Source organism: Chenopodium quinoa, unplaced genomic scaffold (genome assembly GCF_001683475.1).
Source record: "Chenopodium quinoa cultivar QQ74 unplaced genomic scaffold, ASM168347v1, whole genome shotgun sequence".
NCBI lineage: Eukaryota > Viridiplantae > Streptophyta > Magnoliopsida > Caryophyllales > Amaranthaceae > Chenopodium > Chenopodium quinoa.
Window position 1 is genome coordinate 1,176,053 of NW_018743893.1, and position 55,918 is coordinate 1,231,970.

Genomic DNA, 55,918 nt, shown 5'->3' on the forward strand with positions numbered 1-55,918 from the left:
GTTTATATTTTGTTTACAATTATTTGTTTGTTTTTTTTGTACATTTTTATTTTTATTCTCTATTTTGATTTGTTTTTAATTTTTTTTTGTGACTTTGATATTGTTTTTGGTTAGTTAATTTATTTAAAATTTTATTATTGATATTGTTTTTGGTTAGTTAATTTATTTTAATTGGGAATGAATTATTTATGTTTATATATATTCTTCTGTGTTGGTTTTATTTCCTTTCTAAGTGTATTTTTTATTCTATTATTTTTATTTAAGTGTTTTGTTAATTTCTTTATTATGTTAATTTGTTAGTATGTTTTTAGTTTATTTGATTTGGGTAGTGGTAGCTATTTTTCGTATAAATTTTTGTATGTTTATATATTTTAAAATTTTGTGTAGAATTCACTGGGTCGTCATGGTGCGGGGAAGAATGTAGAGCTTCTTAGTAGAAGCTATTCAGTGGAGAGGTCGGGGCATAGACATGTCAGATCCCGTGGTATTTCGGCCTCAGCTCGTAGAGAACGGATCCACCGTCGGGATGAGGATGACGATGACGATGACGATGATGATGCTGAGGAGGGTGACCAGGAGGAGGAGCAGGAGGAGGGCGCAGATGAGGATGAGGATGTGGACGATGGCAGTGGACCGTATGATGATTACGGTCCATTCAGTCAGAGGGTTGATGACATGTACGAGACACATATGGTGGAGGTGCGTAAGGGTAGGGGTGGTAGGTTTGTTAGTAGATCTGGCACATCATCTGCGTCCACTGTATCTGGGGCAAGCAGGAAACGGTCGAGGGCCGGTAATGATTCTTGGGTTGTTAGGAGTGAGGTGCCCGGTGGGCCTGTTGACGGGAGTGTGATTCCTAGCTTTCTAGGACACATAGCTGCCCGTATTTGGGAGGACCAGGAGAGGCCTTCAGTTACGGGGTTGTTGAAATTTCATACCCGGGAAAAGACTTGTAGCTTTTTGCGTACATGGGCTGAGGCTTGGCCGGCGGAGAGCGAGATGTTCGAGCGACTGGAGGGCACTGGGGTGAATCACGTTCCTGCCACCATGCACGATAAGATTGACAGTACGCTGATCACGGCTTTCATTGAGCGATGGCAGCCGGATACAAACTCTTTCCACCTTCCGTTCGGTGAGATGACGATCATGTTACATGACGTCGAGGCCATTCTGGGGATTCGTGTTGAGGGTAAACGACTTTGTGCTGTGGCTGATGCGGATCAGGCAGATTTGCTGGCGGAGTTGTTGGCGGTGGACAGGGCTGCACTGTACACCGAGGCGCTAGGTGTTTGGGAACACGGAGGTGTGAAGATCGCATCCGTGTTGCAGCGGTGTTTGTACCCCAGTGCACGTAGGACGCACGACGCACAGCTGAGTGCTTATGTTTTTCTACTCCTCGGATGTACCTTGTTTCCGGATAAGAGCGGCGGAAACAAGCTCAGGCCACGCGACATAGTAGAGGCGTGTGACCCCGACAGTGTAGGCCAGTTTTCCTGGGGATCGGCTACGTTGGCGTATTTGTATCGCCAACTAGGATTTGCGAGTCGGGCTGACGCGGCAGGTATCACTGGGTGTCTGACTCTATTGCAGACCTGGATATACGAGTACTTTCCTGCATTGCGACCACATCGTGACCCGGTTCCTATTGATGAGGGGATGCCGCGTGCTTGTGCGTGGAGTCCGCGCTCGGAGAAGAAGTTCGTTGACCGCCTCCGATCGATACGGTTATTGCTGGACAGGCTGTCCCCCTTAGAGGTAACGTTTATAAATTGTTTCTACATTTTATTATTTGCACATATTATATTCATGTTATTAAATTTTAAAACTACGTGCAGGTGAACTGGATGCCTTTCGGCCCGAACCCTAGTGTTAGGGTACCTAGGACCCTGTACACGGGACTCATTCAGTATCGTGAGATCGTCGAGGCGTACATGCCCCAGCGTTGTCTTCGCCAGCTTGGATTTGTCCAAGTTGTCCCTCCTCCCCCGGCATGCCCGATGAAGGCGGTCCGACCTGCATCGTCGAGGGACTACGTCGTGCAATGGCCGGATATCATGACCGGGACGTGGGACCAGTTTCCGATGGTGGCCCGCTTATGGACTGCGGAGTTGCAGCGGCCGCCCTCTGGGGTTCCTCCCATGTGTGACCATTACTACATGGAATGGTTCAACCGGTATTCGCACCCGAGGTTGATCGCAGATCTCGACCACAGCGATGATGATTATGTGCCACCGCCTACTGCCATGGAAGCGGTATGTCTCATATTATATTTATTGTTGTCTTTTAATTAAGTTTTATATGTTGTTATTGTATTTCATCTTTTGTTTTTTGTTGTATGCAGTGGATGTGAAAGATAATGCAGGACGTACAGAAACTCTCTCTTGAGAAGGACAACATGAGTGCAACAGGGAGAGCTGTTGTTGATAGTCTGGAACAGACCCTTGCGCAGTGGGAGTCGTCGTCGAGGAGGGATTATTGATATATAATTATAGACAGTTAAGAAGGCAGGAGTAACACTTTAAAACTATGTGCAATGTAAACAACCAAAACGTACCAGTTCTCAGGGGCATATTCACAGACGATGAAGATTGACTACGACTAGATGACGATGTTCGACCACGAGCACGACCACGACTAAGAACACGGATATACTGAAACGCACTCCTGTTCCGCCGTTGTCGACCTCGAGGACGGTCAACTCCTTCGGGTTCCTCATAATCTAAGGTAGACGTGTGGAACATGTTATGAAGTACATGAGTAGCGTCACGAATAATAGAAGGATGGCTGGAGGACACTCGGTCGTACATCGAACGAAACTGCTCCAACTCCTCCTGTTCACGGTCGGCCGTTTGAGTGTCTGCATGCTCACCAATAACAAGCGTCCTCCAGAATGAACGGACCTGATCAACATGTAACGACGCCCTTTCTTCTGTAATAACGCGGTGAATGGTGCATGCGCAAGGTAATCCATGAGTTACTGAAATAGCACACCCACACCGAGCATACACTTCGTCAGCCAAGTCCCTCATCCTGTTCAGCTCAGTGAGAATCAACCCCAAGCAGTAGTGCGACACACGACCATGGAGAATCTTAAATATAAAATGGCTATACATCGTACCATGTCGTCGTCTGGAGTCCTCTAGAGAGTTCCTGATGCCGTTCTTCTGAGTTTCAATTGACTTGTTAAGTCTATCGAACAATGTATCCAAAGCAGCGGTCGATGAATCAATCCAGTCCTTGGTAGCTCTATGAGCGCTCTCAACTCTACATGTTGTAGTGTTCCCGAAATGAAGTACCTGGTTTGTCCAATATTTGACAAACTTTTCCCTGTGAGGGACCCATTGCTGCATCACATAGTCCACCAGTGCCGGACACCACTGGTACGAATCCCTGAAGTTAGCCAATGCTCGCTCATACGCTTCCTCTGTGGTAGCCTGTAGGATCTTCCGCCACTTACCATTCACCAATCTCTCTGCCATTTCCAAATTCTTGTTGAAAAGGTTGTAGGCTTTCACTTTCACGCAGTTGTTGATGTTCCATGTGCACAATAAGTGGTTCGATTCTGGAAACAGCTCTGCTATGGGGGCAAAGAGACCTCCCTCACAGTCGCTGACGATGGCTGCTGGATGAACATTAGGCCCGATGTAGTTTTTTCAGCTTCTCCAACACCCAATAATAACTTGGAGCCGTCTCATCCTTGATGATTGCATGACCAATCAGAAAGTTCTGGTTCATTGGAGTCATCCCCATGATCTCAACCAGTGGGAACTTGTACTTGTTTGTCTTGTACGTTGAGTCGATCAAAATCACAAATGGCCAAGACTTGATCATATCAGCACAATCAGGATGCACAAGGAAAAGATGAGTCACCTCCGCTGTATCTTCATCAGAATCAAACCAGAACAGGTAACCACGTGATTGTGCCTGGTGTAGCAGCTGATGTATAGGGTTCCTTCCCTCTGACCGTTCAAACCTGAGTTGCTGTCTGACGTTGTAGATATGTCTTCGGTTTGGATGGTCTTCTGGAAATTTCTCTAACACAGATGCTAATATTTTAGCAGGCTTGACTTGAGCATCACTCATTTCTTTCACAACTACTTTCGCAGCAGGACTTAAGTCGCTCAGCTGCCGATGACCCTCTTCATATACTATCATCTCATGGTTTTGATACCCCCATTTAGAGTAACCAATCACTTCCCAACCGTCACGACTCCGTAGTTGTCGAACCTTTACTCTGAACTCACACCCACAACCTTTCCGCTTTGTATCAAACCGAGTGGCTGTACGAAAATCTCTGTCTTCTCTTTTGCGATAACGGTCACATCTCAAAATGCGATCCATTCTACCATCCCGTTGAGATTTATGAGTTACTACTACCAAGCAAAATCCAGCTGCAATTGCAACCTGTTTTGCCCAATCAATCGCCTGTTGAGCTTCTTCGAATGGACCATCATGTCCAAATATCCCACTGTAATCATTTCCGTCTCCACCATAATCCTGCATCAATTATATATTACAATAAATACATTTAACGGATAATACATTTAATTTCTATATTTACACAGAATTAACACAAAAAAAAGCATAATTATGTATAATCAAACTTAATTTTTATAAAAACCCAATTCGAATTTTCAAACTAAATTTAAAAATATACCATTTCGAATTTTCAAACTTAATTTTAAAAAAACCTATTTCGAATTTTCAAAATTAATTTAAAAAAAACCCATTTCGAATTTTTTTAAAAAATCATTTTCGATTCTTTTTTTTTAAAAAAAAATAAATAAAAAACAACAACAAAATCAAAAAAGAAAAAAAAAAATTAATTTATAAGGGTGGCGTCTGCCAGGGCTGCCACAACCACTGGACTGGCGCCTGGCAGGGCCGCCTCAGCCAGTAGAGTGGCGCCTGGCCAGGACGCCAGTCTGGTGGTCTGGGCGTTTGGGCTGGACGCCACTCTGGTGGTCTGGGCGTCTGGGCTGGACGCCACTCTGGTGGTTCTGGCGTCTGGCTTGGACGTCCAGGCTACGGTTTGGGCGTCCATCCTAGGCGCCAGAGCCACTCCGACGGTAAACCGTGAATTTTAACGGTGACTTACCTCGTTTTCCGTCGACGACGACGTACCTCCGGCGTCCCCCGCATCTCCGGCCTGCCCTCCGGTCTCCCCCGGCGAGCCAGTACGGCTCCACATTTTTTAAACCGAGATTATTTCAATTTTAGAAAATGGGCATAATGGTCACACCAAGTCATATTTGTGGGCTTTATATGGTAATTTGCGGGCGATGTTTAGCGATTCACTTATTGTTGAGAAAATCTGTGGCCGTGTTCGCAAGGATTGGTGGATAAATTTATTAGATGGAAATAAATGGGTGCAGTCTATGAAAGGGGAATATTGGATTCGGTGCATAATTAAGTTCATTACAAGAAATAATATGACTAAATTTTTGTATGAACTGAGATGATGTATACAACAACTGTTTCAAACGATACTGTAAATATTATAGCTTTCAACATTACAAATGATAAGAAAGTTACCGAGCAGTCTCTTATTTGGAAGAAAGCTTTTAGTCGGGTGAGTGGCTATGTGATCTTTTTCTGGATAGTATGCTCTTTTCTCGGGATTTTCCCGGAAACATTCCTATAGAATTTACAGGTTTACCCATTGCAACAAAAAACAATAACTTGTATCTCATTCTGTTTGTAATTTTGTTCTGACTCTTTATATGAACAGAATCATTGCCTTATTTTTTAGCTGGTATTTCTTTGTTTATGCACTTTAGATTTAATAGTATTTTAATCGTTTGTAATAAATGTCGACTCACCAAAAAGAATAAAAAAAAATTCACCAGTTCACCTTATTCCTCGTAAAAGAGGCTGCCATTTCCAAACTAAACTCACATTCTTCCTATTCTTTTATTTTTCCAAAATTAAATCTTTAACTTTTGCCTTTAAATTTCTAAAACAAATTAAACTCGCTAGCAGGTTTGGCTTCAAGAAAGCAAGTGATTTTCGAATCCGATAATCTCTCCATTATCTCAAAGCTCTTGAAAGCCTCTATTTACTTGACTGAGCTTGATTCTATTCTGGAAGATATCTTATCCTTTACCTCTTCTTTTGATCTTGTTCTTTGGACTCACGTAAAAAGGGATGGCATCTACGTTGTGCATCACCTAGCTAAGTTAGTTCCGTTCGGTGTGGAACAATTATGGGTTGAGCATTGTGGTTAATTCTTATGTTTTGTCGTATCTCTTGATTATTTAATTAATATATTGCTCTATTTGTTTTTTTTTTTTAAAAAATAATATATCACTCCCAAAGATAATAATTATTTTTTTTTACCAATTCATCAAAGATAAATATAAAAAGTTAAGTGTTACCAAAAGAATTTCGTTGAACAATTCTCTTACTAACTAATCCAATTACGAAGCATTTCGTACTAATTAAGTAATTTGTAGTCGGTGATTATTGTGCAATTGAGTTATAATTGGTTTCCTGCATCTCATCTCTTACAATCATGTTAATCCATCAAAGTAGAAATGATTAGCGAAAACGCGGAGATAACCTAATTCAGATCTAAAATCTCTTTCTCTCTCCACCTTTCTATCACCTCTGATCACTCTTTCTCTCTCCTCCATTGCTTTGCTTTCCAGCAATCTACCGATCAACTTCTACTAATTCCGATCAATTTCTTACTGCAAATCTTCACGAAATTCGCAGTTTACGTACTTCGATTTTTACTGCAAAAGGTTAGATTTGATCTTTGTCTTTTCATTTGACTTAATTTTTTAGCTTATCTTTATCCTTCAATTCCATAATTTATAGTGTTCTTTAGCTTATAATGTTTGTTTGGTGTTAGCTACTATATGTAAATGTAAACTATCCGATCAATTAGTTAGTAGGCTAGAATGTAATTGCATTTGATTTGATTTATTTGTGTTGGATCTTTTGGATATTGAAATTAAGTTTGATGTGGATTGAAGCTACTTGCTGAATTTTTAATCGGGTTTTGTATCCCGACAGCCTGTTTGGTAGGCGGTAATAAATGAAAGTAATAGTACTTCGTATTAAATATGTGTAATTTTGTTAGGAAGCACTTGTATGTCTGAATTCATGATTAGGGTAGGCATACTTGCAAATATGTGTTTTAGATTATCGTTCATTATCATTTTTGATGTGATATTGAGAGAATTATTTGAAGATGGAAACTGCATTGCCCTATCTTGATGGACTTATTTGCAGATGGAATAATGCAGAAAGTTTTCTTGGCAAAATTACTCGCAAAATTAGGTCTCATCACGGTCTTAACTAGCGACTTATATGTGTTGAAGGATAGTAGACCAAATCTTGATGGAAATTGGGGTTTTACTCTTAAGAAATGAATTTTGATTTTTAACCAAGTAGTTTACGCTATATGAAGGGAAGAACTATTGTTGTATGTTGTTGTAACGAATACGTGCACCTCATAGGACTTGTAGCACTTAATTATGGAAAAGGGTGTTTTGGATGGGTTATTGGTTTCAGGAAAAAAGAGAAAAGAAAAGGAGAGTTTATGTAAGGTTGGTTTGGAACCATCCTGTCTGTATGTAACTAGATGGACAAGAGTACCATCGTCATACAGCTGAAATTATGATAATGGCTGCAATTCGATTTATGGGGCTTAGAAGGGAGAGGAAAGAGAGGAAGATATTGTGGTGAATGTTATAATATCTATCATGTGGACTGATTGGTTAGAAGGGGATGCACAAAATTTTAATGGAGGTGCTGCTTCCTGTGTTAGATTATGGAATGTAGTTTCTTTGTTAGCATCTTTGTGGACAAATGGAGGTGGGGCTTTCACAACTATTCCATTGTGGAGATACAAAGGAACTGGGCTAATGTATAATTAAATTTTGTGAAATTTTACAAGGACACCTTGTCCTCTAGCTGTTTTCCTTTATCATATAAAAAAAGTACTGAGTTATAAATTAATTCAAACAATATCAGTATGTAAATATCACATTTACTCACATAACATATTAACATCTTGTTTAACTTACTAACTTTCAAGTAAAGAATGCCAGGAAGATATAGTATTTTGGCCAGTTGGCCTTGGGAAATGGCTTATCAATAAACAGTCTGTGATTTAGTCATTTAGGCTCCTAAGATAGGTGAACATAATTTCTATAACGTTTCCTTTTCACTTCTCATATGTCCTCATCATCTTTAATTTATCTGCCTGGTGAAATATTGATGTTGGTGTGATCTAATTGATTGATATATATATATATATATATATATATATATATATATATATATATATATATATATATATATATATATATATATATATATATATATATATATATATATATATATATACTTTCTTCTCTGTTGAATCGGCAGCAGGAACTTCATTGCTTGTGATGTATTTGTATGTAGCTGTAAATTTTCCTAAGATGAAGAAGTTTACAGCATTATTGGATGGTTAATCCTCACAATTTAACTTTTGTGTATGCCTGCAGTGTGCTTTATCACTTGTATTGAGCATCAACCATGTGGAAGTTTAAGCCCTTTGCACAGAAAGAACCAACAGGACTTGAGGGCCGCTTTTTTGATGTCGGTGACATTAAAGTTCATATCAAGAATGTCATTGCTGAGGGAGGATTCTCTTGTGTTTACTTGGCTAAGGATGCATCGAATGCATCAAAGCAGTATGCTCTAAAGCATATCATATGCAATGACCAGGAATCAATGGACCTAGTAATGAAGGAGATTAAAGTGATGAAATCTCTCAAAGGACATCCTAATGTAGTTACTCTTTATTCTCATACTATATTGGACATGGGTAGGACGAAAGAAGCACTTCTTGTGATGGAATGTTGTGAGAAATCTCTGGTAAATGTCTTGGAGAGTAGGGGAACTGGTTACTTTGAAGAGAAACAAATCATGGCAATTTTCAGGGATGTTTGCAATGCAGTATTTGCAATGCACTGCCATTCTCCACCAATTGCCCACCGGTAATAAGCAGTGTATATGATTGGTTATGTACTTATGCCAGGTTATTGTTTGATTCATTATTAAAGTCATTCCTTATTCTAGCAACAAACTCTGCTGTTCATGGTAGCTAGCCTGGCTCATAAACTCTTGCGTGGCACCTAAGACTCAAATCTGAAACCCTTCCGCATCGCATGGCTATTTGTGGCTCTCAAAAATGAATATTGTGATATGCTTACATGTTTTCTCATAAAACTTATCAATTTAAATTTCTTTGTGAATATAAATAATTTATTGTCTTTAAGTCCTCTTCACTTCTTTTCACACCCAGGTTTGGTAATGCGGTAATAGTTTCTTTTGTAGTGTCTGAAAAGTAGAATGGCAGTTGGCTAGATTTTATTTTTGTCACTTTTTTCATTTTAGTGTCCAACTGCCCACTGCTAACTGTTTCTTCTTCCTTCATTATGTAATTCAGTGACTTAAAGGCAGAGAATCTTTTGCTGGGCTCAGATGGACTATGGAAATTGTGTGACTTTGGAAGCACCTCTACCAATCACAAGCGCTTTGAAAAACCTGAAGAAATGGGAATTGAAGAAGACAACATAAGGAAGCACACAACCCCTGCTTATAGAGCGCCTGAGGTTGAAAGTACTTTCATGCATTCGTACTTTGCATTATAAATCAAAATCTAAACTTGACATTTTCATGTTTTCTTGTCTGGAAGATGTGGGATCTGTACAGAAGAGATCTCATTAGCGAGAAAGTGGACATTTGGGTAAGTTGATTTTCCACTTGTTTGTCTATAAGCATGAAACTGTATTGTTACAATCTTGTAAATTTTATGAGTTAGCATCTAATTTATATTTCCTTGCTTTTGCTAGGCTCTTGGTTGTTTGCTTTACCGTATTTGCTATTTCAAATCAGCATTTGATGGCGAGTCAAAGCTTCAGGTTCTGAATGGAAATTACTGTATCCCTGATTTACCAAAATACTGTGCGCCTATCACTGATTTAATCCGAGACATGCTCAACTCTTCCCCAGAGTCCAGACCAGATATCACACAGGCAAGCACTTAGCTTGATTGGCATCTCCATGAACTTAGGTTAGTTTAGATCATCAGTATCGATGATATAGGTACTGTTTTCTTAATAGTTAGCACTATTGTCAGTGGTGTTAAGGGGCTTTTCTGATTGTGGTGTTCATGATTATAGGTCTGGTTTCGTGTCAATGAGCAATTGCCTGTCGGATCACAGAAGTCATTACCTGATCGGCCGCCTCATATGCGTGAAACAGCTTCTGACATAACTGAAGGTATTCAGCTGTCACTCATGTAGATGTGTTTAAAGATTGGTGTTAACCAGATATTATTCATTCTAATATGTTAAAGTTTGTCCTTTGAGATTATAGGGTTTTACATCAGCTAATATTATAAAATTCGAACATAACTCATTGAAGTTTTAAATTTGTGACAACCCTTTCTGCTGCACTAGGTATCTCCAAGATTATGTCTAGGACTCCAAATCCAGTGCCTCGGAGAAGCCCGCCACCTGTACCATCATCAAGTGAAGCAACTAATTTGTCGACTTCAAACACTACTAGGGGTGGGCTTGTAGGCGGTGCTTTTTGGTCAACAGAGCATGCTAAGGATACTCTTGTCCCAGAGGAAAGAAGTGTATCAAAATTTGATGATGAACAGCCTACCCGGAAAGAAAATAGGAGCCGATCAGAGAAATATAATTTGCCTGGTAAAGCCAGCCCTTCTGGAAGGGAAAATAGTCAGGCTAATCCAATGAAGTCTTGTAGTGCCTCAACTTTTGAGAATGAGGCTTTCAACAGCTTTGTTGCTGATTTTGACACATCTAAACTCAGTCCTACTGGCAATGACCTGAAATCAAAGAAGGATAACTCCTTGGAAGCTGAGATAGATAGACTACAGGAGAAATTGAAGCAAGCTAATGCAGAGAAGGCAGAGATTACGTCAAAGTATGAGAAGCTTACTGCAATCTGTCGATCACAGAGACAAGAACTACAGGAGCTGAAGCAGGCGTTGGCTGCCAGAACTCCTTCACCTAAAATGGAGTCTATCAGGAATCAACCATCCTCCAGTAGTAAAGCCGCTACTTCTCAGGTAGCAATCCCTACCCCACCCTTCTTACACACACAAAAAGGCCTCCTTGACAGCGAGGAGAGCTTTATTGGTAATAAGCCTTATAGTATCAATTTGTCTTCCAGAAAACCTTAACTTTCGAAATACTATGAGTCACTTAAAAAGCTACTCATCTTGGTATGAAACATCTTTGGACGTTCACACATCTTTCCTTCATGGAGATCTATAGTATAACTAGTTGTAGTACAGTAACGGTTCGATTTTTTTTGGTTTTAACTTATTTTACTTTGATCATGTTAGAGAGCAAAAAACGAAGGCACAGTGTTGGAGCTCCAACAAGGTTTGTTTGACAAAAATTCCACAAGCCCAGAATTGAAATCATGGCAAGCATTTGCCCCTTCACCGACATCTCAAGCTGATTCATCTAAATCTGTTAGGACTAGGAATGGTCACTCTAGCAAGCAAGGTGCTTCAGCTGGATCAACCCAAGATGGATGGGGATTTGAAAATGAAAGCTTCACTGCAATTCCTGCTGCTACCTCTTGGATCTCTAGATCTGGCGAAGGTAGTACTTCCCTACGTTTTGGGGATTCAAATAAGTTAGCAAGCAAGAATACAGCTTCTCAACCAGCTGGCTGGGCTGGGTTCTAAGTCTTCTAACTCACAAAGAAGAATACGTATTTGCTGTAAGCCTGTGATACTTTTGTTCATATAATTTTGCACGAGGAAACATCGTTTCTCTTATTCTATGTAGCAACTGTCTGAAAGCCAATTGATGATTTTGTGTTGGCTATTGACTCGCATTTATAATATACTTATAATCAATGTTGCCTTCATGTGTTACGTCTGTTTTATAATTAAAAGAGATGATCTCGCCGAAATTATATTGAATTACGTATTTATCCCAAGTAGGTATACCATTATAGAAGAATTCCTCTGTTGCAATGTACTCTGTATGTCAGATATTGTATTTATCGGTATAGCTATTATATGATGCACAAGTTGTATGTGAACTCTTTTCAAATTAGATAAGAGTTCCTTTAGCCCGACTACCAGATTATATAGAGCACAACTACCAGATTCAAGAACAGAACTAACATATACCGGATTCATTGGTTTATAATAATAGACTTTCAAAGTTTTATCTTCATTTATATGTAAGACAATATAAACAATATATGAAGTATGAAGTATAAAATAAACGGATCAGACATGGCCTATTCAGGAATGGAGGGAGACTATATAATTATTTTGAAATTTATAACACAAATTGTGTACTACATACAATTCCTAGTTTTCACGACTTCTCTCACAAGTTCAATAAAGCTGATAAACAAACAGTTCATAAACAGCCTAACAATCACACTGATGCTACAAAATTCACTCGAGAAGAGAAGAATTCAAAGGCAAGAAACACAACACTAGTATAAATTGTTTATGCTTGAAATTTGTATAAAACACGCGTGGGAAAATTCTCTCAGTACTATGCTCATTACTCAGCAAGCTGCATTTCTCTCTGGAATTACAGAAGTAGCATCTTCTGAAGCAAAGATTACATTATAAAGATAAGCATAAAAGGCTTTTTCAGGCCGAGGCTACTGTGTTCTCAGTCACCCCTTCAGCTACTCCGTTTGCAACACCATTTGTAACTTCACTTGTAACCCCATTAGAAACTCCATTTGTAATCCCATCAGAAATTCCATTAGCATGATGTTGAGTTGCCAATTGACTGAAGTTACCCTTTTGTTTGAACAGCTGGGAGTGATGGTGTCTACAGTAGAGACGATGCTCATGGGCTACATAATTTGAAGGGCTGATAACACAGCCTCCATGACAGCATCTAAAGCATCCCTTGTGATAAGAATTGCCATCAACTGCCACCTGAAAGCCGAAACAAATTTACCATTCAATGCTCAGAAAGCTTTAGCTATGTAATGAAATGAAATTGCTCAAAAAAGAAAAATGTAATGAAATGAAATGTAGAAGTTACAGTGATCAAATTCAAGTCTCACCTTTTCGATTGGATACACTGTTTTCTTGCATGAGACACACTTCTCTTGAGTACCACCAAACATGCTAGAGACTTTGCTACTGGTTTGACCCTGGTCAGATCATCAATTTAGAATAGACTGTATAATTGTTGTATAAAGACAATAAACTTACTTCTGCTACAATTTTTTTCCTCCAATTAAACCTTTTCTAAGATTCGAGGCAGAAGGCCTTCTCATAGAGTCCGGCTAATTGCATAGCAGTTTGTTGACTAAAAGGTTTACAGATGTTGATAGTAGCCTAACTTGTATAGCTACAGTTTGCTTACTAAAGGTTTTCAGGACGGATATTTCTAGTTAGTTCCCTAACTAATTAGAAAAATAGACTTCTTTCGAAAAAAATAAAAAGAGGAAAGGAAACATCAAGAAATAAGCCACTTTAAGTTTAACCATATTACCTGTTCAGAAGATCTCTCCCTAACAGCTCTTGGAGCAGCTGCAAAGAGTAAAAGCAACAAAAGCGTTACTAAATTGTTGTTACTGCGATGCATATGAGAAACCATAGAGAGGAAAGCAGTTCACCTTCAAAACTTTTGTCCAAACTACCAGTCATCTTAAAAAGCTGATCAAAGTGAGGCTTGCAATATAACACCCCTTCAAAGGAGCTATAATTGTGCAGCTGCAAAAGGAAAACAATAGCAAATTAAATGCAGCTTTTATCAGGCAAAAATATAATCCAGACTAATGAAAATAAGTTTGTATGAAACAATTTGAAACAGATAAGCTCAATCATTGTCAATCTTAACCTTAAAGTTTTTTGAAAAATGCTACTATCTCAGACTAATTAGAGTAAAGCCAATCAAGTTTATCTGGCCTGATCATACCAGGCTTGGGTGTAGTCAATTGGAAATTAAATGGAGAGGGATCTTCATTGAAAAAAATTGATCTTTATAGTACCACTTCCAATACTTTATTGAGCATCCAGTATAATCTAGCTGTAACAACCTTAAATTACATTAAAAACAGTAAAGTAACTGTCATTATTACAGTGGATTTCAAAAACTCAACACTCCACCAATCTAGAAACCTATTATTGATCCACAACCCTCTTTGGAACCTAATCAAATTCAATCTAGTTAATATAAATAAAGTTTCTTTGAATTCAAAAAGATCATTTTTTTTTAGTAAAACCCAAACAATATAAATTCAGGGAAAAAAATGGTTTAATCATCTTACCTACCCCAAAACTCTCAAAAAAAGAAAATTAATCAAAAATAAATAAATCTTGACCGATTTTTTTTTTACATGGTTAAACAATAATATCAGAGAATACATGATCAACATCTTCAAGAGATAAAACTTTGGGTATACAATACCTTTTTTAATCTATTTAGCAAAACTAATAATCGAATTCGAAAGGGTGATTCAAGTTGTTCATCTAGAAAAGAATTGAAATGAAATAACCATTCAATAAACATTAACAATCAAATTCGAAAGGATGATTCAGGTTGTCCACCTACATAAATAACATAGAAATGAATGCAAATTAAAGTTTCCATTAATATAAAGATATAAACCTTGAGGGTGTTCTTGCAGTGATGACATCTGAAACAAGCTTTGTGATAAACTTTACTGTCAGCTGTAAGTTGATCAACTAAATATACAGTCTTTTCACAGGCCTTGCACTTCTGAGTTGTTCCTCCAAAACTTGCCATGTTTTTTATTTCCTGACACTTTGATTCTGTGATTAATTTCACAAAAAACCCACAAAATTTGAAGTACAAAACTTGTAAACTTTTCTTTTCTTTGATGCTTTTCTTTTGTTCTACCTCTTTCTCTCTCTAAAATTTCTTTATTTGGAGGACTTTTTGTTGCTCTGCTTTTATTGTGTAAAATATGACTTTGGGTGCTTATGAGATTATGACAAAGTTTGCTTATGTTGGAGTTACAGCTCAGACTAAACTTATTTTCAAAAACTGCAAAATTTAATGCCTCTCATGTCCACTGCTGACCTGGGGTTATTTTTGTCATTTTAGATAATAGTCATAGGCATAGTGTACGTGTACTTTCTAGCAAATTGGTGGCAGGTTGATCGGGTTGGGTTCAGGTTGTTCAATCAAAATTTATTGGTATTGTAATTTGTTTATCTATAGTAATATACAGTATGATGGGTCCGCGCTTTTGAAATCAACACTTAAATTTTTTTGGTTTTTATTTGGCTCAAATCATGTTGAATCAATTTTTAATTGAACTATGTACACGTTTAGGTCATTTTAAGAGTATAGCCATCCGTTGCCCTTTTATAATGGGCATGAAGAGAGAGAAGATGAAATAATATAATAAAATACAAAAAATAGTATTTTTGGAGAGAGAAATGCCATGACCTCTAGCAAAAGGTGGGAAAAAGACGAGGATGCGCCACTTGTCTTGTAATAATTGGCCTATAGTGTTATTTTTAATATTTTTAAGTGTTTTATGTGCATAAGATATTTATGACCAAGGCAACCAATGAAAGTATATGGACATAACTGAGTATAAGAATTGGGCATGAATGAAGTGGAAGAGAGAGATATATGTATTATATATTTATATATTTGATGACCACCATTGGCTTGGGCAACCAATGATTTTGCTCTCATAGGGTGGGTCAGGATTTGGTAAACTAGTCTCAATTTTCGAGTTTTAAGTGCATGTTATGAATAACTTATGCATAATGAGCCAAAGATTTGTGCTCGGTTTACTTTTTAACTCCTAACATGTGTTTTTATAGCATCAACATGAATTGATTTCTAATATCATAAAGTAAAATAAAATCAAATAAATTTTCATGAAATGGTGTGCCGGTGAAAATCTATCAATAATACAAAAGATATATCTTTATATGAGTTTATTGTGCTACGAGTACTAATCCAAAATTTTCATACTTTATAAGGAGTAGTATAAAAGCTCATAGTCTAACCTTAATACTAATCTAAAATGAAATATAAAATGTACTATGCATTTTTTTTTTCTTTTTAAAATATGAGTATTGTTTTTCGGTAAATTTTGAATTTACATTATAATTAGTTATAAAATTTTATAAAAATCGTGCAGAACACGGGACTTAATCTAGTAAACAAATAATAATAAGCAACGATTTATTAAGGCAAGTTGAATTTAACTTGATCAATCTCTTTTATAGAGTATTTTTTATTTTTTGAAGGATCTCATTAACACGAGGGTTTTATAACTTTTATTAGGTCAAATGACGCAAGTAAAATAAAACCAATGACATGGGTTTGCCGGTTTGGGTGGTTTTTGTTGACAATTTTATTAGGTCAAATGACGCAAGTAAAATAAAACCGATAATAGGATTTTCTTAATTTCAACATTACTCCAGCCATACATCTAAACCCTACACCCCTGAAATCCTCACTTCTTCTCACCGGCAATTCGACACTGCTTAGCAACAGTCTTCCGGTAAGCCAATATCGATCACAATTTCACTTTTTTTTTTATTTTTTTTTTTATAATTTTCTTTTTATAGCTTACTAGTGCCTGTTAATCAGTCTAGATTTCGAAATTTATATTGATTTTTTTTTTTTAATTTCTCATGTACGAATTGCCATAATTTATTTGATTTCAGATTGATCAGAAGGATAATTTTGATGTGATTTTTTTTATTTTTTTTTTATTTTTTTTTATTTTTTTTTGTAGCTTAAATCTTAGTGATTGATAATATGATACTTTTTCAAATTTTTGTCGATATTGATTAATTATTTAATCCTAAATACTGTAGCTATTATGATTTTGTAGTTGCTAGTATGTGTGATCAACTATTAAAGGATAGTTTAATCACTATTCTTCAGGTTAGTGATGAACGGATGATGATGTGATGTACAAGAATGCTTTAAAGTTGAAAATTTGTAGAATATAATTTAATACTTGAAAGTATTGAATGTTTTAATCATTTTTTATTTGGTCTTATGTTGGAACTAGTCCGATTATAGGTCAAAGATTTGGTTCTATGATTGAGACATTCCAAATGGATAAAAAAAAATAAAAATGGAGGGAGTATAAAAGTGAGTTAGGGTTTGTTCAGTTCACCTTATTTTTACTTATTAAGTTAAGTTAAGTTCAGATAAATTCAATTCAGAAAAAAATAAGTTCTAATAAGAGTTATCCAAGTATAAATTACAACTAAATTTTTTTGGTAAGTTCAGATAAGATCAAATAAGTTCTGAAAAAGTGAAAATCAGGTAAATATAACACACCCTTACTGATGTATGCATTTTAAATAAGGCCTTAAACCTTCTGCTTATAATGTACTCCCTTCGTTTTTTTTATAAGCTAGAGATGGGATTGCGCGGACTTTTAGGAGATTTAATAAAATAAGATGATAATGTGGTAAATAAGGTTATTATTTTATTGAAAGTAAAGTGGTGTGAGAGAAAGTGAGGATTATAGGAAAAGTGGGAAATGATAAAGTAAGAAAGAGTGAGGACATTAGTGTATGAAGATATATTATTAAATTATAGGAGATTTCCAAAAATGGAACTCTACCTTATAAAAAAAACGGATGAAAATAGTAACTCTAGCTTATAAAAAAAACGGAGGGAGTATAAACAATGTATCTATACTGAGTGTTCCAGCTTGATGAAAGTTGTAATTTTGTAATTAAGAATTTGTTTGGCATTGTTTTTTTGTTTTTAGTTTTTAGTTTTCAGTTTATTTTATTTTATTTTATTTTATTTTATTTTATTATTATTATTTTTTAAATAAACAACCAAAAACGTAATAGAATTTGTTTGGCATCGTTTTTTTCGTTTTTAGTTTTTTTTTTTTGTAAAACAAAAAACCAAAAACAGAAAACAAGAAAAAGATGTTTTCTCTATTCTGTTGTCAGTTTTAAAAATATCATGATATTAATAAGTTTGACTAATTATTGATTCATTATACTGTATGTAATATAGCATATGATTTTAAAAACAAAAAACCAAAAAATTAAAAAGCACAGTAATACTAAACGAACTCTAATATGTTTGTTCTCTGGTGAGTGGCGGAACTTGGGAAGTTAGAATGCTTGTTGAAGATTATGCATTGTGTTGTTTCTCTAATTTCATGTTTTAGAATCACAAAAAGTGGAATGAAAGTATAATGTACAATAAAGTTAAACTTTGTTCAAACTTTTGGGTATAGAAAAGTTTTAATCTTTGATTAAGTCAGTTACAGGTGTTTGAAAGTGTTGTAACTCCGATTAATTTTAGCTTGGGAACCCGATTCATACCCATGTTTAACCAATATGCAGTGGCTGGCTGTGTTTGTACTAGATTTTCATTTGGAGGTGAAGAAAAACTTGTGTATGGTTTTATCTCTTATGTCTGTTAATTTTGAATTTAGTCAGATGAAATGGAAACAAGGTATTTCCAAATTCTAAGGCTACTAGGAGTTGGTTACAAAGCCAGAGCTGAAGCAGATGGTCGCCTGTTGTGCCTAAAACTGGGTTACAGCCATGAAGTTGAGTTGCCAGTTCCGCCTGCTGTTCGTGTCTTCTGCTTTAAACCCGACATCATTTGCTGTGCTGGAATTGATAAGGCAAGAACGCATCAGTTTGCTGCTGCTGTTCGGAGCGTTAAACCCCATGATTCTTACAATGAAAAAGGTATGCGTTACAAGGATGAAGTCATAAAGTTGAAGCTTTGGAAGAAGGACTACAAATTGAAGAAGTAAAGAGGTTTGATTATTATACTTGCAGAACATATATCTCCTTGTTCCTGTCTAAGTTAAGCTTGTAGTTCGAATCCTGTTTTCCGTTAAAGTACAGAAGTGTGTATGATTTACAAGCATTTATCAGGACAGCAAATTGTTTATGTTGAAATGTTGAATCTCCTTGTGAAGTTGAGATCAACTCGAATAATGTCTTATCTTTGGATTTCATGTAGCAGAACTAAAATGTTGCTAGGGGCCTGCTCTCGGGTTGTGCTCTGTATTGCCAAGACAAAACTGTTAATTTAATTGGACATTACGACGTTCTTCCATACTGTATCAATTTCTGAAAGAAATCCGCTTGATTTCCAATCACAAGTCTATAAAACAGGTTGTTTGTTGTTCATTTTGCATTTGAATCGATATCATCTTCAAGTTTTCGGTTGAAACCAAGTTTTACACCAGCAGTCTAAAAGAGAAACTTGCTACTTCTGGACCTCGTGTCTAAGATTTGCGACCAAAACGACAAGGCGACATTGGTTTTAGCAACTACGTAGTATCAATTCTATCAATCTATGTATGATTATGGTTATAGAATGGCCGAAAATTTAATTTGCCAAAAATTTATACTTGTATGAGGAATTATACATCCATGTATACAATTGATAATTAGTTTGGTAAACAATGAGGTCAAATTTGAGTAATGACAAAGATATGTTGTCACCAGCAGTATTATTTCAAACATCCAACATTAGGCATTTGTCATGTTCCACATTTTAAAATTTAGTGGCGCAATGCGCAAAGTTATGGGCTCCCACCAAAGTAGCACTTTTAGGGCTAAATATGGTTTCATCATTTGAAATTTTTGGAACAAAAGTGCCTTGCTTAAGGAGAAAACATAATGTCTAAAGAATGAATATAATATTAGCTCTTATTATATGAAATTAGAATAAGATAAACGGATAAGCGATGATTTTATTTAAGATTAATTTATTTCGTATTTATCACTTGGAGTAATTATTTTCGGTCCAATTTGTCGCACCATTTTCAATTTGGGATGTCCCAATTTATTTGCACCCGCGGTATTTTTTTAAAGAACTCTTCTCTCTCTAGATTTACTCTCGAGTTAGGTCTCATACTCACTCACCTATTTTTTCTCTTTACTCTTCCACACATAAAATCTTGTACGAATGGTCATAGGACAAGTAATTTGGGACGAAGGGAGTAGCTATAAATAGAAGTTCTACTCCCTTTCCTTAATGATTAATCTAGTTGTGGTATCCAAAAGTTGAGATCAAGTTCCATCCACAACATTTTACCCCTTTTTGACTCTTTTTGTGCCCCAAAAAAAAAGTCTAATTAATCCTACAAAGTGGGAATTCACTGAGCACAATATCTTTTTAGCTGAAATAATTTCCTAAACTCTCGATTATTTAATTAGAATACTCTTAGTAGCCAGATTGGACTAATGCCATTTTTAATCAAGAAGTGTCACTAAAAGTTCTAAACTGTCTACCACGCCCCCCTTTACAAAGCCGAAAGTAGGCGTATAATGTATATCATTCTTATACGTCCTACCAATATATTTTTGTCATAAATTGCATACAAATAGTAAGCAAACTAATTCACATAGTTCTTAATATTTTCAAAGCATACTCCACCGATTTTTAATGGGTGACAAAAAAAATTGAAAATTGATCATGTATGAAAAACTTGTTTGGTTGTTGATTAACTCACCTAACTAGTTTAACCAGTTGGATTTAAATTAGATGTTTTTATTGGATGTTTATAAAAAATGTTGGATAAAATGATATTCTAACAATTTATGTGTTCCAACACAACTACTCGTAAAAGGTAGTATTAAGGCTCCGTTTGTTTTAACGGAAAATAGTTTTTTAGGAAAATGATTTTCGTGAAAATAATAGTCAAGGGAAAACACAATTGTAAAATTTTCTTTGTTTGTTTCCTATAAGAAAAAAAGGAAGGGAAAATAGGAGTGGAAGGGAGAAGATGGATAAGAGGAGAGGAATATAAGGAGTGAGGAGGAAAATGTGGCATACCTCTATTTATAAAGAAAAATATTCCACTTTAGAGAGAACTATTTTCCACCTTTGGGATAATTGTTTTCCATCATTTACTAACCAAACAATGGAAAATGAAAAAATCATTTTCTTGGAAAATGTTTTTCATTAAAACAAATGGAGCCTAAATCGCTTTCAATATATGGATGAAAAATCATATACACCTTTTTTGGTTGTTTCACCTCATGAAAAAACCCAACAAATCAAACCAAGGTCTGTTAATAGACCCTGCAAGACACTCGCGAGTGCATAACGGTATAATTAAGGCCAAAAAAAAAGTATCTAATGTACTAATGTAACATTTTGCAATTGAATCAGATCTGCACAGAAAGAAAGATATGCAACTCAACAGAAATGTACTCCACTATTATTAAAAAGAAAAAAAGGTTTAGTTTCTGAGTAATTCTCTATAAATACTCATAGTAGTAACTTGAAAATTTATGGTTAGTCTTGATTATAGCAAAACAGTTGAGACGGAAAATATAACATTCAACATTAACCATGAGTTCGAAACTGTATAAGCTGAATAATAGAGACCAGAAACACGTTCATTCTGTAAATTATTTCTTTGGCAAACAAGCACTAATCAGTTCATCCAATACTTCAAACTGAAGAACTATTTATGATTGATGTTGGAAAAAGCTGTAAATTTCAGAATACAGAAAGGAGCCAAAGTGCCAAAGAATTATGTATGCTACTAGCAGTTGAAGGTGACTTAGTTGGGCCTACTTATTCAGGTACAAAGTAGCAACCAGATAGAACCAGACATAATCACAGGAATGTAACAAAAAAACTCATGCTTCATTGTGTACTTCAGCTTTACTGCTTCCTGGAGCTCTCTCGGGTAGTAAGCCTAACATAGATCTCGTACATACAGCCTACAACCAAGACAACAAAAGGTACTATTAGGTTAGAGTGCATGATGAAGCCAGACCAACGAACTCCAATGACAGCATCACAGCAACTTGTAAGAAGACCAGGAAAATGACTTTTCGACAGATATTTGAAAGTTCCTTTTAGTTGGTAAGAATGATCCCTGAATAACATCTTACTACTCGGGATTGTACAAAAAGCCTAGGGAATGGAAGCCTAATAGAATCAAGCGTCTAAACAAGCAAGAAACAGAACATAAAAGTGAGTGTTCAGATGCCAGTATCCAGAGTGGCGATTTAATCATTCCAAAAGTTTACGTTACCACCAACTCGATTTACAAGAGCAAGGGTACCACCGTACCATAATTAATCAATATCTAGTCTAACCTCAACCAAATCCTTTTTCCTAAGCTAATAGTTTCATAGTAACATTAATTTACAAATAATAATGATTAAAGAGACAACACAAATTAAAAGGTCATAGTGGACTATATTGCTTCAACTTTCAAGTGTCTACAAGCTCTGAAGCTTATTAATCTCATAATCAAAAAAGTCTTCGCATTCTGAATTTACCAGTTTTAAATTAAGAACATTTGCTATAAAACAGATCATAACAAGCAGGGTGCAAGTGAAACAATAGCAATCTTAACAAGACAGAAACAGCCAAATAGCTTTGCAGCATAAAAATTAACTCTACAGTCAGCCAATTAACACACTCATTTAGATAGTAAGTAGTGCACAAGTCATTGTTGCTTATCAAACATTATCTGTCAGTCTGCCACAGGCTCACAGCAGCTTACCACTCTCCCCCCCTTCGCCCAAAAAAATTAAGGATAGCAATAAAATACTATAAAGACCCAAAATATAGGAAGAAAGAAAAAAAAATCCCAAATAAAATTACAGCATGTCACAAAATACTAGTAGAAAGCAGAAGAATACCAGCCACAACAATGATTGTGAGAACATCCCCCACTTTTTTAATTCGCTTTACAGTCTGTGTACTTGACTTGAACCGGCTCAATGCTGGGTCCTTTTCCAACAGCTGTGAGGAGATTAGATAACTAAATCAGTATGCAACAGAAACTAAATGCTCTTAAGATCTTCAGCAAATTATAACGGATATTCAATCCTTCTAGCCATAAAACTTCTACAAAAATGAATAAATGTTGTAGGTTAATGCCTTCTAGCAAATCAAGTTGATGTATTACGAAAAAGAATAGTTGTAAACAGGCATTTTTTTCCCATCAAAATGAAAAAATACTAACAAACTATGGCACAGTCTTAGGTCACTAATCAGCAACTGACAAGCACAAATGCACGATGACACTTAAGAAAATAAATTACGCACAAGAAGCAGAATTTGAGAGCCAATGCTCTGAAAAATAAATTAAATAAATAAACAAACTAGCAGAATTTTAGAGCCAATGCTCTGAAAAATAAATTAAATAAATAAACAAACTATTGAGCGTCAAACAATCTATAAAATTTGTCCCTGATTTCTTTTCCCATTAAGCTAGATTAGTTGTTTTAGTAAGCTTTGAGATACTCGTAACAGTTTCCTAAAGTGTCATTGTCTATATAGATAAGCAAACATAGGATTGACATGAAAATAACTGCATAAACAAGACTAACTGTGAGACTTGATTAAAGATAATTTACATCTGCACCAGTAAACCTGCTGCACTTGTTAACGACAAGGTCACAAACCAATAAGAAGTCAAACACCATGATAGGGTATAAGCTAAAGCAAATTTTTCCTCTAAAGCAAATTATAAATCATATATAAGTCATTCTATAATATTAATGCACTAGTAAGTGTAAATTATGATATCAATTTAATACGAAGTATTACACTTCCCTACTTTCTTTTAGTTATTCCACTTTAATTGTGCACGTTTTCCAATGCACAATTTTGCCCCTTAATATCGAAGTTAACGTTAACTCCCAATTAGTACATATTTAAAAAGTTGGTTTTTTTAAAAATATACATTGAGACCTGTCTAACAAGATCCAACATTACTTTGTTTTTCTATGAACTTCGTATATAATTAGTTAATGATGATTAAAGTGAAGTATGTGTATTGTGTCAAAAGTCAATAGGGAACAAACTAAGAAAATAGAGGAAGTAAGTCACTTAGTATTATCAATGGAATAGCCATTTCAAAATCAGAGACAAATATAAATCCTAGTCCACGGTTCCAATGTAGTTTCAGCTACATACTCATGAGTCCAGGACATGTACTTCATATAAGAATTGGGAAAAATTCATATGATTAATCTGAACTATTGATGGTCTTCCCATATTAATCCCAACTACAAGTTATTTTAGAATAATCCCAACTATGAGGGGTGTTTTCCGAAATTAATACGGATGACTTGAAACCGGTTAAGAAGGTAAAAAATTATTTTCCAAAAAATTAACTCTCTCCTGCTCTTTCCCCGCTCTTCAACCACTTGAAAAAAAAAAAAGCTCTACAACCACCAGTTCGGCAGTCCACCCCACCCCTTTCACCAACTAGTCACCTCTCTTTCCCTTACTAACTTTCTCCACCTTAGTGCCAACATCAACCGCCATTCATCCTCGACACCCTCCTTTCTTTTGTTCAAACAAATAGCCACCATTGACCGCTTTCTTTATTGGCCTCCAAACTCCACACCCCACTCAACTACCCCTCACAAATGACTGACGTGTTGCTCCCTTCACCTACTAGCATCAGCCAAGCGTTCTCCCTCATAACTCCATTGCACTCTCTCTCTCTCTCTCTCTCTCTCTCCCTCTCTTGCCTTTTACTCCCCAGATTCTTTCTCTCCTATTCATTCAAAAGCAATGTATAAACATCAATCAACAACAATCATCAACCACCAAACCCAAGGCACCCCTATGAGCAGCCACCGTGGCACCATGGGTCTCAACTTTAATTTGCAGTCCATCAACAAAAACTGGCCCTTGTTATCCCCATGTTAACAGAAGGCTGTTTTTTTTTTTTTTTTTTTTTCATAAGATAATAAAATGATCTCATTATAAGCAAATCATAATATGCCACCTAGACAAGTAATCTGCTCAAACGGTTAACACTGGTCACCAGATTACTTTTGGAAGAGACCCCTCATAGATGAGATTATTCTAAGATAACACATAGTAGGGATTAATATTGGAAGACCGCCAATAGTTGGGATTAATCATGTAAATTTTTCCTAAGAATTGTTAATTGAATTAAATTTGGATGGGGGGGAGTTATATATTATTCCAAGAGCAAGATTACTGACTTAATTTTTAAAAAGAAAGCCTCAAAAGACAAGACACCTTTCATGGAGTCACTAAACTCTAGAGTCTAGCCCATATTAAGTGAGGGCATCAAGAAAGATCACGTTCACCAAATCCAACCCTTCTGTTATTCTCCGTTTCTTTATCAATATTAAAAATAGATGGCTAATTGAGGGAAAGAAACTACAATTCAGCAACATAATAGCAATTAAGTGTTTCATATTAGACAAAATGTTGTCAAACAATCTAAAATTATACTATTGAAACATTTATGCCTAGAGTCAATGATCCATGCACCTATGCCTCACACCTTGCGCCTTAGAATTGACATGAGGACACTTTGAACTCTAGTGCACCAGTACATATTGTGCCTTTTAAATCAAAATAATCATTGCTAATGATGCTAGAATTGGCTGAAGCTTGGTAATGATCATTATGTTTAATGATCTTAGTGTTTGAGTTTCTCAAGCCCCATTGACTGTAGCTAAGCAAATGATGTAGAAGCTTGGGTTAGCCTTACATAGAGGGTAAAATCCAACAAATCCGCTATCTAGGTTGTTGCATGAAAGGGCCTGTTCAGAATCTTCAGATTTTTCTGGATACCGGAGGGTTGGAGTGTTGGACATATGGGGGAACAAACAAGCAAGCAAGGCCGTCTCTTTGGGTTCAAAACACCAATTATGCAAGTACATTCCGAAATATTGGTACTGTCAACAAACACATATACAACTTTACAAGTATCAAGTTACTGGTATCACTACTTTCCAAAACCTAATTTGCCTGTATCCTCAATGGCTCAATATAATCATCAAACCCTCCAATAAACATCTATGATGTAACCAATTTAACATCTTTGCTATACTATTAAATAAAATCAATAATATCAACTAATACCCAATTCAATTTAATCTTGAGATTTTACAATCAATAACTCCAATTAATACCCAATTCAATCCATTCCACACAGCAGCAAGAAGCTTATTAGACATAATCAATAAAAAAATTCATTCCATAAACGATCGACAAATCTGAAGAAATAACAAAATTGATTCAAAATCAAGGAGAGAGAGAGAGAAAGACATACAGCTTTCTCACGCTCGCCGAGGTCGATGTGGAACTTCCGGCTTGGCTGCGCAAACAAACTCTCTTTCCCCTAATTTCCAGAAAAGTTATTTGCAATGAAAACTATAAATTGCTCAACCCATGAATCGCATTTGATCATCAGATAATTAAAAATCAAAAGCTAGAAAATAAAGAGAAGAATTGAATTGTGGATTACCTGAGGATGAGATCGGAGATGAGAGAGAACTGAAGATTTGATAAAGGACGCCATTGATGGAGTTCAGTTTAAAGCTTCTGGAATTTTATTTTTATTTTTATTTTTAGGAAAAAATAGCTTCTGAAATGGTAGAGATGAGGGAGGAGGAGGAGTTGGTAAAAGTTTTCAATTTGTTGTTCTTCTTTTGGTTCGGCTCATGATTTGTTAAACATCGCCCACAAATTACTACATAAAGCCCACAAAATTCACTTGTTTTGCTAAAATTGCCCTTGACCTTAAAATAAACAACACTCACACTCTCATTGCTCATCTTCTTTCAACCTCTCTAAAAAAAAAAATTCAAATAACGGCAATGTCGAGGCGGCAAGGCAAAGAATTGGCGGCGGCGGCGGAGGGAAGGATGTCCCAAGGAGGAAAGGTACATTTAAAAAAAAAAAAAAGGGGAAAAACCGCCGTGACGGCGGTGGGGCGCCCTGGCTGGACGCCCAGCCAGCGGTGGTGGCGCCAGCTGCAGACGCCGCCACCAGTTGGCTGGCGCCTGGGCTGGACGCCATAGCCACGGTTGTGGCGTTTATTCAAGGCGTCGCAGCCGTGGCTGTGGCGTCCAGCCCAGGCGCCAGCCAACTGGTGGCGGCGTCTGCAGCTGGCGCCACCACCGCTGGCTGGGCGTCCAGCCAGGGCGCCCCCCCCCCCCATTTTTTTTTTTTTTTAAAAAAATTGTTTTTAATTTAATTTTTTTTTTTTTTGTGTAATATAATTTTGAATTGTTTTTATATTTTGTTGTTTATTTTTATAAATTTTTTCAATTTCGTTGTATTTTTTCTACGTTTATATTTTGTTTACAATTATTTGTATGTTTTTAGTTTATTTGATTTGCGATGATGATTATTTATCGTATAAATTTTTGTATGTTTATATATTTTAAAATTTTGTGTAGAATTCACTGGGTCGTCATGGTGCGGGGAAGAATATAGAGCTTCTTAGTAGAAGTTATTCAGTGGAGAGGTCGGGGCATAGACATGTCAGATCCCGTGGTATTTCGGCCTCAGTTCGTAGAGAACGGATCCACCGTCGGGATGAGGATGACGATGACGATGATGATGCTGAGGAGGGTGACCAGGAGGAGGAGCAGGAGGAGGGCGCAGATGAGGATGAGGATGTGGACGATGGCAGTGGACCGTATGATGATTACGGTCCATTCAGTCAGAGGGTTGATGACATGTACGAGACGCATATGGTGGAGGTGCGTAAGGGTAGGGGTGGTAGGTTTGTTAGTAGATCTGGCACATCATCTGCGTCCACTGTATCTGGGGCAAGCAGGAAACGGTCGAGGGCCGGTAATGATTCTTGGGTTGTTAGGAGTGAGGTGCCCGGTGGGCCTGTTGACGGGAGTGTGATTCCTAGCTTTCTAGGACACATAGCTTCCCGTATTTGGGAGGACCAGGAGAGGCCTTCAGTTACGGGGTTGTTGAAATGTCATACCCGGGAAAAGACTTGTAGCTTTTTGCGTACATGGGCTGAGGCCTGGCCGGCGGAGAGCGAGATGTTCGAGCGACTGGAGGGCACTGGGGTGAATCACGTTCCTGCCACCATGCACGATAAGATTGACAGTACGCTGATCACGGCTTTCATTGAGCGATGGCAGCCGGATACAAACTCTTTCCACCTTCCGTTCGGTGAGATGACGATAATGTTACATGACGTCGAGGCCATTCTGGGGATTCGTGTTGAGGGTAAACGACTTTGTGCTGTGGCTGATGCGGATCAGGCAGATTCGCTGGCGGAGTTGTTGGCGGTGGACAGGGCTGCACTGTACACCGAGGCGCTAGGTGTTTGGGAACACGGAGGTGTGAAGATCGCATCCGTGTTGCAGCGGTGTTTGTACCCCAGTGCACGTAGGACGCCCGACGCACAGCTGAGTGCTTATGTTTTTCTACTCCTCGGATGTACCTTGTTTCCGGATAAGAGCGGCGGAAAAAAGCTCAGGCCACGCGACATAGTAGAGGCGTGTGACCCCGACAGTGTAGGCCAGTTTTCCTGGGGATCGGCTACGTTGGCGTATTTGTATCGCCAACTAGGATTTGCGAGTCGGGCTGACGCGGCAGGTATCACTGGGTGTCTGACTCTATTGCAGACCTGGATATATGAGTACTTTCCTGCATTGCGACCACATCGTGACCCAGTTCCTATTGATGAGGGGATGCCGCGTGCTTGTGCGTGGAGTCCGCGCTCGGAGAAGAAGTCCGTTGACCGCCTCCGATCGATACGGTTATTGCTGGACAGGCTGTCCCCCTTAGAGGTAACGTTTATTTATAGAGTCTACATTTTATTATTTGCACATATTATATTCATGTTATTAAATTTTATATGTTGTTATTGTACAGGTGAACTGGATGCCTTTCGGCCCGAACCCTAGTGTTAGGGTACCCAGGACCCTGTACACGGGACTCATTCAATATCGTGACATCGTCGAGGCGTACATGCCCCAGCGTTGTCTTCGCCAGCTTGGATTTGTCCAAGTTGTCCCTCCTCCCCCGGCGTGCCCGATGAAGGCGGTCCGACCTGCATCGTCGAGGGACTACGTCGTGGAATGGCCGGATATCATGACCGGGACGTGGGACCAGTTTCCGATGGTGGCCCGCTTATGGACTGCGGAGTTGCAGCGGCCGCCCTCTGGGGTTACTCCCATGTGTGACCATTACTACATGGAATGGTTCAACCGGTATTCGCACCCGAGGTTGATCGCTGATCTCGACCACAGCGATGATGATTATGTGCCACCGCCTACTGCCACGGAAGCGGTATGTCTTTTATTATATTTATCGTTGTCTTTTAATTAAGTTTTATATGTTGTTATTGTATTTCATCTTCTGTTTTTTGTTGTATGCAGTGGATGGGAAAGATAATGCAGGACGTACAGAAACTCTCTCTTGAGAAGGACGACATGAGTGCAACAGGGAGAGTTGTTGTTGATAGTCTGGAACAGACCCTTGCGCAGTGGGAGTCGTCGTCGAGGAGGGATTACTGATGGTTATTGTATTTTATTTATAGAGCATTATGTTGGACATTATGTTGTAAAATTGTAACATTTTAGATTGTTCTTTTAGCTTCCAACTTAAACATATTATCAGTGCTGTTTTTAAATTTTGATATAACTGTTCGTGGATCCGCGCAACTTACCCATGCAACATATAGAATGCAATAAGCAATACAATATAAAATATTAATGTTCTCATTAAAAGAGCAACGTACAAATAAGATTACAAATAAAGAATGTGAACATGAAAAACTAAAATGCAGCTAGGGTGTTCCATTCGTGGATCCGGTCAAGATATAGCGCATCCCAACCCTCTACGCTCGCTGTGCGAATGTTGTACCACCGAGGTATAATCGGTGGCACTGGAAAATCGGTTGACATGTCTAGTCGGATGAAATGTCTGTATGACGACCCAAGAAACGCAATAGCTAGCTCTCTGACCGGTGTGGTGACAGTCTCACGCGACCGCCAACGGAGATTCGTGGTACAAGGATAATAAGCTTGACTATGCACTCCCAGGCCGAAATGCATGACTGCGCATTTGTAAATGTTTGCAACGGCAAACAGATCTAGGGGCGCGTCAAAATAATGATTTTCGCCGCAAGGTCCACCTCCCCACCGGATACGCCGCAGAGCGCCATCCAAGTCATCCTGGTACACATGACGATAAACATTTCGGTTAGAGGCAATTTCGTTGTACATCAACTCACGCACCAAACCGTAGTTGTCTTCGCCCATTTGAAAAACATCAGCCACGACCCGGAATCCGCAGTTACCATCTCCGATTACATCATTCCACCCTTCCAAGTACGACATGATGATCGCAGGTATCCTTTCCTTGTACGGAAACTGATCAACATCGTTTCTTCCTATTCACCATATAATTATAGACAGTTAAGAAGGCAGGAGTAACACTTTAAAACTATGTGCAATAAAAACAACCAAAACGTACCAGTTCTCAGGGGCATATTCACAGACGATGAAGATTGACTACGACTAGATGACGATGTCCGACCACGAGAACGACCACGACCAAGACCACGGATATACTCAAACGCACTCCTGTTCCGCCGTTGTCGACCTCGAGGACGGTCAACTCCTTCGGGTTCCTCATAATCTAAGCTAGACGGGTGGAACATGTCATGAAGTACATGAGTAGCGTCACGAATAATAGAAGGATGGCTGGAGGACACTCGGTCGTACATCGAACGGAACTGCTCCAACTCCTCCTGTTCACGGTCGGCCGTTTGATTGTCTGCATGCTCACCAATAACAAGCGTCCTCCAGAATGAATGGACCTGATCAACATGTAACGACGCCCTTTCTTCTGTAATAACGCGGTGAATGGTGCATGCGCAAGGTAATCCATGAGTTACTGAAATAGTACACCCACACCTAGCATACACTTCGTCAGCCAAGTCCCTCACCCTGTTCAGCTCAGTGAGAATCAACCCCAAGCAGTAGTGCGACACACGACCATGGAGAATCTTAAATATAAAATGGCTATACATCGTACCATGTCGTCGTCTGGAGTCCTCTAGAGAGTTCCTGATGTCGTTCTTCTGAGTTTCAATTGACTTGTTCAGTCTAGCGAACAGTGTATCCAAAGCAGCGGTCGATGAATCAATCCAGTCCTTGGTAGCTCTATGAGCGCTCTCAACTCTACATGTTGTAGTGTTCCCAAAATGAAGTACCTGGTTTGTCCAATATTTGACAAACTTTTCCCTGTGAGGGACCCATTGATGCATCACATAGTCCACCAGTGCCGGACACCACTGGTACGAATCCCTGAAGTTAGCCAATGCTCGCTCATACGCTTCCTCTGTGGTAGCCTGTAGGATCTTCCGCCACTTACCATTCACCAATCTCTCTGCCATTTCCAAATTCTTCTTGAAAAGGTTGTAGGCTTTCACTTTCACGCAGTTGTTGATGTGCCATGTGCACAATAAGTGGTTCGATTCGGGAAACAGCTCTGCTATGGGGGCAAAGAGACCTCCCTCACAGTCGCTGACGATGGCTGCTGGATGAACATTAGGCCCGATGTAGTTTCTCAGCTTCTCCAACACCCAATAATAACTTGGAGCTGTCTCATCCCTGATGATTGCATGACCAATCAGAAAGTTCTGGTTCGTTGGAGCCATCCCAACCATCTCAACCAGTGGGAACTTGTACTTGTTTGTCTTGTACGTTGAGTCGATCAAAATCACAAATGGCCAAGACTTGATCATATCAGCACAATCAGGATGCACAAGGAAAAGATGAGTCACCTCCGCTGTATCTTCATCAGAATCAAACCAGAACAGGTAACCACGTGATTGTGCCTGGTGTAGCAGTTGCTGTATAGGGTTCCTTCCCTCTGACCGTTCAAACCTGAGTTGCTGTCTGACGTTGTAGATGTGTCTTCGGTTTGGATGGTCTTCTGGAAATTTCTCTAACACAGATGCTAATATTTTAGCAGGCTTCACTTGAGCATCACTCATTTCTTTCACAACTAGTTTCGCAGCAGGACTTAAGTCGCTCAGTTGTCGATGACCCTCTTCATATACTATCATCTCATGGTTGTGATACCCCCATTTAGAGTAACCAATCACTTCCCAACCGTCACGACTCCGTAGTTGTCGAACCTTTACTCTGAACTCACACCCACAACCTTTCCGCTTTGTATCAAACCGAGTGGCTGTACGAAAATCTTTTTCTTCTCTTTTGCGATAACGGTCACATCTCAAAATGCGATCCATTCTACCATCCTGTTGAGATTTATGAGTTACTACTACCAAGCAAAATCCAGCTGCAATTGCAACATGTTTTGCCCAATCAATCGCCTGTTGAGCTTCTTCGAATGGACCATCATGTCCAAATATCCCACTGTAATCATTTCCGTCTCCACCATATTCCTGCATCAATTATATATTACAATAAATACATTTAACGGATAATACATTTAATTTCTATATTTACACAGAATTAACACAAAAAAAAACATAATTATATATAATCAAACTTAATTTTTATAAAAACCCAATTCGAATTTTCAAACTAAATTTAAAAATATACCATTTCGAATTTTCAAATTTAATTTTAAAAAAACCTATTTCGAATTTTCAAATTTAATTTAAAAAAAACCCATTTCGAATTTTTTTAAAAAATTATTTTCGATTTTTTTTTACAAAAAAATTAAATAAAAAACAACAACAAAATCAAAAAAGAAAAAAAAAAAATTAATTATTAAAGGTGGCGTCTGCCAGGGCTGCCACAACCACTGGACTGGCGCCTGGCAGGGCCGCCTCACCCAGTGGAGTGGCGCCTGCCCAGGACGCCAGTCTAGTGGTCTGGGCGTCTGGGCTAGACGCCACTCTGGTGGTTCTGGCGTCTGGCTTGGACGTCCAGGCTACGGTTTGGGCGTCCACCCTAGGCGCCGGAGCCACTCCGACGGTAAACCGTGAATTTTACCGGTGACTTACCTCGTTTTTCGTCGACGACGACGTACCTCCGGCGTCCCCCGCATCTCCGGCCTGCCCTCCGGTCTCCCCCGGCGAGCCAGTACGGCTCCACATTTTTTACACCGAGATTATTTCAATTTTAGAAAAAGGGCATAATGGTCAAACCATATCATATTTGTGGGCTTTATATGGTAAATTGCGGGCGATGTTTAGCGTTTCACGGAATTATTACTCACTCGAGACGTCGAGTCAGTCCGCCCCGAATTTGTTACCCCTTCTTTTCTAAAATATACTCACTTTGTGTATAAATTTGTATCAATTTGTGTGTTACTACTTTTTATCGTGAAAATGAGGCTCTTACGTTAATTTTTTTTTCCAATTTCGAGCTTAATTTAGATCCCTAAGGCTAAAATGGCCCCTAAAACATTAACAAGACATTTTTCGGCACATAAATCAATAAAAAAGTAGAATTGAGTTGCAATTTACAAATTATTAGTAGTTTTAGGTTGCAACTTGCAATTTTTATTTTAAATGACTGCAATTTGCAATATACAAACTTTAAATGGCTGTAATTGGCAAATTTTTCAAGATATTAATATATAAACAACAATAACAAATTTAACAACACGTCAGCACCTTAGTCTCAAAATGATTGGGGTCAATTAACAACAATCATATAAACATTTTTAAAAACAGGGGATGGAGATCATAATTTAGATGAACATAGTTTAGTGCAAGTCGTGCACTCGTGCATAGACATCACATCATATTTAGATGTGGTCATGGTCATGTGGGCATGACCGCATGAGCATGCTGAGGTGACTTACTCATTTTAACCAATTAGGAAAATATACCAACAGTATTAAAGGGGTTTGCTGGTAGTTTGGTACGGTGTGACTTGATAGGTGCGTTGGGGCTGTGCATAATCCTCGTGCTTGAAAGATGGTCAAAAATCTAATACCACACAAATTTTGCTTAGCCCGTTTCAAGAGTTATATGCTTAAACCGAGTCCCGTTTATATGCTCAAATCGAGTCCCGTTGACATAATACATGAACCAAATTGGTCTAAGGCCTCGACGCATACCCACCGTGTTGATTGGGCCTTTGGCACACATATCTTTTACGTGGATCAATCGTTGCCACGTTACACAACCATAGGCAGCAAAAAAAAAAATGTTCATAAAATCAATACATACACCATAACAGTAATAAACTAATAACAAACAATCAAAGATCCCCTGAAAAATCAGTTTTTTTTCTCCATAAATTGCAAAAGTATGGCACTCAGAAATGCAATTTCCATAGGAAGAAGACGAGCAAACCCAGTTATATATACAGCAGCAGCAATTTTTGCAACTTCCAAGACTCCCTCTCATTTCCAACGTTCATTTCCTCTTCAACAAACCAATCCTGGTATAATGCAATTACATCTTCTAACATCATTTTGGAATGAATTTGATCATTGCCCATGAAATTTCATGGTATATACTAACAGAAATGATTGTATTGGTGAATAATTTGAAGGTTTTCGACATTCGATTCGTGCTATTCAAGATACAACATTGAACCCAGTAACACCCAAGAAAGATGAAGAAAAGAAGCAAGATTATGATCAAAATTGGAAAATTAAAATGTTGTATGATGGAGATTGCCCTCTTTGTATGAGGGAGGTATAAATTACATTTATTCTATTAATGTTATTGAAATTTTTTTATGTAGGGTGGTATACTATGGTTAAATGGTGAATAAATGTTGTATATTTTTTTGTGATGGGTTGGAATGATTAGGTGAATATGTTAAGAGAAAGGGATAAACAGTATGGAGCTATCAAGTTTGTTGATATTAGTTCAGAAGATTACTCACCTGAGGAGAATCAAGGCCTTGATTACAACACTGTAATTTATCCCTTTTCTCCCCCCTCAATTTCTTGATTAAATGTGACATGAATCATGCTCTCGGGTGTGGGATCTTAGCGTTGCAACTGCAGTAAAAACTTGAATGTAACTGATGTTATGTAGTTTTTCTTGCTGTCTTTCGTAGGTTATGGGTAAAATTCATGCCATTCTTGCTGATGGAACCGTAGTAACAAATGTTGAGGTACTTTTCAATTGCTTATCAATAATCAGTGATTTTTGAAGTATCGTTTTGTATGGAAAGTCTCTCCAATAAACATAGAGCTACATTAATAAAATTAACTGCAGGCTTTCAGGAAACTGTATGAGGCTGTTGGCCTTGGATGGGTTTACGCAATCACGAAATTTGAGCCTGTAAGCATCACCTGTTCTCAGTCCATCAGACTTTTTACTTTTACATATTGTGTTAATGCTAGTAGGGAATTATTTCTTGCTCAGGTTGCAACTATAGCAGAAGCAGTTTACGGTGTATGGGCCAAATACCGTCTTCAGATAACAGGTAACTCATACTAACCTACTGAAATTGCTGCAAGAATGCTGTATAAAGCTCAGAAAATCAGTTCAGATGCTGCAGGCCTAATTTGCATGATTCTATACATGACAATGAAATATTTTTGTAATTTCAGGCAGGCCGCCTATAGAAGAGATCCTTGAATCAAGAAGGAAGAAGGTATACTCAGCTGCCATATAAATGCTTTGAATTGATAGCCTTTTCTTTACAAAATACCTAATCTAAACAGCAAACACCTTATTTATTTATCTTGCATTCCTAATAATTCAGTATGTCACACCCCCTATATAACCCAATATAATTTATGAGAAAATCCTACAAGTTTATGCCATTGAATGCTTTAAACATCCTATAAAGTCAAACTTACTGCCTGTATGTGTGTGTGTATTTTGACAATCACTTGTACTTTTCTAAGCCGTCTTGTTTAAGTAGCTTTTATGGTATCTGATTTCCTGCTAAAGTAGATTAAATCAAATTCTGCACTCCTTAACTAGATTAACTTCTTTTTCCTACAGGATGAAATGTGTAATGACAGCAACTCTTGCAAAATGTGAAGATTTCCAGAGCTTCAGGAATGATCAGGATGTCAAAACAACACTTACCACTGACAACCTTGCAGTTAAAAGCAGTGAAGCATCCCACTATATATTTCATACTTATGAAAGTAGCTCATGTATACATAAAGAAAGTTCTATATTGTAGATTCAAATGAAACTGGAGATCTATATTGTACAACTAATATGGCATATACAAAGTACACATTAATTGTTTATTCTCTGCTTATAGCTTTGTGCTTCAATTTTTTCTGCAGTGTCTGCAAGAACTTGTCTATATTTATCTCAGAACTACCGCCTTTGCTTACTGTCCTACCAGCTTGCTTTCTCCAGCTACATGAGTTTTTCCTTATTTCTTCGCTGCTTAACCCTGCTATAACCTCCCTTACACTCCTCTCTATTTCTTCCCGACTTACAATGCCTTCACTACCCTTCTTGGCTCACACTCCCAATTTCCAAACGTCCTCCATCATCTTCGCATTCATTGGCTGATCACTCCATTGAGGGATCGCTAGCATAGGCACACCAAGACTCAGGCCCTCTAACATTGAGTTCCACCCACAGTGTGTGATGAAACAGCATGTGGCTCGGTGGGCTAGCACCTCTAACTGGTTGCACCATGATACAACTATTCCAACTTCATCGTTGTGTGATGTGAGAAACTCGGGAGGTAGCTTCTTATCTGATTCCCTGAAAACCCAAAGGAAAGGGCTTTCCAAGTTTTTCAAACCCCAGGCTAGTTCTTCTACCTGTTTTCCTGGTATCTCTGCCATGCTTCCAAAGGAGATGTAAATTACTGAGTTAGAGGGTTTTGTGTCTAGCCATCTTAAGCAGTTTTCTGTGGCTTGATTCCACAGACTTCCTCCGTATTCTCTGTCCTCCATTTGTTGTCCTAGGTATGCAGATGGCAACATCGGTCCAACCATCTTCAATGGCCATTTCTCTGACATCGCCTTGTCTATCTAGAACAAGGAACCAAAAAAACTAAAATAAACAGAGAAGTGAATGGGAAACTCTTCACATCTGCAGTATCAACTACTCGGATGTCATTTTTTCAGCAAGAGTCTACAGCACAACTTTTCGACTTCATAAGATAAAAACTAAGATAGATTGATAATTTATCCTCTTCTTCAAAATTAGTCATCTTACAGGATAGATCAGGTTAGTACTTCATTTGATCCCAAATTACTGGGATTTTTTCGATCCTCTTTTACCACTGTTAAGAAACCTCACATCATTTCATTATTACGTCTGCTTATATTCATACTTCATTATTTATAGCCACAGTAAATCTGCCTATTCTATATTTATAAAACCATGACAATTTCTTAAAAAGTATTTCTGATAGTTGGGATAAAATTACAGTACAGCACTACAGTATTGATAAAAAAAACCTCGCTAATCACAGGCATACCTCGCTTTCCAGTTCTGCAAATGTATTGATAAAAACCCAATCATTTTCCTCCAGAGTAGAAAATTGCTCCATGATTGATCCAAGATACTCGGAAAATTCCAAAGGGTGCGCGATGAAACTAGGCAAGTCAGAAGACCGAAGATCAGGAAGTCCCGGCAAAACCAGAGGAAAACTATCAGGTGTCAGAGGCAGAGAAAGAAGACCATGATGAAGGTACCAATACAAGGAGCAAACAGAAGCAGAATTTGTCAAAAAAGCAGCTTTACAAACTCCCATTTCCTTAGCCACATCTAGTGCCCAAGGCAGTAAAGAATCATAAACTAAACAGTCAACAGGATAACAAGAGCTCTTGAACTTCTCAATCAACTCAGTAAGTGACTTTGAGCCTATGACTTTGAAAGAGTGTAAGTAGGCTTGTAGACTTGAAGCTTGCTTGAACCCACCTTCATCAAAACCATCAGAAATGGGCTCAATGGTTATGCCAGGGGCTTGGATGGCGGAGGCAGTGTAACGAGTGGTAGCTAAGGTGGCTTTGATACCTTTTGAGGCCATAAGCTTGGTGAATTGTAGAAGGGGGTTTATGTGGCCTTGTGCTGGGTATGTTAGGACCATGACATGCCTTGAATTTTCACCCTCCATTTCTATGCTGTTTAATTTGACAGAATGAGTTTGTTTCTTTTCTTCTTGTTCACTAGTAGTCTAGTACCAGTCATGTATTTTATCTTAAGCACCAAACTTTTAGCTCAATTATTTCTACACTTTATTTAACTTGACTTTTCTTTTCTTTTACTTTTCTTATATTTTTGTCTGTTAACTCAAGTCATAATATGTTATCCCTGACGCTGATGGATAATATATTGACTGATGCAGGCCATTCCTGACTATGATGTGCACTCCCTCGGTCTCTGAATAAAAGTCTCATTTGCTTTTTCGCACACGACTTTAGGAGGAAAAATACTCCCGTAAATTGAAGGGAGTAAACGAAGATATGAGGTTTGTAGATTAAAGGTGAATACAAAGCAAGATATATTAGTGAATAATTGTTAATCAAGAGTGAACCAAAAAAAAAAAAAAAAAGAGAGAGAGATTTGGTTGTTTAAAGCCAAGGTGAATTAAAAATGAAAAGCTAGTACCATATGATCAAAATAAGGATATGTAGCAATTATTTATTTTCTCATTAGGTTGCGAGCCTCGACTTAAACATAAAGTTTAGCGGGCTCTATTGCTCGCAGAAATGATTCTATACAAACACCACGTTCAAAAGATTTTGACTTCAATTGATGAAAATCATTCACAAGACCTAATTTAGTAACCTACTTTCTCAAAATAGGGGCTTTAATATTTACATAAACCCACATTCTCAGAAGTAAAAGAAAAAACTACCTTAATCACCATGCCATCCATTGTCCCGACCACTCATGAGTTGATACACAACATTCATCTTACCCGATCAGGCTTGATTCATAAGTATCTAATTGTGTTGCTTCGCAATTAGAGAGCTGATGACGTGATATTCCTGCACCATCTAATTACTCCAAAGGTATCTCTCAAGAATCGCCTAAATTTACAGGTGATATATACAGCCAATAGAGTCTCGTACCTCTCACATTATGAAAGGACGTGAATTTGTGCCTGACGGCAACTTCTAGCTCCTATATCTGCAATCTCCAGCCAAAAAAAAAAAAATTCTAGCGATATCTTTGTATCCTGGGGCGAGGTGCTCGTCTAACAAGCCATCTTAGAACACTCGAAACAACTCTCCACCTTCTGTAAGCTTGTCCCCTAACAGCTTGACTAGAAGGTTGAGGCCTTAAGAAGCTACTATATACACTCTGTAATTCAGCTTGTGAGTCCAAAATCATGCTTGTAGACTGCATAGCAGGGCAATCGATGTCCATGAACCCTAGATGCTCATCATCATGGAGAGCTTGTGTTATGGAGTGAGAAGGGGAAAACAAGGAACTAGAGATTTGTAAAGGTATATCAAGAGTATGGTCATATCTCAGGTCTAAGGCATCTAAACCCGGCAAGGAATAATTATCTGGGCTGTTCAAGCTTCCCAATGTGTAGAGAGGAGAGAAACCATCAGAAGGAGATGTGCTTGGTTGTGCATAATCAATACTGCCTATCTTTTGCGAAGTCCCAAGCTTATTTGCATCTGAAGTCTCTGTACTCGCAGAGCTTACCGTGTGTGAAGACATACCGATGAGGGAGTTCATATCTTCAAATGTAATCACTCCATCCCAATGTTGAAAAGCTTCAGTGGCCATTCTTTGTGCATCAATCTGGAAAGGAAGTCAATCGAAATTTTGTTAGAATTGACATACAAGTACACATAGAAAAAAGAGGCATCTTACATTTTAAAGTTAGAAAGCATGCCTTGTCATTTTCGGATAGCTTATCAAATGGAATGTACTGGCTTTCCGAATAAAATCCAATTACTTGTCCCACAACATTGAAGACTACACCATTCTTGTGCTGAGACATAGGTGAATAATACAAGTATACTCTTTTGTCAAGTACACATGTCCGAGCATGCTCTATGGTTATTTCCCACATCTTGGCAGACATACCAGAGCCCAATATCTGAATATATGTCCAAGAACAACTTATGAGAGATAAACCATGTGGCCAAGCACAAAAGAAATGCACAAAGAACACTCAAAGAAGTACATATATAGGCATGAATAGTTTCAATCATATTTGATCACACGATAGTGAGGAGGAAATCAAGAATCTAGCTTAGAAGGTGTTACAAAAAATATATATATATACTCCTTAATTGTAGATTCTTAGATGGAAATTTATGTCAGGTATATAAGTCCAAGATTCTTACATTCCTTAGCCTTGCAGGATCTAGATGGAGCAAAATCAGGAAGTCCTTCACTGTCCTCACTCTGTCTATGCTCAATCGTTTGTGGAATGCTCCATCTTTTCCAATCTTTTCCAGACGCCAAACTTCATCAGTTAGAGATGGAGGATGGTGTTTCTTGTACACTGCAAAAAGGCCCGATAGCTTTCTTATACAACATGGTAAGTATAAAAAGGTTGCTTAATCCTCAAGATATGACACTAATAATCATCAATATATATTTTGTGTTTAACCATCATCCAATATCAACTCAATGAACACATTATATAACAACAATTTGCAATTGCTATAGACGCAATCTCTATAGAGTAAACAAACAAATCTGTATAATAAGCATTGTTTTTTACTTCATATAAGCAGATAAAACTCCCAGACCACTCTATAAGAGAAGACAGTTACGTGTAGGTCAGTAAAAGCATATACATATATGAATACAGTCATACACTGAAGCTAATTACAAAGGTTTTGCATTGTGGCATCTTCTAGTGAAGGTTCTTCGGACAGATAATATATACAGATATTTAGATTTCCCATATAAATAAAAAAAATATAGAGAAATCAAGGTACTCACATTCTCCACGATGATCCCTGACAATGAAGGATTCTGTCTTTGCTTCTCTAATCCTATATCCATCAGAGTTTCCAACAACCCTGGCCCCTAGTCTAAATCTGCGGCTCCGTGTCCAGCTTGAGTTATCTGTGAAAGAAATTTCACCAACAGAACCACTGCCCTCTTTCAGATATACATTAACATCTCCTGTTAGAAGAGGTTTCTTTCCCTCCCGTTCTCTCACAATATTGTTTTTAAATTCTTCTATTGTCCAGTTTTCGCCCTCATCACCATCAAAATCACCTTCAAGAACTACAATCTCTACTTTTGCAGAGGATTCATTAGCATACCGGACAATTTCATCAGTAGCAGCATCTATTAGAACAACTTTTATTGCAGATCCATCTTCGCCTTCAATTCGGGTTCCAGTAAACACAGGCAGAGAGAGAGTGCTCAAAAACTTTAGCTGCAGGTTTCTAGATTCACAAGGAAATAAATCTTCATCGGAATTCCTAAGAAAAATTCAGAAGATTGAATTATGTTAAAATAGTCATCTCTGGCGGTTAATCAAATTCACTAATACTATAGCCATCTTTTAGCCAATAATGTCATCAAAAGACAGTTTCTTACCGCTTCAATTTCATGACATGCTTCTTTATTGCTAACTCTACCTCTTCCTTGACCTAAACACATGCAAGAAAATCCATATATCATGGTATCAGAGATAAGTTTGACAGAAGAGCCACCAATTTATCTAATATAGTAACTGTAGGCTGTGTAGGGTTATCTAAGTTTAAAATTACATTTTTTCACAATCCGAACCAATTTGTTGAAACCACCAAATAGCAATTACGGAGTAGCATTTATCTTTAACAATTGGCAACTGGTATAGCAACCAATATCATACAAGACAAAATGACCAAATAGTCCAATGCATTGGAAACAAGAGTAAATCAAGAAAAGTCTTGTTGCATATTTACTTGTGAATGAACTGGCTTGATTATATTTTTTTAAAAATGGCAGACAAAATAAAACGGTGATTCTCAGTGACATCCTAAAATCATCAAACATATGTTCCATAGTCTACAGATAAAAATAGAAATTTCAGTGAACTTACAACTCTACGAAGCATAGGCTCCAATGCATTTTGAAAGCTCTTTTGTCTCATCACCTCCAGAACCACACTAAAATGTTAAAGAAAAGCATCGTTAATTTTTATTGCATATAACTATGATTACTAATATTCAAAATGAATTAACAATTCTTAAACCAAATAATTAGAACCCAGCATAAACCACATTCTGAATGATGCAAAAGATGTAAGCAAAGCTTCCATGGATAAGACATCAACATTGTGACAGTCTGACAGAAAGCCAAATGGAAGTTTCATTTCCTTTTTTTGGTAAATTCAGGCACTCCGCACTCTACACTATTAGAGAGTGCTCCCTCTCACTTAACCTTCTTAAGTGCTGTAAATATCGTTGAAATTATTTCCTTCCCCCCAACTTGAGTCACTCAAGCATTCACTTCTACATTAACCTTTAACTGTTAAATTATGAGCTCTCTAACATGCATGCCAAGTGAATTCTCACAGAAGAAACTATTGCATAATTGCACTAATTAGCTTTGAACTTAGGGAGACTGATGATGGCCCATGAAAATCATATAAACACCATGAAAATCCTCTTTTAAAATGCTTATATATATATATATATATATATATATATATATATATATATATATATATATATATATATATATATATATATATTCTTTTAAAAGACTAGTCCACTTTGACAATGTAAACTACTCCAATAATGTCTAATAGTACTCTCATTCTGAACAATTCACTAAATTTTCTGATCCCAGTGCTCACCCCACAAAAAGAAAATCATTTCTAATATCACAGTATGTACAAGAATCAACTTATTGCAACCAAATTTAGGAAGTAAAACAATTTCTCATAGCAAAAAGGTATGTGATTTATCAACAATAACGTCGAAAAAGTAATTGAATTCTACATTTTCATCACTACATGTTTAATTACCATATTCAAGCCACACTCACTACCTCAGTAACCCCAAATTGCACAAAAAAGCACTATAAACCCCATATAATACTACTTCAATTATTCTAATATGCGCGCCCAAACCTAATTGGACGATTATTTGTGGACGAACGGACTACTATCATACATATAATTATCAAAGTAAAGAAGAAATAATCATCGGTGCATGTTTCCTCAAATGAGTATCAATGGTTGCCATAATCAAGTCAACCCCACAACCTAATTCCACCCCAAAAACAACCAAACCAAGCAAATTCACCATCAAAACAAACACAAACAAAACCCCAGAAAACAAAAGAGAAAAAAGAATTCACCTTCTAAAAGAAGGAACACTTTTATGACGCTTATCATCAGGAATATGAACACCCTCTAAATTACCCTTACTAAACCCAGAAGCAGAAGAAGAATCATCCTGGGTTCTTTTCTGAGACATTTCATCAAACACATAGAGTGCAAACCCCAGAAAACAACATGAAACACAAAACCAATTGTGGGTAATTATATATAGCTAAAAAATTGAAGAAAAACAAATAGAATCCAAAATAATTTCTGTTGTTACTCAAACACAATCTCCATCTCCCCATATCCTGACAGAGAGAGAAAATAATAGTACTACTTCACTCTTCTTCCTCAAGATTTGTGTTCTTGTTTCTACACTAGGGGTTGTTTGTTTTGGATGGAAAATTAAAAAAAAAATTAATCTTTCAGAATTTTTACCCAGAATTTTGAGGAGAGAGAAAAGGTGGGGTCCAGAGTAAGCGCGTTAAAGGTAGGAGGAAGAAGAAGAAAGGGTCGTCCAAACAAACAAACGCGGCTTTATTCGTTTTTTGAGTTTGACGTGTCAATGGTGACTCATTTGTCTGTCCACGTCAACTTGCATTACTTGGACTTGGAAGTCATTTTTTTTTATAATATTTGGAATTAGTGATAATAATAATAATAATAACATTGTTTAGATACGATAAGAATAAGATTGTATATCAAATGGATTAGGAAACTTGATCATTAATAATGGATACTATAATAAGTATAATGGTGGATTAGGGCATTTCGCAATTTTTAAAGAGGTCAAATGTTCCATATTGATTGTTTAGAGATGACAAATGGATTGAATCGGGTACACGTTTGATTTTGTGTTAATTTTGAGTTATTCAGCAAATAAATCAAAGATTATGTAGGAATTATGGTATAATATGACAAGTTTTATCTTACTGAGTTGAATTCAAGTTGATTTGTGTATGTGTCATGTTATATTCTTTGATAACTCTAGTGCTTTGATCGAATGAAACCATTCACAAGACTATCATGTATATATAGCTTTCAATGCCTAATAACAGTATTTGAAGTGATATATCAAATTGATCACGAACTTGTGTTCCAAGGCCGTGACCACTAACATTATTAGTGATTTTTTCTAACAATTATCGATGTACACTTACACATATGCATAGAGGTAGGTGTACATTTACACATATGCCATATGGTAAAGTTTTTAGTAGATCGTACATATGTATATACAAACCAGTATATTAAAGTATTACGTGTACATGTCAAGCCGTGTATAGTACGCGTATCCTATATGGGCTATATATCTTTTCCATTGCTATCGAATATGGAATAGTAGTTTGCATTGCTTGACCGCGTGCCCTAATGCCCTATGTCCCTATATGTACTAGAAACCATATATATCAATTAATGCATCAATAATTCAATATATATATACCCCATAAGTTAATCTCTTGATTCTGAATGGACAAAGAAAGATATATAGACCAGTAAATTACTTATAAAATTTTGGTATAATTTGATGTGACCTACCTCAACATTCAAAATTGCATCTCTAAGCAACGAACAAGAATTACGAGTAAAAAAGAAAGACATGGCTTGGTCCATGCCATTATATTGATGGGCAATTGGGCACATTTAATATCGGCTATGCAAAGGAAGGTACTCCGTACAAAAAAAAAATATTCCATTCACATTTCCATTTACATTAATGGTCAAGCTAGTTACTATATACGGAGTAACATACAGTATAAATTTTTGTCGACACTAATCACACTATAGTACTCCGTACTATACAATATCTGTACTTTAAAAAAAATTCATTTGCATTTTTGTATCATGCATGTCTAATAATGCACATATTTGACTAAAAATATCTTTAGTTTGAAATTATTTCGTAGTGATAATTATGAAACATTGTTTTGATTAAAATAAATAAAATATATATTATTTTATGGGAAAAATATAACAAGATTTTACAAGATAATGTTTTTTTGAGATTATTTGGATCATTGTCGTAATTATATCCTACTCTGTATCAAGCTTTGGCATTGATTTTGGGATAATGGAAAAAATTAATTGTGGGCTCAATTAATTAATCAACAAGAGTGTAGGAGTATGAGATGAACATATAATTATCTTAAACTCATATAATCAGAAAATTTTGTAGTGGTTGTTTGAAATATGAATACCATAATAATATTTTAATGGTTATGTAGTTCATGATTGACATATTTCTCTCCAATTAATAAATTATATTATTTAATTTTTGGTATAAAATAGTGTTATCAACATTTTTTTTATTTACCAAATTTTTTGTTTCATTTATATAATTTTTATTTTTATTTTATAGTCTCGAAAAATATTTATTTTATGTTGGATTAAAATTTTCAAAACTTATAATAAGATTGTAGACATAAGAAGACTAATTGTGTCCATACTATAATGTGGAAAAAATGAATCGATCACATTGTTTATCATTTAATTAAAATAATGATAGTCATATTTCAAATGACCACCGTAAAAACATCCTAAATAATCATATAGTTCAAATACAATACTATGTAACATTTACTAGTACTTCATTCATAAAATGTGAATATATGAGGAGTCGAGTAGTAGTTAACAGGATCTCAATTCTAAGGAATCTTGGTATCGATTCTTATCACCCGTCCTATTGGCTCTTTAACCCCGAAAAGATCGCTGAGAAATACATTCTGTGTTTTTTTTTAGTCATTTATCCATAGTTCACTGAGAAATGATCTACGGATCTAATAAATTGGCATTTCATTAGATGTTTGGTACCTAACATTTAGGCATGCATTTAGAGTTTTTGATATTGAATAGAGTTTATACTTTTCATGGTTTAGTGATAAGGATAGAAGACCTAACAAACTTAATTAGTATATGGAGGCAATTGATGATGATGATTTGACCTTATTGTACTATTCAAGACAACGTACTCTTCTCTATAAATTTGAACAACAATATTGATATTACTAGAGTAGTCATACTACCTGTACGTACTAGATTGGGAGAAATGATCAACCAATACAAATTTTCAGCCATTCTTGATTTTTCCTTTTATAAAAAAAGTACTCATATACTGTATATTTTTAAATGGTGTTTTAGTCTTTAAATGAAACAAAAATATCTTCAAACTTTATTTGTTTATGCTTGTTGATTAAAAGATTGACTTACAATTGTTAATGGTTTCTTGGTCTTTAATTTAATTGATGACAAAGGATTAAAAGAAAGGGGACTAAACAATCTCATCACATCGTATTAGCTAGCTAAGTATTAAGCTTTAGAAATTTTGTAAATAATGAAACATCGATTTGCACCCGATAACTCTATTCTCTGCACTGTAAGGACTTAGCATAGTAGTGAAGTTTACACCTTACAATCTCAAAATTGTGGGATCAAACCCCATTACATGGGCACTGTGGGGGGTGGTGGAGATTCCCTTTGTTAAAGGACTTTATATACTCTATTACCTTTACCCCCTCCTCCCATTACCAAAAGGCTTTGTCTACTAACCTTGACTATCTTGACCCACACTACAAAAATATAGCTCAAAGAAGGCGATTTTTTTCTAACAAAGAGGGAAACTTAATTTTGCCTTATTATATCCCACCAAATAGGGCCATTAGATGTTCGTTCTTACTTGATAAGGCTTCTTCTTACCACTTTTATTATTTATACCCTTTTAATAATATACAGTTGTATCATTCTCATTCTCTTATACTTTTTATATTGTAAGAAAACAATAAGTGGGGTGGAAGCGGGGTAGGTGAAAAGAGAGAGAATGGGGGAAAATATTTTTTTATTAGTGGTCTCATTCCATAATTAGTAATGTGTCAAGTAATGTGGGACACACAACGAAAATAGAAACCGTGTCAAGTATTACGGGATAGAGGGAGTAATATATAACATAATACAGTATTGAATTTCATCGCTCAATCTTAATACAAATTAATTAAAATTATGTAACTACTGCTCGTATTATAAACTAGATGGATAAAATAGGTACATACATCATACTCCGAGTATCATCGTGACTGTACACTTGTGTGTGGGGGGTAACTTTAGACATAGATATGATTGAGGTAGAGGATCAAACAATAACGAACCTTCAACAAGAAGTGATAACGATAGCAACTCATATGAAAAAGATCAGAGATTTCAGCGACCCACTACATATGTTCATGTTCATGGACAGCAACTAATAGTGACATGACCTTAAAAACAAACACAAAATAAGACCGTTATACCTTTTTGGGAAGCTTCCTTCTTTAACTCCCTAATTTCGTTGTTTCTTTTCAATATTATATCATATAGTATATTTTTGCTTGACAAATCACACTATAATGCTATATATATGGTGTCAAAATAAACTCGAATTCAAGGTAAAAGACAAAATGTGGAATTCCCAAATGCCATGATTTTTGTTAATTTGAATTTTAACATTTTGTACAAAAGTTGCCTAATAATAATAAACTTATAGATATGCATGGGACCATGCACATAGTTGTGTTTATATGCTATATATTCTTTTATAGCATGCATGCAACAGTCTAAAGATTTTTTGGGTATTTGCACGTAGGTTCGTGGAAGGAGCGAACGAGCAAAATCCATGCACATGCATTTGTGATCACAATGCAAAATAATTTTAACCTACATATAGATGATCATCAAATATATAGATTCCTTCTACTATGTTAGTGACGTGTAGGTATGCATCATTGTTAGTATATAGGATAACGCTTGTAAAATTATTGAAAGTGATAGAATATAGAACTTATTCTTTAACATCACCTTATTTTTGAGACTCAAACATCACTTTAAGTTTTTAGTTAAGATGATTCTACTTAAATACAAAATATATCCAGAGTCGGTGTGATATAAGTCACGAGTTCATCAGATTAATTTTTTTGTTCAATTGATTCTCAAACATAAAGATTATGTTTAATATTTATTATGAGTATAACTTTTTTGTTCAATTATTATATAAATCTATGCATGTTTTTGTCATAATATTTTAACAATTGTATTTAATGATTATTTGCAACTCTTAGGGTTGCATATACGTCACTACTTGCATATAATATTATAAAAAAATGTACACAAATTGTTATTAGTATATTATTAATTAATTAATTGTGCAAAGTGATGTAATATGGTCGCCAACACCAATTCAAACTCTTTCATGCGACTCTTGGTTGATTCGCTTGCTATCTTTTTCTCTTACCTCAACAAATTGCAATAAATAATTTGGTTAGCTGGATTGAGGGTATATCTACAACAGCGACTTCAACATAACAATGGCTTAAAAGTGCAACACTACTTTAATTTTCAAGATAATAGATGCATTAAAAGTATTGTCTTTCTAATTAAACAACAATGATAATGAATATTCAACAATTCTAGAATTTCAAATTCATTAAAATGTCACAAGAAAATTACTTACTGTTTGGGTCCAATTTAGTCCAATTGGGCCTAAGCACTAAATGATCCAATTAAAAGCCCAAGGTCAAGGTTCAACTCTCCAATTGTGCTAAAGTCAAAGGTCAGCCCACAAAGCAAGCCAATTGGGCTAAGGCCCAACCTCTCCATATATGATGAGGTATAAAAGCCATCATATATACACATTCATATATATATATATTCTGATTCATTCATAGATTCACAGGTTCATTGATACATTCTGATATATTCCATAAAAGCCTCAAGCTACAAACTCTCTTGCATAGTGTCTTCTTCTTACACATTGTACTGACTTTAGCATCGGAGGGGCCTTCCTCGGCAACACCCCCGAGGCTAGTTTACGTGTGTTTACTGTGCAGGAAACCTTCGGCCCAACATAACTTGGACCGAATCCAGTCTTCTCCATCTCAGCGGACCTTCGGCAAGGTCCCATTGTTTTCACCCGAAACAATTTGGCGCCGTCTGTGGGGAAGACTTTCAAAAATCTTTAAGCCAAATTCCTAACCAAGATCATCTTGCAATTATCTTAGCAGCAATGGCTAAGAACCGCAAGAGCAAAAGCCTCCGTCAAGGAGCGGGCGAAAAGCCTAAAACCCCTACACCATCGCCCTCGCCGGACCGGAACTCTCCCAAGGGTACCGGCTCGGAGGGAGGATCATACAAGGAGGATTCCCTATCTCCCGTAATTCATGACTCTCAATATAGGCCGGGCCACTCTCGGTCTAGCAGGGGTCAGTCCGATCATAGGACATATTCAGTGTCCCAAAGCCAACCATCGGCTGCGCGGCCTCATTCCCACACTCGGCCGAGGACCCCTTTGACGGGGCCCAGTTCGGAAGAGGTGGCAAGAGCGCTGGCAGTACTCATGGAGGCGATGAGGGCACAAAATATGCCACCACCTCGTGATCGAACTCCTCCGCATACCCGGCATCAGCGGAGGAAGTTAGACCATGATGGTGGGAAGCTTCCTTCCTTTCGGGAACTGGAAGAGTGGGAGGAGGATTCTTGGAAAAATGAAAAACAGAGGAAAAAGAACCCTCAATTTTTAAAAGGATCCTCATCCTCAAGACCAGAAGCGCATAAGAGCAGCAGCTCAGCTTCTCGGCCAGAATCTACTCACCGAGAACCTGAGACTGTTCGCAGAAGCGTCCTTGACCGACTCGGCGGCCAGGAACCGGGCGTGCGTAGTCGTCTCTCGTTCCCTGCAGCCGAGGCCCAGACTTCCCAGCCAGGGACGAAAACCACTCCTACCTCTCTAAGAGGGCGGAGCGCGGTCCCTTCGGCCAGGAACAAGGGCAAGGCCGTTATGCTACCCGCTAGTTCACCATTCGAGCAATGGATACTGGTAGAGCGCGTACCCACGGTTAAAATACCGTCGCATATCACATATGACGGGACCACGGATCCGAAGGACCACGTGGCCTCGTATGAGACTCATATGCATCTTTGCCCCAGATCCGAGGCGACTTGGTGCAAATATTTCCCAACCACTCTCAAGGGGGTCGCGCAAGCGTGGATCTCCAAGGGAGTAAGGCAAGGCTCCGTAACAGGGTGGGATGATCTGTCCTCCAAGTTCAGGAGCAAGTTTTCCACGGCAAACCGCCGAGAGAAGACTACCGCAGAGCTCATGAGTCTGCAACAGGGGGAAACCGAAAGCCTCCGAGACTACCTGACCCGTTTCAGTAACGAGTCATCAAGCGTCTCCCAGCTAGACCAGGGGCTAGCCGTTTTCGCAATGCAGAATGGCCTTCAGCCAGGAAAGTTCCTAGACTTCATGGTCATGCATACCCCGCAGACTTTGGAGGAAGCTCTTAGTGCTTCGGATAAGTTCATCCGAGCCGAAGAATGGAACAAAGCGAAAACCCAACCTCAATCCGGGGGAGGGAAACAGAGGCAAATACCCTTGTCTGAAGGCCAAGGCCATAAGGCAAAGGGAAAGTCAAAGGCCCCGGAGCAATCTTTGGCCAACGACCCAAAGAAGGAAAGATTTGCCTCATACACAGGCAGATACGAGTCCTACACTCCGCTCTCTCTTCCACGCGCCAAAATTTACAGTGTGACGAAGGAGGAGCAGAGTTACCGAAAGCCGAGACCACTCCCAGAGTGGTATCAGCGAAAAAATAAAAATCAGTGGTGTGAGTTCCACGAGTCTTCGGGCCACAACACTGAGGAGTGTATCCAACTGAAGGACCAGATAGAGGACATGGTCCGGAAGGGATACTTGAAAAAATACATCGCGGATCACCGCGAAAAAAAAGAATCCGAGAGGTCAGCAAAGGACCCTCGGCAGGACCTTGATTTCCCCCGGAAAAACAGTAAAAAGCCGGAGGGGAAATTCCCTCCGATCAATGTTATCTCGGGAGGAATATACTCTCGGAGGGAGCACAAGCGCCACCTTAGAGCTTTGACTCACCAGGTGAACAACGCTGACATTCAATCTCCCCAGCCGCCGGTGCCGAACATGACGTTCACAGCCGCCGACTGCCGGGGGATTACGTTCCCTCATGAGGATCCGTTGGTGATCATCGCCACGGTGGCCAACCACGACGTCAGTAAGGTCCTTGTTGACGGTGGCAGTGGAGCAAACATTCTGTTCCGAAAGGCCTACAATCAAATTAAGCTGAAGCCCAAGCACCTTACGTCGGTACCCTATCCGGTATCCGGGTTCAATGGGGCTTCAACTTATCCAGATGGGAAGGTGACACTTCCTGTCACCATCGGTTGCGATGAGGCAGCCCGGAACGTCATGATTGAATTTTTGGTCATCGACGCTCCTTCAGTGTACAACGTGATTTTGGGGAGACCCATAATTCACGAGATCCAAGGGGTCGTCTCAACTTATCATCAGCTGATGATTTACGTCTCAGACGCCGGCTTCCCCGAAAGGATACAGGGCAACCAAAAGGACGCCCGAAGGTGCAACTACCTCAAGCCATCCAGTAGTCACTACCTCAAGCCATCCAGTAGTCGCCCAGATGACGACAAGGATGAGGAGGAGAAAGAAAAAGAAAGAGAGCCAAGCACAAAAAAGCCGAAAGGCCTAAGTGCTTCGGCCCAAGGATCTGTGCCCAGAGAAAAAGGGCCCGAAAGGGAAAAGGCTAGCTCTTCAGCTGAGCCGCAAGACTCAGAGAGCCAGCCGAAGAACACAAAGACTAGGACACCTGCTGACATTGGCAGCAGGCCAGATTCTGAAGAGTCCAGTCCATCGGCAATGGACATGGACCAACAGACTGAAACAGTTCAGTTGGCCGAAGGAGACGGTGAGAAATGTGTAGCAATTGGGATGGACCTTGATCCGAACACCCGTTGTGAACTTATTCAGCTCCTTCGGGACAACAGAGATGTGTTTGCTTTCTCGGCAGCTGATATGCCCGGGATAAGTTCAGACCTCATCTCCCATAAGCTTAATGTTGACCCGACGTGTCGACCAGTTAAGCAAAAGAAGCGGAATTACTCCGCCAATAAGAACCGAGACATCGCAGCCGAGGTCAAAAAATTATTGGAGGCAGGATTCATTGAACCTTGCCAATATCCAGAATGGTTGGCAAATGTGGTGATGGTTCAGAAGCCCAATGGTACCTGGAGGATGTGCGTTGACTTCACGAACCTAAATAAGGCTTGTCCAAAGGATTTCTATCCCCTGCCGAGAATCGATCAGCTAGTCGATTCGACAAGTGGCCATGCCTTGCTTAGCTTCATGAACGCATTCTCCGGGTATCATCAGATCTTTATGCACCCCGACGATCGAGCCAAGACAGCATTCGTCACGAACGCTGGGGTGTACAATTACAAAATGATGCCCTTCGGATTGAAAAATGCGGGGGCAACCTATCAAAGGCTGGTGGATCAAGTTTTCGCCGATCAAAAGGGCCGAAACATGGAAGTCTATGTTGACGATTCGATCGTCAAAAGCAAAAAACTAGAGGACCATGTAAAGGACCTGGCTGAAACTTTCGCCACCTTGAGAAAGCATCAAATGAAGCTGAATCCGAAGAAGTGTGTCTTCGGCGTGAAGTCAAGGAAATTCCTGGGGTTCATGGTCAGCAAAAGGGGGATTGATGCTAATCCCTCTAAAGTCAAAGCGGCGCTCGACCTTCCTGAGCCGAAAACGAAACGGGATGTTCAGCGGCTCACCGGAAGAATGGCAGCCCTCTCGAGGTTCATTTCCAGAGCTTCGGATAAGGGGTTACCTTTCTTCAAAGCCCTAAAACTCCCGAAAACAAAAGAGCTCGTTTGGGAGGAAGAGCAAAAGGACGCCTTTAAACAGCTTCGGGAACATCTGGCTCGACTCCCAACGCTGGCTAGCCCAGCTGAAGGAGAAACTTTATACCTTTATGTGGCCGTTAGCCCGGCCACCATCAGCGCAGTATTGCTGAAGGAAGAGAGTAAGAGTCAGCAACCGATCTACTTCGTCAGTCATACACTGACGGATGCCGAGACTCGCTACCCTCTACTCGAGAAAGTTGCTTTCGCGGTAGTAGTAGCTGCTCGGAAGCTGAGGCCCTATTTTGATTGCCATCAGATAGTGGTCTTAACTGATCAGCCGTTGGAAAAAGTTCTCGGCAAGGTTGAAAAATCTGGTAGGCTAGCCAAGTGGGCTTTTGAGCTCACCGAATTCAGCATCAGCTACCGTCCGAGGGCTGCCATTAAGGCTCAAGCCCTAGCGGATTTCTTGGCCGAATGCTCATACCAAGAAGCGCTAGACAGTGAAAAGAAAGTCTGGACCGTGTTTACGGATGGGTCTTCCACCGAAAACGGTTCGGGGGCTGGAGTAGTGATAACTTCCCCCGAAGGCAAATCCTTTGAGTATGCACTAAAGTTTTCTTTTAAGGCCTCGAACAATGAAGCCGAGTATGAGGCAGCAATCGCCGGCCTACAATTGTGCATCTCCTTGGAAGCCGATCATGTCTGCTTAAAAACAGACTCTCAGCTAGTTGCATATCAGATCAGTGGCAGCTACGAGGCCAAAGAGCCCTCCATGATAGCTTATCTTGCCAAGATCAAATCACTCATTGCAGAGCTGAAAACTTTTGAGGTTCAGCTGATCCCAAGGGGTCAGAATACTCAAGCCGATGCACTCTCCAAACTTGCTAGTTCATCTTTTACCGAGCTGAACAGATCTGTATATGTAGAAGTGCGTCGAGAGAGAAGTGTCGACGAAGCACCTGAAGTGTGCTGCGCTGACCCAGAGCCTAGTTGGATGGACCCCATCCTAGCTTTCAAGCTTCGGGGAGAAACTCCTGAGGATAAAGCTTTGGCCTCCAAGATGAAGAGAACCAGTTCTAGGTTCATTGTCTTCAGGGGGGAACTTCTGAAGAAGTCCTTCTCAGCCCCATTGCTGAAATGCGTGGGACCAACAGATGCAGATTATATCCTACGGGAGATTCACCTCGGCATCTGTGGGAACCACATTGGGGGAAGAACCTTATCCCACAAGGCATTGAGGGCTGGATATTACTGGCCCACCATGATCGCAGATGCTAAGGAGCTGGTTCGGAAATGCGAAAAATGTCAAAAATATGCTCCAGTTATCCATCAGCCAGCAAGGGATCTTCAGCCGATCCTTAATCCACTCCCGTTTGCCCAATGGGGACTGGATATACTGGGACCATTTCCAGAGGCTGTGTACCAGAAAAAATGGCTGATAGTTGGTGTCGACTACTTCAGTAAATGGATCGAGGCCGAAGCAGCCTCGAACATTACAGAGCAAACTGTCAGAAAATTTATCTGGCAGAATATCATCACTCGCTTTGGCATCCCGAGAGTATTTGTCTTCGATCATGGGAGGCAATTTGATAACTTACCGCTGAAGCGGTACACAGATCAGTTCGGCATCAGACTGGCATATTCAGCGGTATGCCACCCGCAAAGTAACGGACAAGCCGAAGCTGCAAATAAACAGATCTTAAATGCCCTCAAGAAGAGGGTGGAAGATCAAAAGTCCAAATGGCTAGAGGAGCTCCCTGGAACCCTTTGGTCCCTTCGGACAACTGAAAAAGAGGCAACGGGCCACTCACCTTTTGAACTGGTGTATGGTGCCGAAGCCGTCCTTCCAGTGGAAATTGGCTCTGAGAGCCTTCGAGTGCACCACTTCTCGGCTGAGAATGAGCGACTGATGAGGGAATCTCTTGATTTCCTCGACGAAGTAAGAGACTCAGCCCAAGATAGAATGGCCGCCTATAAGCAGAGAATCAGCAAATTTTATAACCGAAGAGTCCATGCAAGGCCTCTCAAAATTGGAGACCTTGTCCTTCGGAATGCTGCTGCAGTTCAGAAAGGCCGAATCCATGGGAAACTCTCAGCTGCATGGGAAGGACCTTATGAAATTTATGATGAGCTTCAGCCAGGGACATACCGACTTCGGCAGTTGGATGGAACTGAGTTGAAAAATCATTGGAACGCTGATGTACTGAAAAAATACCATGTGTAAACCCTTCGGGGCAGAACAATCTTTGTAAGTACATTTTGAACTACTGAAAGGCCTTGGAGCCGCCATTTATATAAATATTTACAACTTTTTATCCTTTCAAAATTTTCTTTGTTCTATCTACTCTTTAAGGGTTTTTTATTCAGCCTCGTCTGAAACCTTCGCCTTCGGGTAACTGGGTTTCAGATTGCTGACAAAACTCGTCTTTTTAAAGAACACTGGTCTTTCAGCTGAAGTCAAACTTCAGTAAGACTTGTTCTCCAAAGACATGAGTCCATGGACAATTCTGGGATATTGCCTTAACTGAGCCTTGTATCCCAGAGAGCCATTATCCGAAACATTGCCTTAAGTTGGCCCTGTGTTTCGGGTATCCATTTTTCAAAGATAGACAGAAAATCAAGGATAACAGCAACAGTTGAAAATTTTTAAATCAGCCTCGTCTGAAACCTTCGCCTTCGGGTAACTGGGTTTCAGATGGCTGACAGAACTCGTCTTTTTAAAGAACACTGGTCTTTCAGCTGAAGTCAAACTTCAGTAAGACCTGTTCTCCAAAGACATTAGTCCATGGACAATTCTGGGATATTGCCTTAACTGAGCCTTGTATCCCAGAAAGCCATTATTCGAAACATTGCCTTCAGTTGGCCCTGTGTTTCGGATATGCGTCTTCTTTAAGAACACTGGTCTTTCAGCTGAAGTCAAACTTCAGTAAGACTTGTTCCAAAGAGGTTAGTCCATGGACAATTCTGGGATATTGCCTTAACTGAGCCTTGTATCCCAGAAAGCTAATATCCAAAGCATTGCCTTCAGTTGGCCCTGTGTTTCGGATATCCAACTTTCAGATGAAGTCAATCTTCAGTAAGACTTGTATCCCAGAAGCATTGCCTTCAGTTGGCCCTGTGTTTCGGATACCCATTTTGAAGAAGTGAAGAAATTGCTTATTCAGCTGAAGTCATACTTCAATTTCTGGGGGGCAAGAAGCACTCTCAGTGCAAGTATGTACGGCAGAATTGAAGAAACAGAAGCAGTAAAGCATTCAAAAACAAAGCAACTGAAGAAAAGAGCATCAGATATATAATTCATGCTCAAAAATTGAGCTACAAGTTCAATTT

The 55,918-nt window shown here is 38.4% G+C and overlaps 7 protein-coding genes across 7 annotated transcripts; 3 read left to right on the forward strand and 4 right to left on the reverse strand.

The window, feature by feature from the left end:
• Positions 1-6,369: 6,369 nt before the first annotated feature.
• Positions 6,370-11,923, forward strand: LOC110686700 (probable serine/threonine-protein kinase DDB_G0280111). The gene is made up of 8 exons (XM_021863305.1): positions 6,370-6,746; positions 8,502-8,996; positions 9,449-9,614; positions 9,698-9,748; positions 9,855-10,037; positions 10,185-10,284; positions 10,464-11,101; positions 11,381-11,923. The coding sequence occupies exons 2-8, from the start codon at positions 8,533-8,535 to the stop codon at positions 11,729-11,731; spliced, it is 1,953 nt and encodes a 650-aa protein (XP_021718997.1). The 5' UTR covers positions 6,370-6,746; positions 8,502-8,532; the 3' UTR covers positions 11,732-11,923.
• A 377-nt stretch (positions 11,924-12,300) lies between these two features.
• LOC110686701 (LIM domain-containing protein WLIM1-like) lies at positions 12,301-15,012 on the reverse strand. Its single transcript, XM_021863306.1, has 5 exons — positions 14,646-15,012; positions 13,651-13,747; positions 13,527-13,564; positions 13,093-13,182; positions 12,301-12,961 (listed from the first exon to the last, which is right to left on the reverse strand). Exons 1-5 carry the CDS (start codon positions 14,781-14,783, stop codon positions 12,665-12,667), a joined length of 660 nt encoding a protein of 219 aa, XP_021718998.1. The 5' UTR covers positions 14,784-15,012; the 3' UTR covers positions 12,301-12,664.
• A 2,344-nt stretch (positions 15,013-17,356) lies between these two features.
• On the forward strand, positions 17,357-19,004 carry LOC110686617 (60S ribosomal protein L6, mitochondrial-like). The gene has a single exon (XM_021863215.1). The coding sequence runs from the start codon at positions 18,457-18,459 to the stop codon at positions 18,775-18,777; it is 321 nt and encodes a 106-aa protein (XP_021718907.1). The 5' UTR covers positions 17,357-18,456; the 3' UTR covers positions 18,778-19,004.
• Positions 19,005-21,317: 2,313 nt separating this feature from the next.
• LOC110686703 (succinate dehydrogenase subunit 7A, mitochondrial-like) lies at positions 21,318-26,443 on the reverse strand. Its single transcript, XM_021863307.1, has 4 exons — positions 26,251-26,443; positions 26,056-26,124; positions 22,646-22,748; positions 21,318-21,712 (listed from the first exon to the last, which is right to left on the reverse strand). Exons 1-4 carry the CDS (start codon positions 26,302-26,304, stop codon positions 21,654-21,656), a joined length of 285 nt encoding a protein of 94 aa, XP_021718999.1. The 5' UTR covers positions 26,305-26,443; the 3' UTR covers positions 21,318-21,653.
• A 7,400-nt stretch (positions 26,444-33,843) lies between these two features.
• On the forward strand, positions 33,844-35,933 carry LOC110686705 (uncharacterized protein At5g50100, mitochondrial-like). Its single transcript, XM_021863309.1, has 8 exons — positions 33,844-34,141; positions 34,253-34,398; positions 34,516-34,623; positions 34,769-34,825; positions 34,930-34,995; positions 35,080-35,140; positions 35,268-35,311; positions 35,668-35,933. The coding sequence occupies exons 1-8, from the start codon at positions 34,006-34,008 to the stop codon at positions 35,704-35,706; spliced, it is 657 nt and encodes a 218-aa protein (XP_021719001.1). The 5' UTR covers positions 33,844-34,005; the 3' UTR covers positions 35,707-35,933.
• Positions 35,772-37,890, reverse strand: LOC110686706 (UDP-glycosyltransferase 74B1-like). Its single transcript, XM_021863311.1, has 2 exons — positions 37,121-37,890; positions 35,772-36,668 (listed from the first exon to the last, which is right to left on the reverse strand). The coding sequence occupies exons 1-2, from the start codon at positions 37,757-37,759 to the stop codon at positions 36,147-36,149; spliced, it is 1,161 nt and encodes a 386-aa protein (XP_021719003.1). The 5' UTR covers positions 37,760-37,890; the 3' UTR covers positions 35,772-36,146.
• A 367-nt stretch (positions 37,891-38,257) lies between these two features.
• Positions 38,258-43,388, reverse strand: LOC110686704 (calmodulin-binding protein 60 A-like). Its single transcript, XM_021863308.1, has 7 exons — positions 42,925-43,388; positions 41,660-41,726; positions 41,173-41,225; positions 40,564-41,054; positions 39,957-40,117; positions 39,500-39,706; positions 38,258-39,405 (listed from the first exon to the last, which is right to left on the reverse strand). Exons 1-7 carry the CDS (start codon positions 43,041-43,043, stop codon positions 38,809-38,811), a joined length of 1,695 nt encoding a protein of 564 aa, XP_021719000.1. The 5' UTR covers positions 43,044-43,388; the 3' UTR covers positions 38,258-38,808.
• Between the last annotated feature and the right edge of the window lie 12,530 nt (positions 43,389-55,918).

Excerpts from the sequence above, each read along its gene's own strand:
- LOC110686700 (XM_021863305.1), top strand. The coding sequence starts at position 8,533 with ATGTGGAAGTTTAAGCCCTTTGCACAGAAAGAACCAACAGGACTTGAG. Across the intron at positions 8,997-9,448 it reads TCTCCACCAATTGCCCACCG|TGACTTAAAGGCAGAGAATC; the intron begins GTAATAAGCAGT and ends TATGTAATTCAG. Across the intron at positions 10,038-10,184 it reads CCAGACCAGATATCACACAG|GTCTGGTTTCGTGTCAATGA; the intron begins GCAAGCACTTAG and ends TCATGATTATAG.
- LOC110686701 (XM_021863306.1), bottom strand. The coding sequence starts at position 14,783 with ATGGCAAGTTTTGGAGGAACAACTCAGAAGTGCAAGGCCTGTGAAAAG. Across the intron at positions 13,565-13,650 it reads TTTGGACAAAAGTTTTGAAG|CTGCTCCAAGAGCTGTTAGG; the intron begins GTGAACTGCTTT and ends TACTCTTTGCAG. Across the intron at positions 13,183-13,526 it reads GGGAGAGATCTTCTGAACAG|GGTCAAACCAGTAGCAAAGT; the intron begins GTAATATGGTTA and ends TGATCTGACCAG.
- LOC110686617 (XM_021863215.1), top strand. The coding sequence starts at position 18,457 with ATGGAAACAAGGTATTTCCAAATTCTAAGGCTACTAGGAGTTGGTTAC.
- LOC110686703 (XM_021863307.1), bottom strand. The coding sequence starts at position 26,304 with ATGGCGTCCTTTATCAAATCTTCAGTTCTCTCTCATCTCCGATCTCAT. Across the intron at positions 22,749-26,055 it reads TCGGCGAGCGTGAGAAAGCT|CTGTTGGAAAAGGACCCAGC; the intron begins GTATGTCTTTCT and ends ATCTCCTCACAG. Across the intron at positions 21,713-22,645 it reads CACAATCATTGTTGTGGCTG|GCTGTATGTACGAGATCTAT; the intron begins GTATTCTTCTGC and ends TCTTGGTTGTAG.
- LOC110686705 (XM_021863309.1), top strand. The coding sequence starts at position 34,006 with ATGGCACTCAGAAATGCAATTTCCATAGGAAGAAGACGAGCAAACCCA. Across the intron at positions 34,996-35,079 it reads CAATCACGAAATTTGAGCCT|GTTGCAACTATAGCAGAAGC; the intron begins GTAAGCATCACC and ends TTTCTTGCTCAG. Across the intron at positions 35,141-35,267 it reads ATACCGTCTTCAGATAACAG|GCAGGCCGCCTATAGAAGAG; the intron begins GTAACTCATACT and ends TTGTAATTTCAG.
- LOC110686706 (XM_021863311.1), bottom strand. The coding sequence starts at position 37,759 with ATGGAGGGTGAAAATTCAAGGCATGTCATGGTCCTAACATACCCAGCA. Across the intron at positions 36,669-37,120 it reads TTGCAGAACTGGAAAGCGAG|ATAGACAAGGCGATGTCAGA; the intron begins GTATGCCTGTGA and ends TCCTTGTTCTAG.
- LOC110686704 (XM_021863308.1), bottom strand. The coding sequence starts at position 43,043 with ATGTCTCAGAAAAGAACCCAGGATGATTCTTCTTCTGCTTCTGGGTTT. Across the intron at positions 41,055-41,172 it reads CATGTCATGAAATTGAAGCG|GAATTCCGATGAAGATTTAT; the intron begins GTAAGAAACTGT and ends AATTTTTCTTAG. Across the intron at positions 40,118-40,563 it reads CAGGGATCATCGTGGAGAAT|TGTACAAGAAACACCATCCT; the intron begins GTGAGTACCTTG and ends GCCTTTTTGCAG.